This window comes from Crocuta crocuta, unplaced genomic scaffold, assembly GCF_008692635.1.
Source record: "Crocuta crocuta isolate KB4526 unplaced genomic scaffold, BGI_CrCroc_1.0 scaffold79, whole genome shotgun sequence".
Lineage (NCBI taxonomy): Eukaryota > Metazoa > Chordata > Mammalia > Carnivora > Hyaenidae > Crocuta > Crocuta crocuta.
In genome coordinates, this window is record NW_027533329.1 from 1,092,732 (window position 1) to 1,164,820 (window position 72,089).

General features: G+C 33.5%; 1 long non-coding RNA gene across 1 annotated transcript; it reads right to left on the bottom strand.

Moving 5' to 3' along the window:
• Positions 1-34,222: 34,222 nt before the first annotated feature.
• On the bottom strand, positions 34,223-55,062 carry LOC144218294 (uncharacterized). Its single transcript, XR_013331102.1, has 2 exons — positions 54,850-55,062; positions 34,223-35,631 (listed from the first exon to the last, which is right to left on the bottom strand). It is a non-coding gene; the product is annotated as an uncharacterized LOC144218294 (long non-coding RNA).
• Between the last annotated feature and the right edge of the window lie 17,027 nt (positions 55,063-72,089).

Sequence of the window (72,089 nt, forward strand, 5' to 3'; positions counted from 1 at the left end):
TATTTGGACTTATAGTTTAGTATTGACCTTTTTATTCTAAACTATCTCACAGAAATAATTACATTTTGACGTGTTTCACTAATGATATCTTCCCCTACATACTTTCTCCTCAAGCCTACAGACTCCTCACATAATTGCCCTGTGATTATATAATTCAATCCATGATCTTACTTTGCTTCAAAAATCATTACAAGTGTCCCTTGCTGTTTGAATAGGTAGAGATTCTTGACTCTAGAGTCAAAAGCTGTGTAGCCAACTGTATTTCTGACTTTCCCACCATGTTTATTCCCATAATAAAGGAAAAAGAAATGGGTTTCTTTGTCCAGTGTTGCTTTTTTTCTGCAGTGGAATAAGAGGTTGGTAGAAGAGGGCCTTGTTACTAACCTAGAATTTTCTTATTTTCCATATCTGATCATTGAAATTTTAGGGTTTTTTTTTTTTTTTTTCAGATTTCATATCCTCTTTGAGACTTGTCTTTCTTTTCTAGGAGACACAATGTATTAAAAAATCCATGTCCATTATGTGCTACGTATTCTTTAAAAAAATCACACAAAACAACAATAAGCAAAATTTTAAAAAGTATCATTCCTTCTTGGTTTTATATTGTGTGGAATATAATCTTATTTCCATTTCTCCTACAACCAATCTCCTTTCTAATCTACATCCAACTTTACCCAAGTTAGTGCTAATTTCCTCAAATTATACATATTCTATTTATTGTTATGTTAACTTCTCCATAGTCTCCACTCAGTTATCTCTATTTTAGTTGCAACACACAGCATCAGCAGAGCATATATCTGGGATGCAATGAATTTCTGTATTTGACTTCATTCAATAACACATATTTGTTATCATACTAGAAGACAACTGATTCTAGAGTAGAAATTGAATCTGAGCAAATGTACAATGAATGATGACTTGAGAGAAACAGGTATTATACATGAATTAAAGATCTCTTTTTGGGTGTTTGAAGTACAATATTAGTTCATAAAGTGTCAAGAAAGAAGAGGTCTGAATAGGCATTAAATGAGTCAATGCCCTGGATCCTCAATAGTTAAAATAATGTGTTGTCAAGTTGCTAACACAATAGCAGGGGATTGACAGGGAAAAAATGTGAAACAGCTGTTGTTATATGCTAGGAACTCTTAAATAATCTTAAACAGTGATTTTTAAAAAGATTATTTAAAGATTTAGGGAGAAAATCAAGTTTTGATTACAGGAAAGAGTAAGGATAGAAGAAAAAAATAGGAATCGTAACTATAATGATTTAGTGTAAGAAGTAGAAAAAAGTGATATGAGTAAAAATGACATTTATATTTGAAACTATTTATATAGAGTGCAAAATGCTTTTACCTTATCATATTTTATCTTATAGCAATTCTTTGTAACGGGAACATGATTATAGCTTTCACTGGATTCTTTATACCTCCAACCCCATTCCCATTGCATTGCATTAAAACTATTTTTTAAAGTTTATTTATTTATTTTGAGAAGGAGAGAGAGAGAGAGAGAGAGAGAGAGATCTCAAGCAGGCTCCATGCTGTCAGTGCAGAACCCAATGCAGAGCTCAATACCACAAACCGTGAAATCATGACCTAAACCAAAATCATGAGTTGTACACTTTACCAACTGAGCCACCCAGGCACCCCAACATTATTTGCCCACAGTTTTTTTTTAAGCTTCTTTATTTTGAGGGAGAGAGAGAAGGTTAAGCAGAGAGAGAGAGAGAGAGAGAGAGAGAGAGGGAATCCCAGCAGGCTTTATACTGTCAGAGAAGAGCCTGACATGGGACTCACACTCACAAACCGTGAGATCATGACCTGCGCTGAAATCAAGAGTTGGACACTTAACCTACTCAGCCATCCAGGTGCTCCAACTTACAGTTGATAGAAATGGCTGTTGTGATACCAAATATATTCTAAGATTATATGGGAAATTTTGTCTATCTACTTGCCTAGTTTTCATATAAAATAATTGACTATTAATTTAACATGGTTATTTAATATCTATGGTAATGTGCTCTTTCTAAAGCTTTCTAGCTTATTTTGTGTTATTATTGATTTTGTAATAAACAAACAAAAAAAACTATGAAAGGGAATGATAAGATCATATTGGTAGAAAAAAAACATTGGAACAACAATGTATAGAGTGAAGAATAGAGAAAAGGAATATATAGTAAAAACAACAACAACAAGAGTAATTGGAGGCTGTGGAATTAATCTGGTGGGAAGTGAGTGTCATGTAAAATGAGTGTCAATAGATTCAAGGAAAATGGACAGGACTTCCCTCATTGGATGCAGCGATGAAAGGGAAGAGATAATCAACACTGAACATAGATTTCTGGCATTTGACACTGGCTAATACACAGTGTCCTTCATCATTAACACCAGAAAAGGAAGAGATTCTGTGGTAAGTGAGATGTAGTAAGTTAATTTGAGAACACACTGAGTTAAGGGTTTCTCATAGGATATCCTATAAATCAGAATTTGTATTATAGATTTAAATACACAAAAATGATCTCAGGCTAGAACTCTGGAATGTTATAAAAAATGACACTCTTGAGGAAATAGTTTCTGTGTGAAATCAAGGAAATGGATGTTTTTACCAAGAAGAATGCCATTAGAAGACATTCTGTGTTGTAATGTTGTAATTCTAATGTTGTAAACTGGAGAACACCAACAGATAGGAACTGAGCAGAAGAAAAGAAGCCATAAACGAGATAGAGAAATCGTTACTATGTAGGTAGGGGGAAATGTGGGAAAGTGTTATTCCAAATTTCAAGGCAAAAAAGCATGTGAAGAAGGAGAGTGGTTGACAGTGTCAAATCAAAGAGAAATCAAGGAAAATAATAATTCATTCACAACTTTAAGCTGACTTGTTTCAGTAAAGACTTGAATATGGACACCAGGTGCCAGGATTTGAGAAATGAATTGATGAATATTTGGAAACAAGACTTAGTTGGAATGGAAGAGACAATTATAGATCTCCCTTGAGTTACTTTGGAGTTATGTCCTAATAAACCCATCACAAATTGAAACTGCACACAATACACCTAACCTACCGAACATCATAGCTTAGGCTGGCCTGTGTTAAAAAGTTTAGAATACTCTCATTTACCTTCAGCTGGGCAAACTCATCTAACAAAAAGCCCATTTTATAATACAGTGTTATCTCCTGTAATTATTGAATTTTGTACTGAAAGTGAAAAACAGAATGGTTGTATGGATACAGAGTGGTTGTAAGTGTATCAGGTGTAATCAGGTGACTGACCAGGAGCTGCGGCTCACTGCCACTGCCCAGCTTCATGAGGGAGTGCCTGTACCACGATCACTAGCCTGGGAAAAGATCAAAATTCAAAATTCGAAGTCTAGTTTTAACTGAACCAATACCTCTTGCACCATTGTAAAGTTGAAAAATCTTAAGTTGAAACTTCATAAAAGGAACCAACCATACAGTCAAGGATTCAGTGTATATCCAACAGGCATGTGGATTTAAGGGGGATTTTTTTTTTTTTGCCCTTCAAAATTCAGGGTATGATTAAATAATTGTGAGAAAGACTTAGTACAGGCATAGAGAAGAAGTGATAGGATAGTATGTAGAGATGGTGAGGTTATTCTTACAGTAGGAGGAATATTTCTATTTCTTTAATTTTATCCTAAGAGAACCAGGCAAAGATGTTGAGTCCATTTAAGCTATTTTCCAACACCTCATAAAACTAAACAAGAAAATAATATAGGTTTTTGACCATGATAGCCACTTTCTGATAACCAGAACCTATTTAGATCTTAAGGTTTATCTTTAGTGGAAGACAAAAAAGAAAGAAGAATGAACAGATAGTTAAAATGTTCAGAATGTTCAGCTAGTTAAAAATATTTAGAGGAACAATTTAAGGGAAAATAATGTAGATCAAGGGAGTCTAGTTAACCTTTCATAGGTCAGAAGTATTTGTGTGCTTAATCACAGATGGTGTGTATCAATCTGTGTCAGATCTTGCCTTATCTAAAGAGAAACACCTCGAATCAATTTCAGTCTTCTTCTTATGGTGCCAAATGCACTTTTAACCCCGATGCCCCCATTAAAATTAGGGTTTTGTTTTGTTTTTTAATGTTTATTTATTTTTGAGAGAGAGACAGAGTATGAGCAAGAGAGGGGAAGAGAGAGAAGGAGACACAGGATCCAAAGCAGAATCCAGGCTCTGAGCTGGCAGCACAGAACCCATTGTGAGGCTTGAACTCACGAAGCATGAGATCATGGCCTGGGCTAAAGTTGGATGCTTAACCAACTGAACCACCCAGGAGCTCCTACTTTTTTTAAATGTTTATTTATTACTTCTGAGAGAGAGAAAGCAAGCAGTGGAGGTGCAGTGAGATGGGGACACAGAGGATCCAAAGCAGGCTCCATGCTATCAGCAGAGACCAATGTGGGGGTCAAACTCATGAATGTGAGATCTTGGCAAGATCCAAAGTTGTGTGCTCAACCAAGTGAGCCACCTAAGCACCCCAAACACTAGCTTTATAAAGATGTTCTTTCAAAAACTCATTACCACCAACTGTACAAACATTTGATTATCTCCTTTCACTGTATCGGTATTCTCAGTGTTTTTTTTTTTTTTTTACTTAAATAAATATATTTAAAACACCTTGATTTTAACAAATATGATTGTTTAATTGGTCTCCTATGGAATTTATGACTCCTCTCCATTTCTATATTCCTAAAAATATGGTTGAATAAACACTGAATCAAAAACCCTTACTTTTTCGAACATATCATTTTTTTTTTCACTCATGGAAATATCTTTCCCACACCAGCAAAGAGCTTTGACATACTTTCTGTTTCCTGATGGCTTTTCTGAGTCGTTTATCATATTTTATTAACAGACCTGTATGGTTATTGTTAGCTAATCCACCTCAGTCACATTTTTATTGTCCCCTAAATACTTTAAACTTTCTTTTCTGACATCTCTCCATACTCCATCAACTTTTCTTTCATTTGGGACAAATGATCTTGATTCATTTTAAATTACTGAAGTACACTAATTGTTCATACAAATAAATATAGGTAGATAGATGATAGATAGATACATACATACATAGATACATAGATGATATATAGAGGATAATACCATTTAGAATTATGCTAAGGTTATTTAAAATATTAGCAATCATATTTCTAAAAATAATGTTAAAACACTTAAACAACAGACTAATGGCAGGGTAGAACAAGAATACTAATAACAAAAAACAATTATGATCAATATTTAAATTTTATATTTATCAGAATATTATCCCATTGTTTAATTAATCTTCATAATCTTATGAAATAGATGCAATAAATAATGGCCATTTCAAAATAAAGATAGGAACTTGAGTTTTAGAAGGTTTGGAGAATGACTTCTCCAAGATAATACAACTCGTAATGGTAGAGCCAAAATTTGAACTCCAGTTGTCTGGGTCTAGGAAAGATTTTTAGGCACTAATCATATCTGGTTAAGACTTATCTACAAATTTGAGCACTAGTGCTATTGATTATTGGGGGTGGGAACTTGATATTTAATTATGAATGTTGCATTCCTCTGCTTTTATACTGGGGCAATATTTGTATGAGGCATTAGAGTAATGTTTATTTATATTAGATAGGTTTAATTGCTGATATGAAGAGACTCCAAGATCTCTTCCCTAAACAAGATAGAAACTTAATTATCTCTCACATAACAGTCTAGAGATGGGCAGTTGATTTAGGAATGGGCAGTTACACTAGCGTGGCAATAGCCCACCTGAAGGTCATAAAGATCAGGTTTTTTATATCTCTTTGATATTTTTGTCACCTAAGGTCTTATCTTATTTCACATGATATAATCCAAACTTTAACCTTTGTAATGAGGGAAATGAGGAAATGGGATGCAAGAAATTGCCTAATGAAATATTGTACTTAAGTGGCAAAAATCACTTATTTTATTCCATTGACCAAAATCAGTCATGGCCAATCTCAGCTTCAAGAGAGACTAATAAAAGTAATTTCTAGGTAAGTAATATATCAGTTATGGAAATACCAGCTCCTTTTAAGAGATGATGCTATGAGGAATGTGGTTGACTGACAACATCCAAGTTGATGTGCCTTGGGTTCACTGTAGCATTTCAGTAAGGATTATGCACTTTTTGGTCTGTAGCATGTCGGTGATTACACTTGTTGTGTTACTAGGGCTTGACCATTTCTGCTTAACTTGGAACTTATCTAGTAGGTGGTCATTTTTTTTTCCTGGGACTCCTTCTTGTTTTGACACATACTTCCTCAATGTTGCACTCAACTCTGAGACTATAATCATCACCCAGTTATCTTACCTTACATTCTTTCATTCACAGATGGCATGCTGTATTATAGTTTGAAGGTATTCCTTGCCAGCTTTAACCCATTTCCAATTATCTCCTTCACATTTAACTGTGCCCCATCGTATGCATTTCAGAGGACCCATAATAGTGTAGCTGGCCATGTACTTAACTAAGACCTTAGGGGTTCAGTCACTCAAGAGAAAGGTTATAATGGATACCAGGGCATTTAGATTTCTCTGTAAACATCTTCAATTTTGTTCCACTAGATATTTATTCATATAATTTTCCCCATACATAAGTATATTTATTCTCTTTCCAATGAAGAAGGTATAAAATCCTATGTAGTCATTTCATCCAGTTCAAAATTGAGGATTTCTACACACTGTGGTATTTCTTCCATCACTTTGCATATAATTCTGAACCTGATCTAGGAAAAAGGAAGACTGAAAACACATTCCTTTATTAATTTCTGATATGCAGGAATCAAGGATAATCCTGTTGTATTATAGAGTAAATTCTGCAGCCTATCTAGCTGTACATGGTTCCCTTCTATGCACGTCTTCATATCTTGATCTGTACGTCTCTTGCTTTTGCTCTTGGAGAGGTATTTTCTTATTTATTTAGGGTAGATACTATTAATATCAGTGCAAATGAGTATACCTCTACTGGTAGGCAGAGAGAATATTGTTCTTTTATGCCTCCCTGAAGTTCTATATGGCCACATGACTTTGTTGGGCCAGTGAAATATGTGGAAACATCGTTATGATGAAGGAAATAGATACTGTCATGTGTCATGTGGGCCATCTGCCCTGGAAAGATGTCTAATTTCTTTTTTCTTTTTTTTTTTTTTTACAAATAGTTTATTGTCAAATTAGTTTCCACATAACACCCAGTCCTCATCCCCGCGAGTGCCCTCCTCCATGCCCATCCCCCCTCCCCCCTACATCCANGAAAGATGTCTAATTTCACATCATACATTTTAAGTTCAAGAAATAAAACTTCTTTTTTTTAGTCACATGCTGGAGAGATTTTGATCTCGTAGCAAAATTCAGTTTGCACTGACTTATGCATCAGTTTTCTGCATAGTCATATTTAAGTGAGTATTGGAATGTGTGTCTTTTCTGGGAGATGGTGAGCTTTTGCACTTTACTTACTGCACAGTCAAGTTTGGGAGTCTGGCGGCTTTTGTAGGAATGAAACAATCACAGATAATTTTGTAATTCAGGCTTGTTTCTTTGGAAGTAAAATTATGTAGCAAGTTTCAAGTCTATTTATTTAGAAAAACTTCCACTGGTGAGTACACAAGCCTAAACTCTCTTCTTGACGTCATATTTAAGCCTACTAATTCTCTTCTTTTGTTTACTGAATTATGTGCTCAGATCATCTGTCTACCCTGGATTTAATGAGGCCATGTGAAGCAATAAGCCATCTGAAATTCCTCCCTTTGAGTCATTTTTGCCATGGGTTTCACTCACAGTATTTGACTGAAATTCTTAATTAGAGGTCTCAGAGAAATTATGTGAATGAAAGTAGTATCTCCTAATTACATTTGAATAGCTTTTCCTAACCTATGAAAGACTTCAAGTTATTGGCTTTTCATTAATTTCCTTTATATCTGTAGCCTTGGTGGACATGTGGTCTGCTCTCAAGGTTAACAAACAACAGCAATGTAACTAAATGTTGCCATGACATAATGAGAATTACCACCTTTTTGGCCTGCAACACTGCCTACCTTCCCAAGTTCTAAGGCAGTACTACACAGTTCAGATTTAAAAACAAAACAAAATGGAAAAAATTTTGGCAAGAGATTAGTCAGTTTTTTGAATAATTAGTATATAAACCATACTAATCAGAAAAAATTTTCAAAATAAAGTGTTTTAACACTATGTAGTTTATTTTTGTCTTATAGTAGGTATTCACAGATGAGCAAGTGATTAAAAATGAGCTATACTTTGTTCTACAGTTATTCAGGATTCAACTTTATTCCATTTTTTTTTTTTTGTTAGCCTCTATTATTGTCAACTGCATGGATATTGCTGTTCACAACACCATGACTTCATTTCACCACACGGGAAGACTGAAAGACATGTAAGGCAAGTGATTTTCTTATACAAAAACATGACATAGAAATTGTGAATGCTGCATAAGCACAGATGCTATTGACTAAATGGCCACATCTAGCTGTAAGAGATGTTATTAGTAGAGTGATGAGTTTTGATCTCTAGTTATGCCTTTGGCAGGGAAGGGGAACATTCTATCTCAAGGAGAATCTTTAGAGGGAGAGAATTAACAGCCATATAAATATTTGTAAAATTCCTGGCACAGTAGGTGACAAATAATGGTTAATCAATGTTTCTTTCATGGTTTACTATGCTGTTCCTTAATAATTTGGCTTGAAGCCAAGAATAAGACCATTTATCCCTGGTTTAACAGCTTTGTTACGGTTCTATGATTGTATAACTTCTCACTCTGTTTACACTGTACACAGTACTTAAGGTATATTTAACAGAGGAAAGGCCTCACTTTGAAACTGGCACAGGTAAAGAATTAATGACATTTTCTAGTGATATAATACCCCTAATGCTCTTAATTAGCTGTCTAATGATGTTCGGGAATCTTTAGCAAATGATGGGCCCTCTGATGCACAGAGTATGCAATTACATGCCTTCCTGCTAAGAGTAAGAGTAAGGTTTAAGTTATTTCATGCAAGGATAAGAAAGATATTTTGATATTTCCTAAAGTTTTTGGGTCCATCAATCTGGGAATGAATCAGCATAGGGGCAACAAAATCTGCCCATCTGTGTCAAATATAATCTTTTCCCAAGGAGTATTCTGAAACATATATTATAGTGTGATTTCAGTAGAAATATTTAAATGCCTAATTAAGGATAAAATTAAAGTTGTTTTTAAAATATTGCAGGTGATATATATATATATATATATATTTTTTAATGTTTATTTATTTTTAAGAGAGAGAGCATGAGCAGGGGAAGGGCAGAGAGAGAGGGGGACAGAGGATCTGAGGCAGGGTTTGTGCTGACAGCAGGGAGCCCGACTTGGGGCTTAAACTCACCAACTGTGAGATCATGAACTGAGCCAAAGTTGGACACTTAATCGGCCCTCAAGCACCCCTGCAGGTGATATATTTTAACTTTTGTTAAAGATTCCATCATCAGTAGATAGATCATATTATATGTACATATTTTAATCCTTCTCCCACCCCTTTTGTATGATGCAGCAGAATGAGTATTCTCATACATTTTGATGAGGTAGGATGATTATTTGTATCTGAATAAAATTTTGCAATTCAAATTAAAGACCTTAAGAATATTAGTATCTTTCAAAGCTTCAATTTAAATTGTTGGAATGCAACCTTAGCAATGAAATAAGAAATACACAGAAAGATGAGTCTGTAAAGATTGTCACTACTACATTTTATGTAATAATTGCATTGATCAAATTTTGTTTGGTAATAAAAAACTCAAAATCTAGGTTATAAAAAAAAGCATTTATATATTACACATGAGGCTGCAGGCCACCTCTGCCCCTGCCTGGCTCTTCTGAATTCAGTGTGTTCATTCATTGGATTTCTGTCTGAAGAAACTCCAATATCAGAGACAGAGAAGTGAATTTAAAACTAGACACCACACAGTAATTTTTTTGAAAATGGAAGCATTATCACACTTTGCCTATATTCTCTTGTTCAAAAGAAGTCACAAAGATGTAACCCCAGTTAGTAGAAGGAAGGGGCAGGAGGCTTATATTCAGTTTTCTGCAAAAGTCGCATGGCAGTGAGCTTTTATGACTAATACTATTACAAGAAGATAGCAAGGATTTGAGAACATAATCTAATTGAAAACAGTTGCTCCCAAAATAGAAGTAAAGGCAAATATATAAGTTAGATAAATTATGTTGTATAGATATGATTAAACACTATACAGTCATTAAAAATGGTGATCTAGGGGCGCCTGGGTGGCCTCAGTTGGTTAAGCAATCAACTCTTGACTTCGTTTTGTTCACGTCATATTCTCATGGTTCATGGAATCAAGCCTCGTGTTGGGCTCTGTGCTGAGCATGGAACCTGCATGTGATTCTCACTCTCCCTCTTATTCTGCCCCTACCCACCCCTCAAAATAAATAAGTAAACATTTAAAAAATTGTGTCCTAGAAGAGAATTTAACTATGATAATATTTATAATACATATTTATTTTTTAATATTTTTATTTATTTCTAGGAGAGAGAGAGAGAGAGACAGCTTGAGCAGGGGNTTGCTCGAATGTTCAAGATTTTATCATTTAAAATTTTTCATCAATAAAAATACAGTTTTTCATGAATTATAACTAATGTAACACTCTTGTAAGGGATGCTGATAGTGGGAGTGGCTGTGCACGAGTGGGGGCAGGGGGTATATGGGAAATCTCAGTACCTTCCTCTCAATTATTCTATAAACCTAAAGCTGCTCCAAAAATCAAATACACAGCTTTTGTAAGTAAAAACAACACCATTACATTAAAATTCAACTTTGTTCACTTACTTTAATTTCCAATTTACTAGTATTCTATTTGGGCTCAGTAATAGAAAATGCATCTTTAAGTAGCACAACAATTTTATTGTTTTACTGAAAATGACTTAGTATCAGTTCCTATTTTGCTTACTTCACCTGTGAGTTGTTTCAACATACATTTAGCTTTGCTCAGTTCTTTTTTTTTCTTTTTGAAAATAGTACTTTATTATTTTTTAATTATTTTTTAATGTTTATTAATTTTTGAGAGACAGACCATGAGTTGGGGAGGAACAGAGAGAGAGGGAGACACAGAATACAAAGGAGGCTCCAGACTCTGAGCTGTCAGCACAAAGTCTAACACGGGGCTTAAACTCAGGAACGGTGAGATCATGACCTGAGTTGAAGTCAGATGCTTAACCCATGGAGCCACCCAGGCCCCCTACCCAGTTCTTAAGCAAATAACAGGGTCATACCCTTGAGATGAGAGTTTTTGGAAAATAGTCCAAACAACATTATTGTATGCTGGATTATAGATTTGTTCCATGACTTTATCAATTCAGTCAGTGTAACGGGGTTTCTGACATTATTTCCCAATGTACCGCTTGAGTTTCTTTAGAGACAGAAACCAGGGAAATAGATTCAGTAACTCACAGAACTATTATGTATCTTCATTCTCAATGGGTGAATCCTCCAAAATAAACCTACTGTTTGTTCTGACATTTTGTGGTTTGCCTGCTTCTAGTACTTCTTCTGCTATGATTTTTTTTATCCCTTATCAATTATTGGGTGCAAACTAATGATAAGGATAGGCATTGACATTTCCTCTTTCCCTAGCCCTCTGTAAATATATATGTGTATATGTGTATGTATATGTATATATAGAGATTATTTAAATGATATATAATATACTTATTTATACATAAATATGTTTAGAGAGATTATATATATTTCCTCTATATGCATTAGAAATGTTAAGGAACTTGCTCAGTTTTTTCGGTTAGAGAAACATAAGTCTCTCTACAATGCAGCAAATATTCTTTCTCAGATATCTTTGATTATGTAATTGGTTTAAAGTAAGTCCTTTGCTAAATTTTAATGACTAGCTTTCTCAGGAGCTAATTCCGAAACCAAGATCCTTCCTGATTTCCCTTGATTTCAGGATTATCTTTCCAGTTTTAAACCAGTTAGAGCTCAGCCTATACGTAGAAGCCTAACTTATCTGTTATGGTAAATGAAGTAAAAAAATTTTCAGTGGCAAATTTATTATAGGTTGTTCAGTTGTTTGCTTTACAAAATGTCTTTTTGACAAGAAATACTTCCTATGTGTCCTGAGATCTATTGAAATAGGGCTTTTTTTATGCTGTCATTACGTATTTTGGAGAGAAATAACATATTAAAAGCCTAGTATGCCAATCACTGCCCTAAATACTTACTATCATTCAGTCATCACATAAGCCTTTTACAAAGTGGAAACTGAATCTTAAATGTGTTAAGTAAATTTTCCAGGATAACAGAAATTGTGGAGCCAAGGTTAAAATCCTGGACAGTCGGCTTCCAGAAACTATATTCCTTCTGTTATCCAATAAGTTTTTTAATGTAACTCAATATAATTGCAAGAAAAATAATGGAAACATTTATTTTAAAATATGCCTGAATATTCACTGGATGTTCACCATTGAACATCTTATATTAAATGCTATTGCTCAATTGGCCTACAACCTCCTGCTTCTGCTGAAGGGGGTTGAGAGAGTTGATCCCTTCCAAGGAACACAGATGTATAGTCTTGGCTTTGTATCAGAATGGAAGAAAGTTCATAGAGGAAATGTTAATCCTTACAGTAGGAGAGAATAGTGCAGTAAGCAGCAAATTTTAAGACATGTATACCTAAATACTAAATAGCCATAACTAAATGGCCAGCAAATATTATATCACTAAAAAATATATTATTTGGAGACAAAAGCAGAATAGTCACTTCTGTAGTAGAAAACTTGTTATGCTGTTGTTCTTAAGATTCGTGTTTTTAGAATTTGCTTATCAGGTTTACTTTTAATAATTTCTAAGGATAATTCAGGGTATTTTGAAATTTTGCAACTTCGCAGTTTGGAAGTTTGGCATAATCTTGGGCAAACTCATGAATGCATGTTTCTATGACCATTTTAAATTTGCAAGAATTACCTTTTATGATGGCAGATTCTCAGTTGTCTCTGATATATCTTTAATTCTTTTTACAGTATAAATACAAATTCAGGCCTCCTCTGACCCATTTAATCACCATAAATGATGTTCATTAGAATTTTGTTTTCAAAAATACATTACATAAAATGTTACTTCATATATATGTATATATATATATATATATATATGTATCTATACACACACACACACACTGTGTGTGTGTGTGTGTGTGTATTTGGAGTTTAGGACAAATTAAGGAAAAATACACTAATATATCTTTTTACCACACATATAAGTTGGGCTAATGATAATTTTTGCCCTGAAGATAATCTTGATGTGTTCATTTTCACCCACAATTGCCTAAATCCTTTTAAACCTCTTTCAAATTGTTTAGAATTCTAAGTCAGTAGATTTCTTGATCATTTACTTAATTCATTTGGGAACATTTAATAATTCAGTTACGTTAAAAATACTTTCATTTTGGTGTTCATAATTTACTCCCCTTCCAAAGTCCATGACACAGTATATGTTTTAACAAAATTGGGATAAGTTAGAGGAAGTTTGGTGGCATTTTCTTAAATGCTCTTTTAGGGAATTAGAGAAGGGCAAGAGATCATATATACACCTATAGATAGAGACTGTCTTTCATGGTCTTAAGAATAATAAGTGTTTAAAAAGGATCATTTTACAGATAAACATCAACTTCTTAAATTAATATCACTGAATGCCAACTCAGTCAAACACTGTGCCAAGTACTAAGAAAGAAAAGATGAGTAAGATCCTCTTGCCAAACATTCAGACAAACCAAAACAAGCAATAAATAGGTATTGGGGATTCTGGTTCAAGACTGTGAACTCAGTTTATATACTTGCCCTCCTGGAGCCTCATTAAAACTATTTAAAAAACCATATAAACCCACATCAACGAAAAGAATATTGGTGGGAGGCCCCTTTTAGGAAAATGGCTGCAACAGATACCTAGAAGAACAGAAGTGTGTTGACTGATAAAGCAGGGCAGTGGAAGCCATAGTAAATGACATGCTCAGTAAAGGCTGAGGAGGGTGCCTGGGTGGCTCAGTTGGTTAAGCATCCAACTTCGGCTCAGGTCATGATCTCATGGTTCATGGGTTCGAGCCCCCCGTCAGGCTCTGTGCTGACAGCTAGCTCAGAGCCTGGAGCCTGCTTCAGATTCTGTGTCTCCGTCTCTCTCTGACCCTCCCCTGCTCACGCTGTCTCTCTCTCTCTTTCTCTGAAATGAATAAAACATTAAAAAAATTATAAAAAAATAAATAATCCATGACAACCAAATGCCAAATAAAAGCATTATGTAAGAAGAGACTAGAAGGAATTGAACAAAAGATGTGTCAAAAACCATTTAACAAAGTATTCTTAAAACTCAAGACCTTAAATAAAAACAATACATATGTATATGTAATGAGTAAAAAATAATTTGAGCTAGATGCATTAATATTACATTTAAGAGCTTTAAGTATTAAAAGATTCTAAAAGCCTTTTGATATTTCATCATTTTGACTTTAATTTATTTGAAATAATTTTTTTTCTTCCTTTCATTTGAAATAATGACCTAAGAGGTCAAGATAATTAGGTCAATTGTGGCAATGAGGGTAACTGAAATAGACATTTTATTTTGAATTTTCTTGAAATATTTCATATTCCCTTTACTGTTTATATACCACCAAATTAACTCCAGATTATGCAAGACAAGAGAATCTGCTAATTTCAAGTGATAACTGATTAATAAAGCAAATTAGTAAATTAGTAAAATAAACTTCTGATGTGTCTGGACAGCCAATGGTATAGTACATACCAGGATTGATGCAATAGATACAAAGGAAGTCCGTTTAATCTGAGAAGAAATTGAAAAAAAAAAAAAAGTTTGAACAGATTATCTAGTGCTCCTGAAGAGTATGTACCTGAACCTTACTGTCGGATGTCTTTATAAAATTCAAATGAGAAATGCTATTTTTTGTGCATTTTGAATTTAAAATTATATGTATGAATATAACCCTCAAGTCTAACATTTTCCAACATAAATTGTAAATTCCTTGAAATGCTCAATTTCTCATTTTTCAAAAAATATGTATGTCTAAATAACCATATACATACTTCCTAACTTTGGCTAGATACCAAATTTGATTGAATGGATGGATACAAACATGAATAAGCTATTATATAAAAGACCATAGAAAACATGCAACTTTAAACTTGGTTTTGGATTCATTGAAATTATTTAATTTTTTAAATATGTATTTATTTTGAGAGAGAAAAAGTGCACACAAGTGGGGGAGGTGCACAGAGAGAGGGAGAGATAGAACCCAAAGCAGGCTCTGCACTATCAGCACAGAACCCTATGAGAGGGTCGAACCTATAGCTCAAGACCTGAGCTGAAACCAAGAGTTGAACACTTACCAACTGAGCCACCCAGGCGTCCCTGGATCTATTGAAATTATTTAGAAATAATTAAAGTGCAACTCTATTTGAACCCATCATATTGCAATTTAATAAAATTGTAAAAGCTTCTGAGCTAAAATTTACACCTATCTCAAAATAAAACAAGTTGTTTTGAGAAATAATGTTCTGTACAGAAAAGTGAGTGATAATGAATTCTATGCTCATATCATGGGCTTCTTATTCCAGTACAAAGGTATAATACCTTGCCTACCCAAGATTGTATAATTTTACTTGAACAGTCTACTTAATAATATCAAAGTTGTTATTAAACCAAAAAACCAAGACTGTAGATTTGTTAGGATTTTAGAATGGTTTGAGATTTTTCTAGGAAAACAAGATGGTTTATTCTGTACTTGTAGTGTCTTTCCTTCCCCATTGAGCCAAAATTAAATATACTCCTTTATTGTGCTCACAGAAAATTTTATACATATGTATGTTCTGTATAAGCGTTGTGTTGTAGTTGCTTTTGGTGTTTCCCACAGAGTGTAATCTCTCTAGGGCATACGTATTGTACTCTGTCTATTCATCTTCTGTTTTTCTTACCACGTCCACGGGCAATTTTGTGGGTGCTCACTAGCATTATTTGATCTTGTGATTAAAGCAAATGTAGGATATATGTAGATTCTCACTGTGTGTTTGTTGTAGCAATGAGTCATTGCTTTTTTCATAAATTACTGAAGGATTAGATCTGAATTTAAAATAACTGGGAAAAGGAACATGCTAATTTTTTTTTCAAAATTAAAAAATCATAAGCAGATAAAACCAGATTAAAGATTATCAGTATATAGTATGGATTTTCAATAAATTTAAATCATACCCTATTATAAGCAGAAGAAAATAGGTGATTAAAGATCGAATAACACCAATGCAGTCGTTAGAACAATAGAGTAAATATTTTTGAAAAATTAGTATACTGTACTTTGAAAAATGTTGTAGAAATAAAGACTTTAAAAATCATCAAAGGTTGAATTTAATTTTTTTTTTTAATCAGGGATTTTTTTTCTCCCTATAGGAAAGAGAGTTGAGAAAATGGCCGCTTGTTAAGTGTTGGATTATATTGCCAAATAATATTTGCCTTTGGACATTGTCTTCTAGTATTAGTACTAAGGTACTGTTCATAATGCGAACAGAAGGGAATTCAGTTTCCTCAATCACAGCAGCCTGGAGGGACTAGTTTAAGTTAAGCAAATTCAAGAGGTGTAACTCTGTGCCCAAACCCTCTTCTGGCTAATTGCTATACTCCAAGCTTCAGAGTGGCTATCTCTCTTGCGGTGAGATCTTTGTATTTTCCTAAAAGCACATTATGTTTCTTATATTTGATGCCAAATAGCCTCCAGCTCAGCTGATTTTTGTTCTTACTTTTGTTGCCAGGATTAAAAAAAAAATCTTCCTGAACAGGACTATAGCTGAGCTGAATCAGGGAGAGGGGTTTAGAAGGCAGGTGGGGGAGTGAGAAAGGGAGAATACAGAGTAGTTAGAAATACCGGAATTTATCTTCAGGTATTTCAGGCTTACATTTATGTACAGGCTTACAGTTATCTTCAAGAAGTAATTTTATTAAACAACACAAAAAAAGATATTTTATAAGACATTCAGACAATATTTTTAAAAACCTAGAAATATTTTAATAAAAACTTTCAGTCTCAATGAATAAAATGCTAAATATGGAAGAGTAAGAAATATATTTACAATCAGTTTAAAACTTTGGCAAATGTGTGAGCAAATAGAACACAGACATAGTGTAAAATGTATGATGAAAGAGTCACAATGAGTTGACTCTACCTAACTTCTCATGGATTATTTTTCTTTTTTTTTTTTTAAAAAATTAATGTTTATTCATTTTTGGGAAAGATACAGAGACAGAGTGCAAGTGGGGAAGGGTCAGAGAGAGAGGGAGATACAGACTCCAAAGCAGGCTCCAGGCTCTGAGCTGTTAGCCCAGAGCGCAATGTGGGGCTGGAACCCATGAACCGTGAGATCATGACCTGAGCCAAAGTCAGATGCTTAACCGACTGAACCACCCAGGTGCCCCAACTGTTTTTTTTTTTTTTTTAATTAAAAAAAAATCTAGTTTTTACAGTACCATTGCAAACCAAAATGGAGTGGAGGTTTACGTTTTACAATTTGTGTTTCTGATTTTGAGTTCCACTCATAGCTTTGTCTTACAGAAATTTCCATACCCTCTACAAATTGAGGTTGACCCATGCCTCCTTTTGCTTCTGATGTCTCTTTACTGTCACAGATAATGTCAGTCACATTTAACTGGGCCTAGATATTCTGCTCCAACTGTTACTTTGCTTAGTTATTAAAAAATGATTTTTGAGTTGAAAAATTAAGTTATGAGTATAAATTGATCATAGACCTGTATGTAGAATTATGCCGTAGTTTTGTGCAAATTTGTAACAGGTGATCTATTAAACACATATATAAGGGAATGGTGCATTAATACTTAAAACAAGGAATTAACATTTGCTAGACACACCCTTACGTAAACTGTAGGACACTCATAATTTCTACTCTTTATTTCCTTCCTCCCACCCAGTAGAGAGGGAAGATATGCAGAAGAAGTCATTAGCAGACATCCTATAAAGTAGAAAAGAAAGGAAATATTGATTTTTTGGCAATAGTTATTATAGATAGAATGTTTAAGTGAATATGCTATAGCTAGAGAGGTAAAAACATGGTAAAGTGTTTTCCAAAATTCTTTGGAATTGGTTAACTATCTTGGAACTAATTACCAACAAGTAGACATGATTTACTCCTGAATTCATGATAGCTTTGGCATGAGAAGTAAGCATTACATAGCAGTGAATAATGCAGATAGGGCATTGGCTATGAATCCAGGTAAATCTGGGTTCAACTGGGGGATATTTTCTAGTCCTGTGACACTGGTCAAGTCACTTTCCTCAGTTGCTTAATATATTGTAATAAATGTAGAAAATAGTATGACTTCTATTTAAAAGTATATATGTTATAATAATTATATTAATTCTGTGCTGTGTTGCCTTAGATCACCATTTCTCAGCTTTGGAAGAATTAACAGTTTCAATCAGGAAATTATTTGCTATAGGCTCATCCTGTATATTGTAAGATGTTTATCAGCATCCCTGACCTCCACCCACTAGATGCCAGTAGCACTCATCCTCCATAGTTATGGCAACCAAAAACATTGCCAAATGTTCCCTGAGGAGCAAAAATGCCCCCCATTGAGACTCCTTGGTTTAGAGTAAAGAACTGAGTTAAATGATTGAGAAATGCAAAAGACAGACATCAAATAAAAACATTGGAAATGTTATTTTCCATACACATTCAATGTTTTCGAATGACAAGATCACAGTTGAAAATTGCTATAAGTTTTTTTTTAATTTTTTTTAATGTTTTATTTATTTCTAGGAGAGAGAGAGACAGCGTGAGCAGGGGAGGGTCAGAGAGAGAGGGAGTCACAGATTGAAACAGGCTCCAGGCTCTGAGCCGGCAGTCAGCACAGAGCCCGACGCGGGGCTCGAACCCACGAACCGCGAGATCATGACCTAAGCGAAAGTCGGACGCTTAACCGACTAAGCCACCCAGGCGCCCCAAAAAAATTGCTATAAGTTTTTATTCCATACAACTTCTTTCTTTTTCTTTTAATTTTTTAAAGTTTATTTATTTATTTTGAGAGAGAATACAAGTGGGGCAGGGTCAGAGAGAAGGAGACAGAATCCAGTCTTCGCACCTACAGTGCTGAGCCTGATCAGGAGCATGAACTCACAAACCATGAGATCATGACCTGAACTGAGATCAAGAGTCAGATACTTAACCAACTGAGCCATCCAGGTGCCTCTATTCCATACAACTTCTAATTTGATTTTTTTAAAAAAGGTCCCCTGTACCTAGGGCCCACAGATGTTATTTATCAAATTCCTCTTTCTAACTTTGGCAGAAAGGCTAGTTTTCTCCTACCTTTTCTTTTTTCCCAAATCTAGAACAAAAAATTTAAGAAACAGCCAACAACTTAAACAGCTAAACAAAGGAATTGTTTGACTAATATAGCCTTTGTATAGGAAACATTCAGAGAGTATGAGTGGACATCTCAAATATAAGGTTGGATGAAAAGCACTCCCATATTAAATAAAATGACCCAAAATCCCTAACAACTAAAATTGTATACATCTAATAAAAGTGATTTTATTGCTTACATATGCAATTGTGAAATTTCAAAGCTGTTGCCTACCAGCCACTTACTACAGAGATGCTGAGTCCCTTTGCTGACTTCAGCCAGGCTGGATGGCACCTTTCACTTGACAGGCAGCTTGCCATGACTCACTCAGCACTTCTATAAGTTCAATAAATAGAACCAAGTGAAAATTGTTAAGAAAGAAAGTGTGCGTATGGTCTCCAGATGCAATTTTGCTACTATAGAACCACTAATATAGTCCAGGTTCAGCCAATTTAACCTGGAAGACACCCAGACAATATGGAAACATAGACTCTGTTAACAGGTAGAATCAGCTCGGAGTCTCTGAGGCCGTACCACACACAGAACATTTCTACTTAAAAGAAATCATTGATTTTACTATTATGTTCTTAGAGATTTTAAGATCATATGAGTACTAGTTTTCTTGCCAGTATTATTTTCAGCAAGTCCCATGATCCACCACAGTTAAACAATGGGAAACTTACCAAGTAGTTTCCAAAACCTGTCAAAATCTAATTCATGAACTGTCTCAAGCATCACACATTTAATTGATTACTTATTTATGGACATAAGATTTTGTCTTTCTCTTTGGTGTATAGATTTTCCTGTAAGTAATTTGGCAGCTTAACAGTTATATTAGATGTAGCTATAGATACAAATATATAGATATGATATGTAAACACCGATATAGATATCTATATATCTTTAAAGATATAGATGATAGATGGATAGATAGATAGATAGATAGATAGATGATACATAGATAGATTATAGATAGATTTAGGGAAAAAGTGACAGGGAAACATGTTTTGGAAAAAAATTAAAAATTGATGATTTTGTTTTATTGTGTTTTAAATGAGAGCTATTCAGCAATGAAAGATGTGAAAATTAATGAGCTTCCCATTAAGAAATACCCAAGCAAAATGAATTCTCCCAGATGTGATAAAAGGGATGGTTTGAAAAAATCGATGAAGTTTTGCTCAGTGGAAACAACCACAGATTATAGGCTCTTGTTGTCATTGACCCAGGTAATGAAGACATGTCATAAATATATGACAAAATGGCAGCAGAGAAACATGTATCTTTTAATTTTTTTTAAATTCTTACTGTAATGTAAATAAATAGAATAGCATAAAAATCACAGGCATTGCCATTTCTGATTTTGCAACATCAGGATATATTAATAATTCTTTTGGTTAATTTTTAAAAATTGATTTATATTTTTCCATCAAACTACCTTATAAGCGAACTCACGTTTTCTAATAATACTGGCCATTCTACAAATACTTCTATAATGAATTCTTATTTTTCCTCAATTTTCCACAGTGCAAAAAGACCAAAAACAAAAAGAATTTGTTTGTCTAATAGACATTTTCATGAGTAGTGCACTCTGTTTCAATAAAACATGTGCATACTCTATAAACTGGATTAATGAAAGGAAACCTCTTTTTAAAAATGAGAACAAGGGAAGCTTTCAAACAGCTTGACTCAGAAAAGCTGAAAGCCCTTTTCTCTGTTTTATGTTCTGTAGTCGTTTGTTGAAAGTTTATTCCCAGATATGAGTGTTGCTGGGTACAAGAGGCATCAGGTGTGTGGATGGTGCTAAATAAATAAATTACTATTATAAGTAGGCATTTCAAGATCCTTGTGGTGGCTCTGGGTGATGCATCTTCTTAAATGAACATTACATCATTTTCTTAGTAAGATAGGGGACTCACCACCTGAATATACTTAATAGAGTAGCATAAAGCCACCTACGACTGGCTAATCCACAAGAAAACTCTGTGGGATGGTTAAATATTTCCAGAGTTGTCATGGAGAAGTTGAGAGACAGACAGAAAATCAATGCCAGAGTAAAAATTGCACCTTTACTATTTTGTATCCCTGAATGTGTTCAGAACAGTCCCCTGATTTTTCTAATACAATTATTTATATTAATAAAGTAATTAGTACTCTAGGCATATTGCATACATATCTCATGTCCTTTCCTAAGAAAACTAAAAATAGTGTTTATTATTCATATTTTATTTTTTAATGTGTATTTATTTTTTAGAGAGAGGGAGAGGGAGTGAGTGAGCTGCAGAAGGGCAGAGAGAGAGGGAGACAGAGAATGCCAAGCAGGCTCCATGCTCTCAGCACAGAGCCCAACGTGGGGCTGGAGCTCACAACCCATGAGATCATAACCTGAGCCGAAATCCAGAGTCAGATGCTCAACCAACTGAGCTACCCAAGTGCTCCTGTTATCCATATTTTGAAAAGGGCAAGTTATCACTGTGGAGCTGGATTCCAAATTTAACTTCCTTAAACTGTAAGTTAAAGGTTTTTTCCAAACTACTAGATATATTTCATTATGTATTAGTAAAATATAGTTACATAAAATATATCAGTAACATGAAACTTTGATAAATTTTTAAAACTACAGTATCTTGCACATACTGGAATATACAGTTTGTCTATATCTATCTCTGTATATATGGACACATTTGTGTCATTTTTTTGAATTGTAGAAATAGGAGGGATTGGAAATATTAAGACTTTTTTATTAATGTGATTTCTGTCATTAACTGAAGATATACATGTATATATATACATATTATCCCTATATTATTATAATCAAACTAGTCTATCAACTTTGCAGCTCACAGAATTCTTCAAAATGTATTTAGGTAAATAGTAATAATAAGAAAATATGTAAAAATAACTTTTTTGAAAATATAAAATAATTAATAACTTATAGAATCAAGAGAATAATATTAATCACATGATGTGGCATTATTAGTTTTCCAAATAACTATTTTCTTTAAACAGAATTCACGGTTCATGAATCTTTAAGGTTTAGTATTTTATGTAAGAAACTAGACATTGTTCAGGGTGGAAAACAAACAGGACAAGTTTACTGGCAGAAACAATGTACCATGACTGAGCTGGATTTCAGGTAACATCTTAACTTGCAAGTTCTTACAAGAGGAACCAATCAAGCAAAAAAATGAGAAGTATTTTCCCCTTTTCATTAAAAAAATGACTTATTATTTTATAGGAGGAATATAAAAAGTTACCGTGCCTTATAAAACCAAGAACTTTTGTGGAGACACTATTTTACTCTATAGCATTTTGTTATATTAGAGGAATAATTAGAATTCATATTAATCCAACTATAATTTCAATTGCAAAATATCACTTTGCCTTGGTAACTGCTATTCTTAAAACAGAAAAAATGATTTTTTACATAGAGATTTTGTTATAGTTAGGGATAACTTTTATTTAAAAGTTGTTTTCCAAAAAAAAAAGTTGTTTTCCATTTTTCCACTTTTTTGGTTAGTCCAATGAAGTTGAGACTGAAAGTCAGAAAGGATTATCCTATATTTGTGATGTTGCAACAGTTTCTGAAACTAGAGGTTATTACTAATGAATCTATAGGCAAATAATAGCCCAACCCCTGGACTCACCCGTGATAATGTCAAATATATTAGATCTAGCGGCTGTAGTAACATCAAGCAGGTGTACTCAATTATCAATACTGTTGGCCTACTCCTAGATCAAGCTGCACTTGGTAAAATGTGATTGATCATCTCCCAATTTGAGTCAGGAAACACAAGAAGAAACAGGATTTTTAGGCAAAAGAAAAATGGAGAAAACTACAATAATGGTATATATCAATTTCCACTGTTTAATTTATGTTAAATTTATAAACTTGAAAAACAAGTAAAAAAGCAAACAAAATGGAACTCATAAACAAGTGAATGCAGAACCATTTATGACCTAGATATTGAAATTGGAATTGGTGGATCATGACCTAGAAGGAAAGGTGAAAATCATGAATGAGCAGATGGGGAATATCTTCAAAGAAGAGAAGACTATAAAAAAAACACAACAACAATTATATTAGAGCAGCAAAACCACTCTGTGTGATATAATGATGGATGTATGTGATTATACATTTGTTCATACCTATAGAATGTATAGCACCAACAATGAAACCTAAATTTGGGTCACATTTTTTAAATCTACTTTGTCAATCTCTCTTTTTTGAATATTTAGATCTCATGGCAAATTTTAATATTAAGACATAATGCTAGTTCTCTAATTTGACAGATAAAAATGTATTAAAAATTCAGTAACTTGCCCAAAATGATGCAGAATCAACATTAGAAGATGATCAGTAACTTCTAACTTGACTCCAAGTAATCCTAAGGTTTTTATAAAAATACACAGTTAATACACAACTATTCACACACTGGTGTATAAGCTGAGTGTTTCAAACGAGAACAACAGCATTTGAGTGTCAGTAGATAAAAATTGATGCTTTTATATAATTCTAGGCATTACTTCTTTTTTAAAATTTCTTAACATTTATTTATTTTTGAGAGACAGAGAGAGAGAGAGTGAGTGTGAGGAGGGGAGGGTCAGAGAGAGAGGGAGACACAGAATCTGAAACAGGCTACAGGCTCTGAGCTGTCAGTACAGAGTCCGACGAGGGGCTCCAGCCCATGAACCCTAGATCACGACCTGAGCCAAAGTTGGACACATAACAGACTGAGCCCCCCAGGCGTCCCTCTAGGCATTACTTCTGTGTCAGTCTTACAGAATTTGACATATTCTTTGAGTCCCAGTACTTTGTAAGAGTGACTTAACTTACTATTTCTGAAAACTTCTATTTGTAGGACATGGGTTATTTCTCTTTCATCTTCCAGAAGTAGGTCACTGTAATTTTAATACCCTTTTTAAGAATATGCTTTTATAATTACTTTAATTAACTTTTTAATTCTATAGTAATTACAATAAGATATTTACAACCAATCATATTTTAACTTAAGCTTTCAGAGTTTACTGCCACATGGTGACAACAGATATCAGATATATAACAGCAATAGCTCTAGTCACACAACTATAGGAAAACATAGCTCAGATTTAAAAATAACACAAATCAAACCTCTTGAGCAGTAAACATAAAACAAAGTATATAAAATAATCCTACGAGAAACATGCGTATAATGACAGATGATAAACCACAATGTGTTTATGTTAGAGATAAAACACTTTGAACTGGGCCTGCATTCTTCTGCTAAATTTCTAAGTTAAAATCAGCTTAATAAAATTAATATAAGATATATTGGTCCTCTAAGTTAAAAATGGTCTTCATTGGAATAAGATCCTCTATTTACCCATGAAAGTAACACAATTTAGAAAATTAATCATAACAATAAATTTTGAAAACTAGATAAGCTCTATGAAGTTTATTGAACTATAAAACTCACTTGATACAAATATTTTAACCAAATAATTTGAACATTTAAATAAAAACATACTTTCTTCTGTAGAAAAATAAACAATTTTCCTTAGAATGCTCAGGAAAATAATTATGCATCTGTAGCTAGGCCATATAGCTCTTTTCTAAGGATACAGAATAGTTTGGAGAGTAAATGGAATAAGTATCTGTGAGTTATTATAATCAGACATTATTGATATTTGTGATTATTCTTAAAATATATAAAATATTTTGTTAACAAATGGCTTCATGGGAAAAAGGAAGCTGAATAATACAGTTGGTAAAGTATGGTTCCTGAAATCGGACTGGCTGAGTTCATATAACTGCTCTTGTCACCGTGTCTTTGACCCAGGATTACTTATTTTTGTCTGTGTTATTTATTTGTGATGTACATTTAAAATGATATTATAATTTCTATATTATTATTCATTCTATTTCTATATTCTAAAATTATACTCCAGTAATTTCTAACATACCCTCAAGGCAATGGGAAAATTTCCTGAGAGAATACACATACTCACTTAGCATGCTTCTTGCAGGCTATAAGCTATATAGTTAGCTGCTATGGCCATTTTTAAAGCAATTTCAAATGTCTGTCCCCACATATTGCTGAAAAACTGTATACATTATTACAGTTCATAATATGAGTTCAGAAATTCATATTATGTTATTTTGTGTGTGTGTGTGCTCAGGCAGGGGCACACTTTTTAAAGTAACACTTCAAACAGTGGGGAAATCTTTGAGACCTTATTGAAACCAGAGCATATGAAAGATTGAGGGGCTTGATGACCCAAAACACCACTTTTTTTTTTTTCATATATCAACCTACCCTTTGGTGAATTTTAAAGGTTTGAGTGCAGCCAGGCAGTTCTAAATGCACCATGAGTTTTGTCAGTGTTCTTGCTCTTAGGCTCCTGGATTATGGCCAAGCTATAAAAATAGTTTAGTCATGAGTGAAGTGATGGAGTCACTCATGGGAAATAGCTCTGTTATCCTCCTTTCTTAAAAATAGGAGGTTGCAAAATCAGTCAGGTGATTCAGAGGGGAAATGTTGGCCCCCCTCTTTATTAAAAGAAGAGAAAAAATCTGAAGCACAAGGTAGGAGAACTTCCCATTTCCTAGTACTTGGTGTTTGGGGCTGAGTCAAGACTGATTAAAAGTCAGAGCACAAAGAACACCAAAAGTAAATCTTTGTTAAACCTTGCTTTTAGATCCTGGCTTATGAATATCCTGTTACCTTCATTTCGTGTCTCTTTAAGTTTCATCCATTCATTAAAAATTAATCATTTTGGCAAACCAAAAAAGTATGCTCTTAATTATAAAGAACAAACTGGTGGTTACTAGAAGTAGGGGAATGGTTGAAATAGATGAAAGGGATTAAGAGTATACTTAGCGTGATGAGGACTGAGTAATGTATGAAATTGTTGAATCATTGTATTGTTCAACTGAAACGAATTTAGCACTGTATGCTAACTATACTGGAATTAAAAATTTTTTAAAAGAGTTAAATAAAAAATAAAAACAAGCTCTCTCAAAACAATCTTTTTTTTTATATCTCTGTGTGACTTTTGCAACTGATGAGAAATGCTTTTTAAGTAGAATAGTTTAATATGAGTTAAAGTATTTGTCAATATAGCTGCTGTTACAATACTGCAAATACTTTGAAGTATATTTCTATGGGAATTATTTTATTTTAAATAGGTGACTGCAGTGAGCTTCTGTCTCTATTAAGCAACAGAATTTGAAGCTATTTTTTTTTTTATTGCACAATTTAAGCGCATCATTTGCAGAGAGCTACAACAATTCTCAGGTGCAAGTTCACCACAGAGAAAATTTAATTATGTATTGTGAAAGTCAATGTCACTTCAGCCTAAATAAGAATATCACGGCCTTTAATTAAGTTGGCCCTTATACTTCTTTGCTGGAATACCTTTCCTAGTAAGAAATTGTAAAGTGTACTATACCTATCTATAACAATTGGTAAGCTAATCTAACTATTGTTCTAGTAATTAGACCTATATTTAATATGCATTTATGTCAGTCATACAGTTTTAGAAAGGCAAGATCTGTCAACACATACAGGAAAATTTCTCCAAATGTCAGTTAATAATGGCACTTACAGGTTAGTTATTATATATACAGCTTTATATATTGGACTTCACAAAAAATTATAAAGTTTTTAAATCAAATCAATAGATTCCTATTTTTTTATTTTTTACAAATAGTTTATTAATAGATTCCTATTTTTGTTTTCCAAATAAAGTTACAATTTTCTCTTTATTTAATATTTAGTCAACAAATACCATTATATCTTATACACTGAATTGCTAATCTCTGCGAAACCACTGACAACTCCCATAGGTCTATTTTGATGCCCCTGATTTCTTTCTCCTGCCTTAAATTTCAAGAGGTCATTATGGACATTTGTTTTACAACACCTGAGGGAGTTCTTCACAGCTCTGTTTGCCTACCTTCTGTTCAACGTGTTTAAAGAATTTTGGGCTGAAAATTATTCTCTTTTACCAAGACCTAAGTAGCTTTCTCTTCACACAAACTGCAGTTGCTCAAAAAAGTTGATGGGCTAAAAGGCTTATTATCAAAATGCATTCTGGGAATCAAGAAAACAATTAGCAGAACAAGATAATTATCAAATTTAATTTCATGCCTTTGTATGAGTAAACTAATTGAATGTTTGTGAATAATCCCCATAGAGTATTGACAATAAACCACTTCTATTAATTGTACAGTGTCTCTCAAGAAAGAATAAAAGCCAGTGAGTCTCCAAAGAATCACATGATTAAACCAATAGCTGCCATATAGTTATGGATTATTACAACAACAATTTTGAAAGAATTTATTTAAATAACTTTTGTCCCATTGGAATGAAAATAATATTTTAACAAAACTTAAGAAATAAATTGCATTGTATAGAAATATAGCTAATAAATATTTAAGGAGGTCTTTATATTACATTATTTTAGAGCTTGAGAATGGTCTCAAGAATATACCAGAGGACAGGTCAGTGGTATTAAGGTACTTGTAACAACAACAACAATAAGACAGATCTGACATTTTAACAAATGACCATGGTTACTTATGCCATTGGCTGTGGCTTTTTTCTTAAGTTTTTAACCAATGGTGAAGTCAATCAAAACAAAAGTGTTCATCTATTCTTTTCTCCTTCTCCCTCTCCTTAACTTACCATTTTTGGCTTAGCCTATCATTGTGTATGTGTTTATATAGGGCTGAGATCCTAAACTACAACATATTCCCAGTTGAAACATTATTGCATGCTAATTTTCCTACAAACTACTGTTTGAACAATTTACTCTTCAATTGATTATATTGATATTTTATTCATTTGCCAAACATAAATCCTACCTTTGAATACAATGATATACTAAAGACATAAATTAACACTTAACAATAAAATAATGTTTCAATATTTGTTTCAGTTTCTCACCTATTAAGAAGATAGTAAGTTGATACAGATTTTGATTATTTCACACCCATATTTTTTCAACCGGTTTCAATCTGTTCTCTAAATTTTATTTTTATTTTAAATTTATTTTTTCCTATTTCAAGTAGGATGTTATTTCAAAGCAAAATGCCAATGTCACTAAGATTCTATATAGTAAAAAAAATCGTATTGCCACTTGATTCTTGATTCTCCCAATTTTTGCACTCAGGTCCATAAGACAAAGCAATAAGGAAAAAAACAAAGAAATAAAATGTTTGATTCAGTAATATAAATATTTACTGTTCTCTTAATAAAATAATTATAATTCTCTCTTTAGTCTGTATATATACTTATTTGTCATTTCTTCTTAAAAAGTAGGTATATGGGGGGGTGAAGGTGAGAGAAATAGGAGTGACAGCTGAGTTTCTGAATTACTTTATTTCAAGAGAATGTTCATTAATAAGATGAAAGTTTAGTGAGTAGTGACAATATTGTATCTTCCTAACTACTATTAATTATCTAATATTTCAAAACTAATATCTATAGTATAGTATTCTTACAATGATTTCTCAAAGAAATCTGTACTAAAATGATATTATTCCTCATACTTTATTGTGCATTGATGTGTGCTTTTTTAAAATATTTTTCAATGTTTATTTTGAGAGAGAGACAGAGTGTGAGTAGGGGGAGGGGCAGAGAGAAGGAGACACAGAATCCAAAGCAGGCTCCAGGCTCCAAGCTGTCAGCACAGCTTGTGGGGCTTGAACTCAAAAACTGTGAAATCATGACCTAGGCCAAAGATAGACGCTGAACCAATAAGCCACCCAGATGCCCCTGATGTGTGCTTTTTAAAAATGCTTTTATAAATGCTAAAGAATGTATTACAAGTTAAAAAAAAGAAAATGTTGTCATGTTTTCCCTGAAAGTAAATTCAGTGGGCGTAGAATTTTGAAAAGTTTGCATTGCTTCTCTTGAACTTTTAATGAGTTTCTCTGTTACTGGCATCCTCAAAAGTAACAGATAGAGGGAGACACTTTGTGTAGGTCATGAGAAATAAAATTTTGATCAAGATGTTTTTAGAATATGTTAAAGAATACCTATTTTTTCTTAGGAATAAAATACTTGAATTCTCTTTCCAAGGCCACTGTGCTGTAAAGTCCTAGAAAAAGCTGAAAAGCAAGATTTTTAAGCAAAATTTTCAGAAAGATCCTTCTAGAAAAATTTGTAGCAACAAAGAGACATGACTCAGAGGGTAATTAGGATGAATCCAATGAAATTGGTTCTCAGCAAGGTTATACCAGAAAAATTGCTATAGTTATTCTCTTGTGTTTCTTTTACAATAACCCCACCAATCTTTTCCTGATGTATACTGGCAGTTAGTTTTTTATAGCAATTTATCATAGTATCTCCTAAACCACATCCTGAGGACATTCATTGCAATTGACATTCAAATGGTCCAACAGAGAAATTCCAAGGGGACTCCTATAGCCAAAACCATCTCAGTGCCCTTAAGTACTTGAAGTTTGTTTTAAATGCCAAAATAGTGGTCAGTCCAATGGAACACAATAATTTGTCAAATATTTTCAGCAACCTTACCAAAAGACTCAAACCTGCAGCAAATAAATCAAGTGAATTTTCATGTAGAGTGACGGTAAAAAAATTAGCATTAGATATATAAAATCAGAATTTTACCATCTTTGTAAACATTTGTTACAAACAAAATCTGTTTTTATCTTTATACATCAAAGTTGTATCTATTTAACTGTAGTTATTTACCTTTATAAACAATAATACTTCTTATCTTAGTGCTTAAACCTGATTAGCTTGCTCGTTAACTTCATTCCAAAGCTCTACTCCACTGTAGCTGTTGTTCTCACTGTTAAAAAAACATACCTAACTCGGGGCATCTGGGTGGCTCAGTCGGTTAAACATCCGTCTTTGGCTCAGGTCATGATCTCAAGGTTTGTGGGTTCAAGCCCCGCGTTGGGCTCTGTGCTGACAGCTAGCTCAGAGCCTGGAGCCTGTTTCAGATTCTGTGCCTCCCTCTCTCTCTGACCCCCACCCTGTTCATGCTGCCTCTCTCTCTCCCTCTCTCTCTCAGAAATAATTAAAACATTAAATTTTTTTTTAAAATACCTTTTTTAAAAATACCTAAAAATACCCTAAATAATTCAACTCAAAAGTGGACAGAGGACCCAAATAGGCATTTTATTTTCAAAGAAAACATACAAATGGCCAACAGACACATGAAAAGATGCTCAATGTCACTAATCATCAGAGAAATGCAAATCAAAACTGCAATGCGATAGCACCTTACACTTGTTAGAATGGCTAGAATCAAAAACACAAGAAATGAACAAGTGTTTGCAAAGATGAAGAGAAAAAAAGAACTCTCATGCACTTTTAGTGGGAATGTAAATTGGTGCAATCACTGTGGAAAACAACATGGAGTATCCTCACAAAAAATAAAAATAGAAATAACATATGATCCAGTAATTTGATTACTGGGTATTTACCCAAAGAAAATGAAAACACTAATTCAAAAAGATACATGCACCCCTGTGTTTATTGTGACATTATTTACAATAGCCAAAGTAATGGAAGCAAGCCCAGTGTCCATCAATAGATGAATGGATAAGAAGATGTGGTATGTGTATAATGTATACACACAGCTAAAATGGATATATTACTCATAAAAAAGAATGAGATCTTACCAGTTACAACACATGGATAGATCTAGAGGATATGATGCTAAGTGAAATAAGTCAGCCAGAAAGACAAATAACAGATGATTTCACTTATATGAAGAATAAAAAAAAAAGTAGACAAACAAAAACAGCAGAGAATACAGAATACAAAGAATACAGAAATACAGAGAACAAACTTGTGGTTGCCAGAAAGGAGGTGAGGGGGTGTGTGAAATAGATATAGGAGGGTAAGAGGTACAAAGTTCCAGTTATAAAATAAATCAAGAAGATGAAAAGTACAGTGTAAGGGATATAGTCAATAATATTGTAATAATATTATTTGCTAAAAAAATAAGTGTGGTTTAGATTACAGTTCTTAGTATGTTTGTTCTATAACTATTCAAATCTTAAGCCATCAACCCTCTACCCTCACTCATTATAAGTTCACTTTCCTCTCTGGATATCATGATGTTCAAAAGCTCTTTTACTTTAGAAGATTTATATGCATTTGAAGTGTCATGAGACAAATATCTAGCAGGTTGTGTTTTCCTCTCTACCTGAAAAGATATATATGAGAAATTAATATAAAGTCTTTCTTTGATTTATAGGCATTTGCTGTATTATGAGGTTTAGAAACCACATGGTATTTTATTCATGAATATTACAGTGTAATGGACATTTGATGAAAAACTCGGATAGATAGATGATATATAGATGATAGATAGATAGATAGATAGATAGATAGATAGATAGATAGATAAGCAGTAGGAGAAAAGGAGCCTGTCTGGATGAGAGGTAGATGTATCATCAGGGATAAACATTTACAGCTTTTTATACAGTATCCTGTCCTAATTACCTTCATATCTGAGTTGCCTTAACACTTTCTCAAGGAATGAGAGGGAAAGAACACAAACAGCTTTCTGTCCATCTGCTTTATAAGTGCTATGGGTTCAGTGTTTATATGATGAAATCCTACCCCTTAAAGTGATGGTACTAGATGTGGGACCCTTAGGAAGTGATTAGGTCATGAGGGTAGTGTTCTAATGAATGGGAGTAGTGCTCTTATAGAAGAAACACCAGAGAGTTCTCTTGATCTTCTGTCATGTGAGGACACAGCAAGAAGATCTAGGAGCCAGGAAGCAATTGATCATAGACGCCCTAGCCTTCAGAACCATAAGAAAGAAATTTCTATTGTTGATAAGCCACCCAATCTATGGTATTCCAGCAGCCCAAACAGACTAAAACAATTAAGTAGAATCACAAATGTGATACCATGCTATTCATTATGCTACAAAAATCACCTATTTCTATTATCTCTTCACACTTTGTAGACAGTTTTGTTTTTCTGGTAGCCATTATTTCCCTGCATAACAAATTCAAATAATGATTTATTACTAAAGTGAAAATATATTATTTTTTAATGCTCTTGTTGAACTCCACAACAGTCTAGCCATAATTTTGATACATTAATCAAGAGTCTGGAAAAGTCACTGGGAAGACTTGAAAGTCTATTCAAAACACATATGAGCAAGAGATGTTCAATTTTCCTTTTTATTTGTTTTTTAATTTTTTTTTAATTTATTTATTTCAGAGAGAGAGAGACAGCAGGGGAGGGTCAGAGAGAGAGAGAGGGAGATACAGAATCTGAAGCAGGCTCTAGGCTCTGAGCTAGCTTGGAACCCTCGAGCCATGAGATTATGACCTGAGCCAAAGTCAGATGCTTAACTGACTGAGCCACCCAGGTGCCCCACAATTTTCCTTTTTAATACATTATACAATATGTTTATAAAATGACACCATTGAAGATATGCTTATTTTTATTTAGTACATCAGTAGCTTGTCTTACATGTTAAAAGACATTATGCTTCTCTTTTATAGTAATCATTAAACTTTCCATTCTCTAGGTATTAAAGAAATTATTCTATGTTATGTATTGAACCTTGCTTTCAGGTAATGATAAAAGACCACCTTGAGAAAGAAAAGAAAAACTGAAAGTAGATCAAAAATGAGGACAAGCCCAAGAGAAAAATAGTGGTTTAAGGATATCATAATTTACTAATTTAGACTTAGAAGTCAATAAAAGCTTAATGTCCTGGAAAGAGTCTTCAAACCTGTGTTTTACAGAGCCATGGTCTGCAATTTTTAAAGAGTTGACAGAATAGCACAACACTAGTTCTTTTGTAAGAAGAATAAGTAGTCAGAGGAAAAGGTAGAGGAAGGAATAAAAGAAAAGGAGAATCAAAATAGAATAAACTTCACTTTTAATAAGAATTCATGTTGTAGCTGTCCTATCCCAAATACCATGTTAATTGCTAAAATAGAAATAATTAAAAATATATGTTAAAATCTGATTTCTCAACAAATTCAAAGTATAGTGGAAGAAATTGATAAAGTAATTTTTATATTAATAATGATAATGAAGATAAGGAATTTTATACAGTAGGTACTGGAGTAAAAGATTTAGGAATGTCTTTAAAAAGACTACTCTAATGAACATGTGATTTATTATTTCCATTTGCATTTAAATATAATACCACATTTACAAGGATAAAGCTTGGGTTTAAGGTAATCATAAATAACTAAGAAAGATACAATGTCAATACAAGTTTAATGGCCTGGAGAGAGTCTTCTTACTTGTGAGTATGAAGCAATGTGTTACTTTTCAAGAGGTGACAAAGTGGCACAGTCATACTTTTTAATAATTAGAAAAAAATTCCTACACTTCCAGTATTAGGAAAATTTGAAATTATTTGGATGTTTGTTGTATAATTTTGGGATATGTTTGTGTGTATGCTTACATGACCATATGACAAAATATGAATTATAATATAGATTGAGAAAATGATCATTTATCTTTTAGTTTTATATTATCCCTTGACCCTTTTAAACAATATGTAGAAGTTGCATTTTTAAATTTTAAATATTTATTTAGTTTTGAGAGAGGGAGAGAGAGAGAGAGAAACAGGATGTGAGTGTGGGAGGGTCAGAGAGAGTAGGAGACAAAGAATATTAAGCAGGCTCCAGGCTCTGAACTGTCAGTACAGAGCCCAACACAGAGCTCAGACTCATGAACTGTGAGATCATGACCTGAGCCAAAGTCAGATGCTCAACCAAATGAGCCACCCAAGTGTCCCATAGAAATTACAATTTTAAAATCACATCATTTCATGTTTATTTCATTAGGGCATTTTTTGAACATGAACAAGATAAAGGGAATTTAACAATGAACTACCAGGTATCAATCACCACCTTTATTTCTGATCCCAAATTTATATTAACAAGAGTCATATCATTATTTCATTTTCTCTGTGATTATTTAAGTACACTCACGACATTTTAGTTTCCATGAAATCATTATTTACACCCCTTAATTTTAAAGATAATAAAATTCAACCCAAGAGACATAAAGTAATTTTATTTATCATCTGGCTAGCTAATGGCAGAGTTAGGAGTAGTATCTGATGTCAGTGCCTTATCTTGTCATTGTACAGTTGGGTTTTAGAAAGTTATAAGAAGAATGGAAGTTTCTTAGTGGGGAATGGTAGAGGAAAAGATGACATATCAATGAAAAATATGAAGGTCTCACTAAGCGCCCTGCAGCTATAGAGCTGAAAAACACTCAGAGTTATAGTTTTTAGGACTATCCCCTCATATTATTTCTACATGCAAATCTCAGTCCTGGAATTTACTTTCAGGAGAAATCAACCCGTGACAAAGCTGAACATTAGAAGTGTTTCTTGTCATCATTACAAGCCCGTATTAAGTTGAAGACTATGAATTTGTCCTGAAAACAATTTTAATGGTTATATGACTTTTTCCCTTCAATGACTGGCAGGACAAGTATAAAATAAGGAAGTAAATTACTGACTTAAGCCAAAATTGTGATATAAACTTGATTTCAGGATATTAAGTAAGTAGCACAGATGTTATTCTATAGATTTGATAGGAAATATGTGGCTTTCACAAATATCTGCATTCCTGTCACAGCAAGGACTTTATCCTTATATCACTGGTTCATGAAAATCAATTTGTAGGTTAGTAGGCTTCCATTTTTACTGAGTTCTCACAAGTGGTGATACTTGTCAGGATGTTATAGAAACCCTGGCAATAGGAAGACATGAAAATTAAAAAAAAAAAAACTAAACCTTTTATTAAAAAAAATAATAGAGTAAGGACAAAAGTCAGAAGGCAGTAGCCTATTGTTGACTATAAGGGTACACAAGAAACACCTGCAGACACTTGGCCATTTTCTACTTTGTTGACTTGTGAACCATTGCTAGAGCCAGAATAATAAGTTTCAATTAGGAGGTCTGTTTATACTTTATATGGCCATCCATATTTTTCTTACTGACTCAGAGATTGCACAGTTCAAGATACCATGAAGTAGCTAAGGAGAGATACAGTCTTGAAAGAGAACAGAGTATTAGGAGCCAGGGAATAGTACATATGATATTTTTTTTGTTAGCAGAATGGATCAACCCTGTGCAGTCCTTCTCCTCTCGGTTGTTAGCATTTGCTTTTCTACAAATGAAGTTTTCTTGTTTCAATGTCTTTAAACTTCATTCTGAAATATAAAAACAAATCACCACATCACCTATAACTCTTAAGAAATGATCGCAAAGTTGCAAAATATAAGGCTGATATACAAATTCAACTATTTGCCTACATTACCAGCAGTGAACAGTTGGAATTTGAAATTAAAAGCACAATACCATTTACATTAGTATCCACAATGTTAAATACTTAGCCATAAATCTAGCAAAACATATATAAGATCTTTGTGAGGAAAACTATTAAACCCTGAGAAACAAACCAAAGAACTAAAGAAATGGAAATCAATTCCATGTTCATGGTTAAGAAAACTCAGCATTGTCATGATGTTAGTTATTCCCAACTTGATCTATAGATTTAATACATTTCAAATCTATATCCCAGCAAGTGCTTTGTAGATATTGAAAAATTGATTCTAAATCTTATATGATGAGGCCAAAGATGCAGAATAGTCAATACAATATTGAAGAGGAACCAATTTAAAAGATTGACACTACTTGGCTTTAAGACTTACTGCAAAGATACAGGAATCGAGGTAATGTGGTATTGATGAAAGAATAGACAAAGAGATCAATTAAACAGACACTTGGAAATAGAGCCCAGAAATAGTCAACTGAGCTTTGACAAAGGAACAAAGATAGTCCTTTCAACAAATGATGCTGGAACAACTTGACATCCAAATGTAAAAGCATTAAAAAAAAAATGAATCTTGGGTTTGGCAATGACTATTTCGATACAACACCAAAGTCATGATCCATGAAAGAAATAACTGATGTGTTGGACTTTATCAAAATATTAAAAAGTTCTGTGAAAGATATTGTTAAGAGGATCAGAAAATTAACTTCAGATTGACAGAAATTATTTTCAAAAGACATATCTGATAAAGTATTATATTCCAAAATGTACAAAAAATACTTAAAACTCAACAGTAATAATACAGTTTGATTTAAAAATAGTGAGGAAGATATGCAAATGAGAAATAAGCATGAAAAGATTTTATGCATCATCTGTCATTAGGGAATTGCAAATTAAAACAATGAGATAACACCACACACCTGTTCAAATAGCTGAACTCTTAAATACTGCCAAGATCAAATACTGGTGAGGATATACAGCAACAGGAACTCTCATTCATTCCTTATGGGAATGCAAAATGGTACACCACTTTGGAAAACAATGTTACAGTTTCTTAAACTAAATATACTCTTATGACATGATCCAACAACTATTCTTCCAAATGATTTGAAAACTTATGTCCACACAAAAGCCTGCACATGGATATGGATGGCAGCTTTTTCAGTTACAAAATCTTGGAAGCAACCGTGATATCCTCCAGGAGGTGAATGGATAAACTATTGTATATCTAGAAATGATATTATTGAACACTGAAAAGAAATGAGCTATAAAACTAAAAAAAAAAGAAAAAGAAAAAGAAAAAAAAAACGGGCAGGAACCTTAAATAAATACTAAGTGAAAGAAGCCAATCTGAAAGGCAACTTGGTATATAATTTTGACTACATGACATTTTGGAAAAGACAAAATAATGGAGAGTTAAAAAACAAAAACAAAAACAGTGGTTTCCCTGAGATGGGAAAGCAAAGAGAGATGAAAGAACACAGGATTTTTAGGGCAATGAAACTGTTCTGTATGGTAATATACAGGTGGATACATGCCATGATACATTTGTCAAAACCCATTGAAAGTTCACTACCAAGAGGGGCATCTGAATTGCTCAGTTGGTTGAGCTTCTGACTTTGACTCAGGTCATGATCTCCCAGCTCATAGGTTCAGGCCCTGCATCAGGCTCTCTGCTGTCAGCAAGCAGAGAGCCCACTTTGGATCCTCTGTGCCACTTTCTCTCTGCCCCTCCCCTGCTCATTCTCTCTCTCTTTCTCAAAATAAATACACTTAAAAAAATGTTCATTACCAAGAGAGAACCCCATATAAAATAAGGACTTTGGGTGATAATGATGTGTCACTGTAGGTTTATTGATTTTAACAAATGTATCTCTCTGTAACAGGTGGTTGATAGTGGGGAGAATATGTATGTGTGGGAACTCTGTACTTTCTGCACAATTTTGCTATGAACCTGAAACTGCTCAAATAATAAAGCCTATTAAAAACATAAAAATTGGGTATTAATAATTAATTACTTAAATACCATTTATTCTGGCATAGCTTTTTCTATACCCTGAGAGCGAAATAATAACAGTATAATTGACAACAACTTTAGAAGTCAAAGCATCAATTAACATTCAAGTGCAAACATCTGAATCATGCCCAGCACTATTAAGAAGCAAAAATGTCAGTGGGTTAAAATCATTTAAGAACTAAATGGTAAAAGGGCGCCTGGGTGGCTTGTCTCAAGGCTCTGTGTGCTGACTGCGTAGAGCCTGCTTGAGATTGTCTGTCTCCCTCTCTCTCTGCCCCTCTACTGCTCACACTCTCTCTGTCTGTCTCAAAATAAATAATATTGAAAAACAAAAACAAAGTGGTAGACCATGCACAGATTTTAGTATCTTGCAGCAGGTTATATGTCAGTAAAAATCAGTGGTTTCACCAGTGGTGTTAGTCTACTTTGTGATTGGCACATTTGTGAAGAGGCAGCATGGAGTGATGGGTCAGCAGGTATGGTGTAGAGTTTGCCTAAAACTGTTTGGATGCCTATTCTGCTGCTCCTGCCTAAGAGACAGTATACTTCCCTGTGAAATGAAGACAAACCAATTTTTTTCAAATTAATACCTGTTGTGAAAATGTTTGAAGTGGTTTGTACATAAGATGCAGAATGAATTTATAATTTTTATTAGGATTATGGAAATGGTGGTGGAGGTGCAGCGAACTATGAAAAATAGGCTGCAGGAGGGAATGCACTTCCTTAATCACAGTTTAAAAACTAGCAACTCATAGTCTCAGTGCAATTTGATCTCTCACACAAAGTGTTGATTTAGCTTGAAAACTGGGAGATTTGGCAACACTAGCTGTGAATTCTCTGATAGTCACAATGAACTAGAACCTGGTGACAACTATTCCCTTTAGATAAGCTGAGACTGTCCTGTCTGCTTAAATCTCCATGTGGTCTTTTTCACTCCTCCCTAGTCTCTGCAGCCAATTGTATTTGAAATCCCCAACCTAGAACAAATTAAACTGCATAGAATAAATCCAATCTTAAGTAATACACTATATTTTATAACACTATCAATGATAATCATACTTAAAACTATTTAATGTCTTTATTTACAATGTAGTAAGCTCATAATCCAACGTGAAGTGTGTCACTAAAACTTGGTATCTGCTTAAACATGGAACTAAATTTTAGTTTTGAGGTTTTGTCTCATCCTTTCAGATCAAAGTAAATAACTTTACTTTGATAAAAAGCCCTTCTGGACAAATTCTTGCTTGTCTAATACGTTGGCAAAATGCAAATAAGAAAAGAGGAAGCAAATTGGATAGTTTCCAGTTTAAGTCCTTGAGTGTTATTGCAGACACTTAGAGTATCAGTACATTCAGCTATGCCTTGGATCCTTTCCTACAATGTTTTTTGTTGAACCTAATCCTGGAGATCAGCAGTAGCTGTTTATGTAAACCTATAACCATAGCACTGTCAATTATATGAATCCATATGAGTGCATCAGGCGAATTTTTTTTTTAAAGAAACTTTCAATGGAATTGATAAGGTTACCCTCTAGGATTTATGTATTATACTTTACTGAAATTGAATCAAAACCAGAGAAATTATGTTTTTAATAAATGTATTTGTAATTTTTCTTATCTTTTCTAACCCCAGTCCTTAAACATGTTTCATATGTGTGTATATACATATATAGCATGTATATATGTATATATCTCTCTATATCTTATCCCAATAGAAATATTTCTTATGTAGAATGGTATTACCTATATAAAGTTTTAAACAAATGTGTTAAAATTCAACACTGTAAATTCTTTACAAAAACCAGAGCATGTAATCAAAAAAGACAAAGAATCCCATTTGTATCAAGGTCAAAGGAAACAGCTAAACAAGGAGACAAATTTTGCAAAACTCCTTTCTGGAAATTAATGCAAATAACAATGAAATTTAAGTCATATATGTAGTAATCTATTTTGTTCAGAAGTATTTTGAATATATTCTTTCTGCCATTTTTTACAAAGTCTATTCGTTCTGCATTTTATTCAATGAGAAAAAAAATATTGAAACACTATTCCAGAATGAGTGCTATTATATTTTCAATATCTTACCATGACTCTAGCAGATATTTTATTTGAATAATACTAATTTTGGAGTACAATTGGGAAAAGAAAGACAAAAATTTCTAAAATATTGATATTGTTTCCAAAAGAAGATGGGTTGAATGAAACTGGATAAATATACCCCACTTAGCAATAAATAATCTCATGGAAAAATTCCCAAGATAGTACTACTGGAGGGAAAACACAACTTCAATTCAAATTCAGTGTAAATCAACACTTTGACATAACCTACTAAAACTTTGTAACACAAACTTAATTTCATAAATACAATTAAAGTGTTGAAATATAAAACAATAGACAAGCCTACCCTGCGTTGGTCATATAGATTTGGTATTTATGACTCAGTTTAGCTGTCAGATTTTAAGAAAACTATAGTATGGTATTACAGTGAAGAGCCTGAACTCTTACCAGAAAAGCTTCCTAACAGTTTTCTCATTCATATGAGGATTTTATTTTATTTTTTAAATGTTTTATTTATTTCTAGGAGAGAGAGAGAGAGACAGCGTGAGCAGGGGAGGGTCAGAGAGAGAGGGAGTCACAGACCGAAACAGGCTCCAGGCTCTGAGCTGGCAGTCAGCACAGAGCCCGACGCGGGGCTCGAACCCACGAACCGCGAGATCATGACCCAAGCGAAAGTCGGACGCTCAACCGACTAAGCCACCCAGGCGCCCCTCATATGAGGATTTTAAAAGAAAGTAATATACTGGGCTATTGGGACAATTAAACAATATAGTAGAATTGAAGTTCCTAGGGCTATATTTTGTACACATGAGTTAGCTATTTAGTTACACATAAAAATAAAACAAACATATACACACAAAATGCCAAGTATCTATACTGATCAGAGGGTTGGCATGTTAAGACGATTATGTTTCAGTGGAACACACACACACACACACACACACACACACTTCATTCTATGAATAGTAGATCAGGGGTACGCCCAGGTGGCTCCTAGTAATTTGGGTGTCCAATTCTTGATTTAGGCTCAGTTCATGATCTCAGGGTCTTGGCATTGAGCCTGGTACTTTGTGCTAAGTGTGGAGGCTGCTTAAGATTTTCTCTCTACCTTTGTCCCTCTCTCCTGATCACAGGCTCTCTGTGTCTCTCAAAAAAAAAAAAAAAAGTAGGTCATGTTTAAAAAACATCCTCACCTCCTACATTGTTGGTGGGAATGTAAACTGGTGCAACGCCTCTGGAAAACAGTGTGTAGGTTCCTCAAAAAATTAACAATAGAACTCCCCTATGACCCAGCAATAGCCCTGCTAGGAATTTACCTAAGGGATACAGGAGTGCTGATGCATTGGGGCACATGTACCCCAATGTTCATAGCGGCACTCTCAACAATAGCTAAATCATGGAAAGAACCTAAATGTCCATCAACTGATGAATGGATCAAGAAGATGTGGTTTATCTATACAATGGAATACTACATGGCAATGAGAAACAATGAAATCTGACCATGTGTAGCAACATGGATGGAACTCGAGGGTGTTATGCTGAGCGAAATAAGTCAGGCAGAGAAAAACAAATAACATACATTTTCACTCATAAGTGGAACAGAAGAAACTTAACAGAGGACATGAGGGAAGAGAAAGGGAAAAAATAGTTGGGGAGAGGGAGGGAGGCAAACCATGAGAGACACTTGAATACTGAGAACAAACTGAGGGCTGATGAGAGAGGGGGAGATGGGAAAGGGGGTGATGGGCATGGAAGAGGGCACTTGTTGGGATGAGCACTGGGTGTTATATGGAAACCAACTTGACAATAAACTATGAAAGAAAAATAAATAAATAAATCTTCAGATGATCAAAACAAGAAAAGGAAAGAAATGTCCTCTTATTTAGCTGAATGACTAGATGGGTGTTGGATGTGCAATATGGTTCCAGGTCTGGTCCCAGAAGTGGAAACCAATACAACACGTGAAGGATAGAGAAGAGCTATGGAGGTAAGGAAGAAAGATGGGAGTAAAAAGAACAAGAAACGAGATGGCAGTGGCTGGTTAGTATGTTGGATGTTACTAACAGTGAGACATCCCTTCTGGGGTTGAGAACAAAGATGTTTCCTATAAAATGTCTCTTCAGAGATACATGACTCTTTTGAATGCTCAAAAATGTTCAAAAAATATTTCATATGTGGATAACGTGAATTATGTTTGAAGTTGATAACCTTGGAAAGAGTCTGTGCATTTAGTTTGAATGAATGCAAGGTCAGTGTTAAAGAAAGTATTGTAAGACATGGCGTAAAGATTAAATTTGTATCTGAGACGGTGCCTGGGAAAAATCACTGAAATCTTCAGCTTTATGACATGTGTTTTTCTCAGAAATTGGCTTGGATTAGTCATAGGAAAGAGTGAGAAGATGTTAAACTTCTAGAAAAGACAATTGAGAAAAGACAAGAGAGAATGTGTCTTCATTGTTTGAAATCGTGGCCTGGGATAGTGGGATTTGATTTGTGTAGCTAAAGACCACAGAACTCAGACAATTTGGAAAAAGTTTGTGATGCATGCTTTTAGTCAGTGAAGTAGAAAGTTATAAATACAATGTATCTACCTCTAAATATGTTACTTGATGAAGTAGTGAATCCTTTATCCTACACAGGTCTGAGAGAAAAATAAACTGACAACTTCCTATAATTACTAGAAAAAAAAATGATGCTTAGGTTTGGTAGGAAATTTAGACTAGAAGATCTCCATGGACCATCCTTTTCAACACTGATAAAATTCCAAAAGGTAAAATATTTTTTAATTACATTTTTGGTGTACACACACACACACACACGTAAAATGACATTGAAATTTTGACTTACAGTTTTTATTGTTCTTTTCCTCTAGAGACACATAATTTTATGGATTAAACAATAATCTGATAGTTTAGAAACAGAAAACAGTAAGAAACAGATGGCCTGAATGTATTATGTGGTTAGGGAGATGTTTCACTATAGCTTTTTTGGCATAGTATAAAGTTATACTAATTCCACCTAGCCAAGGCAGATTTTCAGTTGGGGAACAAACCTCTAAAAGAGGTTGAGAAAGGCATTATTTTTATACCAGCACAAATAGATGGATTTATGACTAATTGCACCACAAATACCAAGGAAAAGAAACACCTGAAGACTCTGCAACTCTGAAAATATCTTCAGGTTCTAACTATAGTTTTATAATGATTGTAGTGGTCATTTTTCCTGACAACATAGAGTGTGCTATACTAGAGTTGTCAAAAATTTTTAATGCAAGAGAAGGGTAATTTTTGCATTCTTGGAAGATAATGAAGTGATGACTAAATTATACACTAGACAAATAAGTACAAACAAACTATACCAATTTGTAAGTAAATATTTATATTAAGTTGGGAAATAGAATAATAGCCAAAATAATTATTATTAATATTAGTGTAATGAAATCAGATATGGAACATTTTATTTATTTTTTAATGTTTTATTTCTGAGAGAGAGAGAGAGAGAGAGAGTGAGTGAGCAGGGGAGGGTCAGAGAGAGAGGGAGATACAGAATCTGAAGCAGGCTCCAGGCTCTGAGCTAGCTGTCAGCACAGAGCCCGATGCCGGGCTCGAACCCACGAACCGCGAGATCATGACCTGAGCCGAAGTCGGACGCTCAACCGACTGAGCCACACAGGCGCCCCATCAGATATGGAACATTTTGGAAAGTGCAGTGAAATATTTTTATCTTGTACTTGGTAGAAACATGATCTAAAATTTCCACCTATAAATAAATATGAAAGTGTACTACATTATTTCTTCCATTTTCTTTGATTTCACTGAGAAATAATCCTTCCGAGAAACAACATTGACAGTGATGGAAACTGTGAGAAAAATAATCATCTGAAATCTTGCAAATATTGGGCAGAGATTTCTACAAACATAAGCATGCACATGCAGGCTAACACACATATGTGCACACACACAAGCACACACACACATACAAGTCTTACTCCACTTAAGAAATAGCTTCTTTTTTCTTACTGATCCCACACTCACTCATTTTTAGGAAGACACGTTTGCCTCCTTGCTGTTCTTTGAACAACCCAGGCACTTAACCAGCCTTTGCTGCCTTTATCTGTCATACTTCTACCCATGCTCCCAGCTTCAATATTCTCAAGACTCACATTCTTATTTTGTTCGAATATTATCTCAAATCTCACTTTTTTAAATTTACATTTTATTTTGGAATAATTTTAGTTTTACAGAAAACTTGCAAAAATAATACAGAGTTCCTATGTACCACTGAGCTAATTTTAGTTTTCCCTGATCGTATAGTACCATGTGTAGTATATCTTTTTTATTTGTACAGTGAAAATTATAAACACTAAATTGAGTGGTTGTGGTGTGTGTGTGTGTGTGTGTGTGTGTGTGTTTGGAGAACTGGTTGTTAAAATTTGGCAACAAATCACTTAATATCACTGAACCCTTGCATATTTAGCACCACAGTCATTTTTGCTTTTCTGTTTTGAAACTGTACTTTTCTTTTTACTCTAAATATATTTTTTCTTGTAATTTTAGAAGAATCATTAATTTAAAGATATGACTATTGATAAATACTTTTGTTTGATTTTATAGCATGAGAGAAATAATGAAACGTAACTTCAGAATATATTTTACTGTTTGAATATTCAGGTTTGAATTAAACTAGAAATTGATTAGTCATCGCTGATAAACTTTCATGGAATTTAGAAAATGTGAAAAATTTATCTCTTTGATGTACTTCCCCATTTCAGGTAACTTTTAAAAGACCGTAAAACAATAACAGCTAAGTATTAATGCTCATCTTACTGCTGGAGATATGGACCATGTGAAAAGTTGTAGGGAACATAGCTATCTGAAAGTATTTTATTTTCCTAATTTATTTTACAAAATTCTTTTTAAGAATTTTAAGTATATATTATTATTATTATATCTATATTATTTTTATATGTACTGTAATGCCATAAAAAGTAAAGGTTTCTTCTGCTTCAAAAAACAAAACAAAAAACCAAAATAAATAAATAAAAGGAAAATAGGAAAATATAAAATATTTCTTATTTTGGTTAATGAGAGCTTACTTTGGCTCATTGCCTAATTTTTATTAATGTTGGACTGATTGCTTTTTTGCCCCTGACTACTTTAATGATTATTACTTAAATAGTTCTATCCTGGTTTTACTAACCCTTTAAATATAAATCTCCTCTGAAAATTAAATTTTATTTTGAGATTTCATATTATTCAGATCAATTATACATTAAGAGTGGATTGAATGTAGGCAGAAGTGTCAAGGTTGGAAGCAAAGGATGAAAAAATTAAATACTTAAAAAATCCCCCTATTATCTAAACACATGCTGTTTTGTACACGTGAAAGCCCAGGTTATTTGTTGAATATTTTAATATCCAAACAACATTAGGACATTGCTAATTCCCTTGTGTTTATCACTGTTGAATCTACACTCTTGTTTGAAGCATGCATATTTTGAGTTTTGATACCCAATATAGAATGGCAGGTGACAGAGTTAGTACTCAGAACCCTGCTGTGTTCTATGGAAAAAGTAAGAGCCTTGAGGCTGCCTCCACTTTATTCCTCAGCTTAAGAGTCTGCAAAATTGTCTTTAAAGGTCCAGACAGTAAATAATGTAAGCTTTGCAGCCGTATAGTCTCTGCTCAACTTTTTGAAACCACTGTTTTGGCACCAAAGCAGCCACAGACAAAGCCGCACACAAGCCATTCATGACACATGAAGAAATGAGTGGGGCTGTGTTCCAGTAAACGTTTACTTACAAAACAAGTATTTCAATTTGTTCCTCTAGTTGTAGTTTGCCAACACCATCACTATCTCCTCTATATTCCACCCCCGTGTTATGAACAAAGAGGCAAGTCCATGTCTTCCCAGATACCACACTGAGCCAAGAGACTGATGCATTTCTGACAAGAGATGCCAAGATTAATCTTATTTCCAGGGGGTTGAGAGGAGAAACACTCTACTGACCAATCTGTACTAAGGAAAACAACTAAAATAGTTTTTTCTTAAAATTCATGTTATTATTTTTAAAATTCAAGCCTGGTAATAACCAAAGCTGTAATATTTGTTTTTATTCTAATGTAAGTAATAATATCAAATTGTCAAAAATCAATTTATTATGTTGTCATATGTAATATCAGTTTATCAAAAATGGTTTTGTTTTAAAGTTGTAGCAGTTGTTTCATAATGGCTGAAGTGCGCATTAACTTTCTTCCTTCCACAATGTATCTCTTCATTCTCCTCTATAAAAGACTACTAATTAGCAGGATTATTCCAAATTCTTCAGTCATGTAAAATAGACTTGCTGAAAATAGCATATGTTTTATAGCTCTCTAATGCTTATCATGTACAAAACACTGGAAACATTATGAACAATGATTTCAAAGATATGTTCTATTACAACCTTCATATCTATTGGAGAGGACACAGGGTGCTGAGGGTGTTGATGTGGCCTCTCTGAGATTAGTGATGACACAAGTCTATCATTCAAGCAAGACTTCCTGTTTTCAGAATTAATGTTTTGTAATGATATAAAAAGTTTAATAAACATTTATTAATTTATTATTTGTATTAAAAAAGGACCAAAAAAACAAAAGAAATGAAACTCTTCCTCAGTAGATTAGATTATGATTGAGATGGCCCTCTTAAACCATGTAAATAAAAAGTTGAAATAATAAAGAAACAAAAAGGTGTTTAGCGAGTCAATATATCCTCTCTGGGGACATTTTCCCTTATCAACTAGTCAGAGAACCTTCTGTCCTTATTTTAGTTTTGAGTTTGGCAACATCTGTGCTATTTTTCTTCCATGACCGAAAAGAGCTACAAAACGTGGTGTCACGTAAACCATTGTTCCCTAGAGTAAGGCTGGAGACTACATAATGAGACTAGTCAAGCCATAAGAATATATTTCATTGTATTTACTTTTAGGATGTGTGTAGACTTTTAGGGCAGTAATTTGCATTCTGAAACCACGAAACTTTAAAAGGAAAAGCTGCTCTTTATTACTATTGTGTTTGCTCAGAAATGTGGGGTATTGTGTTATAAGGAAACCATTTTTTTATTGTCATTTTTTTAATTAGATGTCTTTCTAGATGCATCAAATAGATGTGTATGCATTATCCACAAATTTTCCCCAACTCTCACAGGGAAACAAAAAAGGAGATAATTTCGTTTTTGGACTTGGTTGATTCACATTCTTTCTAGAACATGACATTTATGATCAGTATATGAGAACTTGAAAAATAGGACCCAGTTCCACCACACTTATCCATTGGAGGCAGAATTTCATTGTAAATATAATCAGTCAACTCTCTTTATTCATGGATTCCATATTTGCAAATTTGCCTACTCAATAAATTGTATTTGTAATCCCCAAATGAATACTCATGACACTTCCATGGTCATTTATAGACATAAGTGGAGAAGCAAGAAATTGGAGTTGCCTCACACACATGTTCCCAGCTGAGGTTACTATCTTCTTTTTTTTCTGTTTTTAACTTTTTTAGTTTCCTGTCGTATTGTAAATTTGTGTTCTTTCTGTGATCTATTTAATGACACATTTTTACATTTTTTATGCTTTTTGTTTGTGGTTCTGCTGTTTAAAATGACACACAAGCGTAGTGTTGAAGTGGGTCTCCTGATCCTAAGTACAAGCAGGCTGTGATGTGCCTTAGGAAAAAAATACATGTATTAGATAAGCTTGCGTCAGGCAGCAGTTATAATGCATTTGACTTCTATTGAGTTCAGTGAGTTCAATGTGAATGAATCAATGATGTGTATTAAATAAAGTGTCTTTAAACAGAAACACATAAAACAACTTATTTAATGATCAGTTGCTGAAGATGTGACCAGAGACACACAGGAACTTAATCCTGTATTTTTCTTAGGAGCAATGATTCAGTACTAATTGAGAATTTGCAGCCACTTTATAGAATATAACTACCATAAATTATGAGAATTGACTGTATTGTGAAGTAATTAATGTAGTGAGATTTGTCTCACCCTAAAGAAATTTTGTGGAGAACTATTAATTATCACCAAAGCTCTTATAACATTAAGTGATACTCTTCATTTGAACAAAACACACATATGTATAATCAAAATTAAAAAGTGATAATAATGATATATATTATAAAACCACTGTAAAATTGTAATTTGGATAACTGTCTGTTAGCCAAGGCATTCCTAAAAGTCTGGCTCATTTTGGGAATACTTGTTTTTCATAATCAATATTAGTTTTGTGTACTCTAGTTGATAAAACATTCAATTATTAAGATTATTCAGCTCAGTTAAAAACTGTGAAACATGTAATAGAAAAGTGAGAAAAAAGGTTAACAACAGTCTAAATCTTCAGGTCATTTGTATTTGAAATATAATAAACTATAATTTATATATATCAAAAAACTTATTGTATTTATAATATTAAACTATGTCTTTTAATAAGGAGGATAAAAATAGCTAACATGTATTGAGTACTTGTTATGAAAGAGATGTTTTTCCTTGTTCTTCATATATATTATTACATTTGGTACAGTAACCACTGTATTAAGTAAATTATGTTAGTGTCCCAAATATACATACAAGACTGCTGGGGGCCAAATCGATTAACAAGCTCAAAGTCACACAGCTGGCAAGGAAGAGACCCAAATCAAAAGTGATAGTCCTAACCACAGCCAGGAAATGAAGACATAGAACAGATAATACGTTTTACCTTATGATATTTTATCAGTATGAAAATGTCCCATTTTCAAATCTGTTCTGCTCATATCATATATGATATTATGCAAATATTATATCTATCATATATAATATACATATATATGCTTTTATGATACTCATTCTCAGTAAACAATCCCCACCTTCAATTCAACAAAGAAAAGCAAAGAAAATAATTATTTCCTGTCCACCCTCACCGATTGTTTCCCCTTTAGAATATTTATACTTTGAAATGTTAGATGTAAACTAGGCTAAGAGTATAGGATATTTCAAAATAAAATGTGTCATACACTTTTTTAGGGAAATAATTCTGTAGGTTGCAGGATGGCTATTGAATAAGTAATTTAAAGAAAAAAAGCATATTATCAGCTCCAGAAAAGAACTCCCATGAAGTTGGCACATACATGGGCACCATTAAGTTAAGCAAAACTGATGACAAAGCAAGTTTTTCTTGGAATGAAAACACCAAAACTACGGTGTCCAGATGTTGTACTCTGTTCTTTGTAAAATTCTCAGATAAATTTGGTGTTGGTGTTGTTTGTTTAATATGCTCTAGACATCATTTTAATAAAGTCAGTTTTATTCCTGTTTTTCTTGTTCCCAGTAAGTGTGAGATTTCTCCCTCATTTTATTTGAGGCAAGATTTCCACACAACCCCAACCCCACTGGGGATCTTTCCAATTTTTCAAGGAAATCAGTTTTTTGACACTCTCTTTTATCAATTCAGTGGGACCTTTAGTTCAAATATTACTGCCGTTCTTTTATTTCAGTTAAAATTGTTCAGAGAAGACCAAGGCAGATGATCAAATGGAATTCTTCCTAGGGGAATCACAGTAAAACAAATGTATTTGTTTCGGGATTTGTGACAAGGAACAGATTCTGTTTATAAATACAGATTATGCCATAGGTATTAGTGACACTCTGTCACATCACATCACACAGTTGCCACTGAATAATTTTAAAGTGTCTGATTCCCATTCCTTCTGTGACTGTTTTATAAGCTGAAGATGATCATCTTTACTACACTGAAATAAAATTCACAGCAAAACATGAATTCCATCCATCCCTTAGTCATGTCCACCCCTGTTTAGCCTGGGGTATCTGAAGTGACATAAAGGGCTGAGATTTCCTTTCACCTTCAAAGAAAACACATTTCATCTGCTCCCTTCCGTGTGTGTGTGTGTGTGTGTGTGTGTGTTTTGGTTTTGGTTTTTTGTTCTCTGTAGTAGGAGAATCTATCTTAAAACACTAACCGATTTATTACCTTCTGTAAAGTTTTGTGGTGAATTAGGCACAGCTGAAATCAATGGAAAGTCTTTCCTATAAGACTTTTCAGGGTTTGATTCTCCACACATGGAATTTGCCAGGAAATCTCAATTATGGTTTGAGCTCTGCTGGAGGGCAGAGCCCTCCAGAGCCTGTGATTCCCTGTGGGGAGAATCTCTTGCAACACGGATGAAGACCCTCCCTGCTACAGTGGTTCTGGAGTAACTCAGAGGATAGAGAGACGACATGGTATCAAGAGCCTCTGTCCAGATATGTAGAAGAGGGATTTGGCAGCCACTGCCAGCTCTTAATTAGAAGCAGGTGCACTGGATCTTTCACCAACAGCTCAATGTCTACCCTTCTTTACATTTTCATGGCATGTCAGTGTTTGACCATTAGACAAAAATGCAGATATCTGACAATAACAGAAGGGACGGTGAAGTCAGGAGAAAAGGTGATTCCCAGGAATAAAGTCTTAGATTCAAAAACACATATAATGGAGTTGCTTTTTGAGTTCATATAAATTATTAATTTGTACGAGGGAGATAAATTACCCATAATTGTACTAAGTAAGCAGATTTCATAGACAATGAACACATTCAAGTCTGAAATAGTCATTGGCAAAACTCATGGAAAGAATATACAGATGTTGTTACTTGTTCTCAAACACTGGCAGACATGGTTTTATAAAGAGTGGTTAAGCATGTGGATTCAGGAGCCAGGTGGCCTGGGTGCAAGTCCTGACCCCACGACTTACTACTTGTGTGATCATGCGCATGTCACTTCAACTTTTGGGTCTCAGAATATTCATTTGCAAATTTGGAAATATTCTAACACTTGCCTCATGGAATTGCTGTGAGGATTAAGTGAGTTTTAACAGACCTAAAGTGCTTAGATGACTGCTTGGCATAATGTAAGTGGGATGTGTGTTATCTATTGTTTGTTGTTGTTGTTATCTTTGATATTAATGATATTAACCATCATGGCCTTGCTGGTCACTTCATCTTAGAAACATTTATTTTTGGGGTGCTGGGTGGCTTAGTTTGTTAAGTGTCCGACTCTTAGATTTTGTCCCTAGTCATGAGCTCCCAGTTTGTGAGTTTGAGCCCTGCATCAGGCTCCGTGCTGTCAGTGTGGTTCCTGCTTGGGATTCTCTTTCTTTCCGCCCCTCCCCAGCTCACTTCTCTCTCCTAAAGGAAATTAAAAACAAATATTTTTTTAAAAAAAAGAAATATTTATTTTCAGAAACTGATATCTAAACCACCACGTTTCTAATTTTCCTGTTTCACTGTTTTTTTTTTTTTCACTATCCTTTAGTGGCTCTTTTTCATCTTGTTGAAGTGTCTCTAACATTGGATTCCCCAGAGCCTCTAAATTCTGGGTGTGCCTGAGGGATCATTCTTTGGACCTATTTTCTATTTATACTTACTCCTTTGGTAATATCATTTTGATTCATAACTTTAAGTTCCCTCAATATGTTGACAACTCCCAAATATATATTACCAGCTCATACTTATTTCTGAAATTCCAGGCAATTGCTTATTTAAATATCTCTACTGGAATCTGCACAATGCAGGAGCAAAAACAGGTTTTATAGGACCTTAAACTTATATAATTTGCTGGGGGGGATTGATAATATTAGAATAATACAATGTTATATTATAAGACAATATTATAAATAATACAAAGTCATAAATACAAAACTAAGCAAAAAAGTGATTTTTCCTCCACATGTGCTATAGAGATTCACACCACTTTTTCCTGTGATGTCTTTTGGCCTTTTACCATAAGTGCTCATACTTTATTGGTTCCTGTCAGCAATTTGACTCTTCCTCCTCACTTAGAACACTCTGCAACCCTCAAATACACCAGTCTTCACTGAATTGAAATCTTTACAAGAGAGGTGCTAGAGCTTACTCCCAACTCACAGCTCAATGGTAAATCTGCTTCAGCAGAGGGATAATTAAACTGATTCTAATATATTCCTCCCTTCCCATGTTTAGAGAAATTGGGAACCTATACATATATATTATGGATATCCCCCTGAAGCCAGAGTTCTGGATGACTTTTTTTTCTTCTTTTTGTTTTTTTCCTGATAAGTAGATGTCTTTGTGCCAGCCTTGGAAGAGAAAACTGGCATGAAGGTCATTTTCTTGGGAGCCTTGACTGTGGCTTCTGGCAATCTAGGTCAGGTAACAGAAGGCTCTCCTATACTGCTTTCCAATGTCCACTCTCAAGTATTGTGGATGAGAAGAAGCAGTGGTCACAGAAGGGACTTGTTTACCTGACTCTTAAAGGCTGGATCACAGATTGATGCATCTGTTTTTCCGCTTTCTGGTGAGGACAGGGAGCTAGTGTGACAGTGAGAGAAGAGTTATTGTTGATATCTGAGCTCTGGGTCCAGAAAACTATCGAGAAAATACTGGTGTACTGGGGCAAGAGAAGGGTTTCAGACACACTTGCTGAATGTGAGTCTAGAGAATTTTTGTTTTTGTTTTTTTGTTTTGTTTTGTTTTGTTTTTGTTTTTTGGTGTTTGTTCTTGGTTTTTTTGTTTTGCTTTGTTTTGCTTTCCAGATAGAACCAGTGGAGAATGCAAGATATCAGTAAGAGAGCATAGTTGGGAAGGACCTAGTGAGCCAAGTAAAGTTCTTATGTCTCAACATTCTGAAGGAGGAACAGGAATATTCCATTTGCCTGAGTGTGAACATGAATGGATCTGAAAAACCCACTGTCCTTCCCAAGGTGTTGCATGGACCAGCCATAACAAAAATGACTCTCATTCTTAAGAGAAACCCATAAGCAGTTGAAAGAGAGTGCCAAATCCAAAGGAGTCCTGAGGTTGGCAATAAGAGACAATTTAGCAGTAAACTGTGTAGACCACATAAGAATGAAGAGTACTCAGCATAAACCAGCTAGAAAGATGATGTCCCAGACAAAATAGCCCTTTATAATTTTACTAGGTATACAAGGAGAAGTAAAAATTTTTATCCATGGAAAGATTTGTAAACCGAGATTTCAAAAAGCTTTACTCATAATAGGCAAACACTGGAAAAAAACTTAAATGCCCTAAAATAATGGATAAGCAATGCTTTATGTTCCCAGTTTATATGAAAAAGTCCTCAGCTGGGGCAATGTTGTTTGCCTGGAAGAGAGCAGTAAAATGGAGAGATATCTTTTACTGTCATAATTTGGGCAGATCGTAGAATAGTGATAGAGGCTAGAGGTGTTGTTAAAGATCCTACAATGCACAGGACATTCCCTTTATAACAAAAAATTACTCAGTGCAAAATGTCATAGAGTCATTGTTGAGGAACTCTGTATATGAAGAGCAGAAATCTGAACATCAGAAACTGACAATTCTGACTTTCTCAGAAATACAGATATTTAATGTATCTTTTCTTAGTGTCCCAGTTTTACTGAGTAGGTGATCAAGCTTTCTCTATTTGCTTCGAGCTCGAAAGCTGATTTCTGCATTTTTGCAAATGAAAAATTCACTAACTCTCTCGGGAAAATAGATTTTCTTTCTATATGAAAAAATAAATCCTTCCCAACTCCTAAATACTTTGTTCATCTTCTCATTAACTACGTAATATTATTGCACATATCTGGAATTCCAACCAGTCAATTTTGTGCTTCTGTTTCAAATGAGTGAATATTTTTGATAATTATTTACACTACACCAGACAACAGAAGAAAACAACATGCCATTTTTTATTTGCCAGCTTGGATTTTAATTACATCATTTCATTTTTAAGTTTTTCTTTTGAATGCTAAATAATGTCCCATCAGCTCTACTTTTTATTTTTTAAGATCTTAGTTTTCTCATGTCAACATTTTAGTTTTACATTTATATCATCAATGTCTAAAGTACTAAAATACAGTGACTAGTCAGAGTTATTGTAATGTCAGCAATGGCCTGTATCGAATTGCTTTGCAGAAGAAACTAAGGAGTTTACACTGCAAAAATATATATCCACCAAAATGTTTGAAATAGAAAGTTAATGGACCAAACATCTATGTAAGAGTATAGAAAAATGAATAATGATGTTCACACAAAACCATAGTTGATAGTGCTTCATAAAATTAGTTATCTTATTAAAATAACTCATTTCATCATGAACTGGTTACTTTGTGATCTCTGGATCCTTTTCACTTATATATATTGAATGTTGTTACTTCGGTCTTATAGCTATCAAATATGAAAGCATTTCAGAAAGAAGAATATTACATATGTATCCCATGCAAGCCTACCTTTGAAACATAACCAATAGGTTTTATTTAAAAAGGTGTTTATAAATGCAGATTTAGAGAAATAACAACCAACACCACAGAAACACATATAATTTTAAGACAAGGTTATAAAGAAAAAACTATATGCCAACAAATTGGACAACTCAGAAGAAATGGATAAATTTTTAGAAACATGTAAATTACCAAAACTGAAATACAAAGAAATAGAAAACTTGTACAGATTGATAACCAGCAAAGAAATTGAATTAGTAATGAAAAACTCCCAACAAACAAAAGTACAGGACCATATGGCTTCACATGTGAATTTACCATTTAAAGGAGACTTAATACCTATTCTTCTTAAACTATTCCAAAAAATATAAAAGGAGGGAAAACTTCCAAACTCATTCTATAAAGCCAGCATTATCCTGATAACATAACCAGATAAACACCACTAAAAAAGAGAGCTACAGGCCAATATCCCTGATGACTATAGGTGCAAAAATCCTCAACAAAATATTAGCAAACTGAATTCAACAATACATTGAAAAAATGTTTACCATGATCAAGTGGGATTTATTCCTTGGTTACAAGAGTGACTCAATATTCACAAATCAATCAGTGTGATACCTTATATCAATAAAAGAAGGATAAGAACCATAAGATCATTTCAGTACATGCAAGAAAAGCATTTGACAAAGTACAACATCCATTTGTGATTAAAAAAAACAACAACAACTCAACAAAGTAGGCTTAGAGGAAACATACCTCAACATAATAAAGGCCGTATATGGGGGCGCCTGGGTGGCTTAGTCGGTTAAGCGTCCGACTTTCGCTCAGGTCATGATCTCGCGGTTCGTGGGTTCGAGCCCCGCGTCGGGCTCTGTGCTGACTGCCAGCTCAGAACCTGGAGCCTGTTTCAGTCTGTGACTCCCTCTCTCTCTGACCCTCCCCTGCTCATGCTGTCTCGCTCTCTGTCTCTCTCCTAGAAATAAATTAAAAAAAACATTTAAAAAAAAAAAAAAAAAAGGCCGTATATGAAAAACCCACAGCTGACATCATCCTTAGTGGGGAAAAACTGAGAACATTTCCCCTAAGGACAGGAAGAAGAGAAGGATATCCACTCTCACCATTTTTAATCAACACAATGCTGGAGTCTAGACACAGAAATCAGACAACAATAAGAAATAAGACATCCAAGTAGGAAAAGAAGAAGGAAAAAAATTGCTATTTGCAAATGAGATGATACTTTATATAGAAAACCTGAAAGACTCCACCAAAAAATTTCTACAACTGATAAATGAATTCAGTAAAGTCACAGGATAAGAAACCAATGTACAAAAAAGTGTTGCGTTCCTATACACAATAATGAAGCAACAGAAAGAGAAATTAAGAAAACAATACTACTTAAAATTGTGCCAAAAATAATAAGTTATCTAGGAATAAACCTAACTAAGGAGGTGAAAGACCTGTATTTTGAAAATTATAAAACAGTAATGAAAGAACTTGAAGATGATATAAAGAAATGGAGAGATATTCCTTGCTCATGGATAGGAAGACCAAATATTGCTAAATGTCTATACTACCCAAAGTACTCTACGCATTTAATGCAATCCCTATCAGTTAATCATCACTTACCATCAGGGAAATGGAAATAAAATTTATAATGAAATATCACTTCACACATGTCAAAATAGCCAAAACCAACAACACAAGAAACAACAGGTATCGAGGAGTGGAGAAAAATGAACCTTCTTGCACTGTTGGTGTGAATACAATATAATATTAGTATTAGTGAATTAGTGAATACAATATAATTAGTATGCAATATAATATAAGTATATAAACACATACACACACGTATGTATTATAAATAATTTAGCCATAAGAAAGAAATCTTGCTGGTGACAATGACATGGGTAGATCTAGAGGGTATACTGATAAGTGAAACAAACCAGTCAGAGAAAGACAAATACTGTATATTTCACTCATTTGTGGAATTTAGGAAACAAAACAAACAAAGGAGAAAAAAAGCCAGAGAGAAAAAAAATTTTAAAAACAAAACAAAACAGACTCTTAACTATAGAGAACAAATTCATGGTTACTAAAGAGAGGGAGTGAAGGGATGGGCTAAGTAGGTGATGAGGATTAAGAAGTGCTATTTGTTGTGATGTACACTGGATGATGTATGGAATTGTTTATGTGTGTGTGTGTGTAAAAGACACAAATTTATGCAAATACTTACACCATTTCTTGCATTTTCATTGTGATTATAAACATGTTCCATTAAAAAATGCACTCTTCAAGTGAGTTCCCTTTTAAGTGTTAAAGAGCCGCAATAACTAGTATTCTTTAGTGTTACAATATTAAAAATTACTATAACTCTTGATGAAGAAATCTTTAATTCCATGTAAAAGGGATTTGCAGTTTTCAAGCTAACAACTAGCATCCCTTCATGGATTTATTTTTAAATAAATATACTATGTCAATTGCAAATTTTACACAAAGGTCAGTACTATACAATTTAAACATAATGAGAGACTCCCATCTTATAAATTGATAACACACTTTCTTAAGAGAAAATGGACAAATACTCCGATAAACTAAGTTTATAGACATAAATACTTTATGCTTTCAAATTTCCCTGTTTCAACTATTAAAACAGATTTTTAGGTATGGAAATGTTGAATATCATTTCACAACATCAGCAATACTTTTAGTGTTTCCTCCTGTTTATCTTAATATTCTAAATATTTGGGACTTTGGAAATTTCTGTTTTTCCTCAGTAAATAGCAAATATAAACTATGGAATATATTGATGATTATTAAACAAATTGGAAGAAAAATAGACCCCAATAATTGAATTACACTAGGGAAAATTGGGAGAGGAAACAGGGACTAATATTTACTCAATGCTTAATGTGTGCCAGGGTTTTGCAAGGCATATTAACATGCATCAAAAATGACAGACTTGTAGTGCATCATTATCCCCATATTTAGAAATGAGAAGTCTGGGATTCAGAAAGATTATGCACTTTTCCTGATCCTCACAGTTATTAAAAGCCTATTAAGATTACATCTATGTTTGATTCCAAACTTTGACAGTGTTTGTTGCTGTTTTCTATTATGGAAGTTTTTATTTATTTTATTTTTTATATTTATTAAATTTATTTTATATTTTTATTTCTCAGAGAGAGGGACAGCTGAGCAGAGGAGGGTCAGAGAGAGGGAGACACAGAATCTGAAACAGGCTGAAGGCTCTGAGCTAGCTGTCAGCACAGAGCCTGACGTGGGGCTCAAACCCACTAACTGTGAGATCATGAACAGAGCCAGGGTTGGACGCTTAACCCACTGAGCCACCCAGGTGCCCCTATTTATTTATTTTAAATAAAACTGCTTTGGGGAGCCTGGGTGGCTCAGTGGGTTAAGCATCTGACTTCAGTTCAGGTCATGATCTCACAGTTCCTGAGTTCGAGCCCCGCATGGGGCTCTGTGCTGACAGCTTTGAGCCTGGAACCTGCTTCAGATTCAGTGTCTCCCACTCTCTCTGCCCCTCCCCTACTCACACACTGTCTCTCCCTCTCTAAATAATAAACATTAAAAAACGAAAATTAAAAAAAAACTACTTTAGGGGTGCTTGGATGGCTGTCAGTTAAGCACCTGACTCTCGGTTTTGGCTCTGGTTATAATCTCACAGTTTGTGAGTTCAAGCCCTTCATATGGCTCTGAACAGATGGCACAGAGCCTGCTTGAAATTCTCTCTTTCACTCTCTCTGCTCCTCCACTGCTCATGCCCAATCTGTCTCTCTCAAAATAAATAAATAAAACTTTAAAACAATTTTAAAAATGCTTTCTAGTGACATAGAAAAAGCAGTATATTTTTAATGTGTACAAATTGAAGATTTGGGGCATAAAGTGTACATCTTTGAAATCATCACCACAATCTATGCCATATATCCACCTATTACTTCCAAACATTTTCTCCTGTCCTCCCTATCATTACTACTACTATCATTATTACCTTTATAATAACATAATGTAAATTCTATTCTCTTAACAATATTTTAAGTATACAATTCATTATTGTTAACTATAGGCATTATGCTGTACAGCAATTCTCTAGAACTTATTCCTTTTGCATAAATAAACTTTGTGCCCTTTGACTAATACTCTTCCCCCCTTTCACACTACCTCCAGGTTCTGGCAATTGCCATTCTATTCTCTACTTTTGGTGAGTTTGACTATTTTAAACTTTTTATATAAGTGATATCATGTAGTCCAAAATATATAGGGAACTCACCAGCAACCCCCCAATAATGTGATTTTAAAAGGCAAAATAATTGAATAGACATTTCTCCAGAGACATGCAAATGGCCAAGAGGTATATGAAAAGTTCTCAATATCACTAATCATCAGGAAATACCAATCAAAACCATAATAACCTATCACTTTACATCAGATAGTTTGACTATAGTAATTTTTTTAATAAAAAACTAATAATTGTTGATAAGGATGTGGAGAAAAGGGAGCTTTTGTACACTGTTGGCTAGCATGTATATTCATGCAGCCAGTATGAAAAACAGTATGTAGATTCCTGGGGCACCTGAGTGGCTCTGTTGGTTAAGCAACCGACTCTTGGTTTGGGTTCATGTCATAATTTCACGGTTTGTGAGTCCAAGCCCCACATCAGGCTCTGTGCTGACAGTGCAAAGCCTGCTTTGGATTCCCTGTCTCTTACCTTCTCTCTCTGTCCCTCCCTTGCTCATTTGTTCTCTCTCTGTCTCTCTCTCAAAATATGTAAATAAACTTTTAAAAAAGTTTAAGGGGTGCCTGGGTGGCTCAGTCGTTTAAGCGTCTGACTTCGGCTCAGGTCATGATCTCACAGTTCATGGTTCAAGACCCGTGTCGGGCTCTGTGCTGACAGCTAGCTCAGAGCCTGGAGCCTGTTTCAGATTCTGTATCTCTCATTCTCTCTGACCACTCCCTGCTCACGCTCTCTCTCTCTCTCTCTCAGAAATAAATAAAACATTAAATTTTTTTAAAGTTTAAAATTTTTTTTAAGTATGTAGAATCCTTAGTAAGTTAAAAATAAAGCTACTATATGATCCAGCAATCCCATCTCTGGGTATATATCCAAAGGAATGAAATCAGGATATCAAAGAGATACTTACACCCTCATGTTCATTGCAGCAATATTCACATGAGCCAAGGTACAGAAGCATCATAAATGTCCATGATGTACAAATGGATAAAAAAAAAAATTGGCATATGTACACATAAGATGTTACTCAGTCTCCAAAAATTAAAAAAAAAAAGAAGGGAATTCTGCCATTTGCATCAACATGGATGATCCTGTAGGCCATTATACTGAACATATCTGACTCTTTTTGCTCATTAGAATATTAAAATTAAGTTTAGTATTTAGAGATTAAGTTTAGTATTAAAAGATGACATTAGTAATGGTACTTGTAATAGTAGTTTACCTGAGAATAAGAGTAGTAATAATTGACAAAGGAGAGAAAACGGAAGAAAGAGAAAGAGAGAGCTGGAACTTAGTAAACATTTGCTCTATGCTAAGGACTTTGAATGGATTACTTACTTTAATTGTCAAAACACTGACATGCTGTGGCTAGTGCTACTTTGCATATTCTAAAAGGTAAAAAACCATAAGCAACATTAAACTAGATTTCCAGGTAACACACTAATAAATTATATAGTTCAGATTCAAGTTGCAAGAATCTGATTTCATGATCCCTGTTACCTCCTGACTGATAATTTACTGTGGTTCATAATATAACAAGTAAATAATATATTAGAAGTAAAACATCATTCCCCTCTGATATAGAATAAGAGAAAAAAATGGAATGGATAGAAAGGATCATCAATGAAAAAAATAATAAAAATAACACACACAGCATGATCTTAACTGTATTCAAAATTTTTGCAAGAAAAAAGAACACGGTGTGTAAAACAGTTACTGATAATTTCCCCTGTGTTGTGGAATCATTATCATCATCCATCATCATCATCATCATCATCATCATCATCTGCTTTGCTTTCTGTATTTTCCAAAGTTTCATCAATTACAATGTATAACTAACATTTTTATTAGATAATATTTTTATGAGCTTTTACAGATCAGGAAAGTGATGGAGAAAAATATTTAATGATTACTCCATATCAATCTTCCACTTAAGTGAAGAATAAAATCAGAGACGCCTGGGTGGCTCAGTTGGTTAAGCATCTGACTCTTAATCTCCGCTCAGGTCATGATGTCACGGTTCACTGGATCAAGCCCCAGGTCAGGCTCTGCACTGACAGTGTGGGGCCTGCATGGGATTCTCTCTCTCCCTCTCTCTCTCTGTCCCTCCTCTGCTCATGCATGCTCTCTCTCTCTCAAAATAAATAAATAAACTTTTAAAAAAGTAAAAAAAAAAATGAATGAATAAAATCAAAATAGGCATTATGAAAGGATTATTACTTCTATGATTAGAGCAAGTAAACACAAACATAAGTAGGAAACTCTTTGATAAGCTTTAAGGATTAAATTTCTAAGAATGCTAAACAACTGAATAGATTATTTTGTTGTTTTCCTGTGGACAGCAGCAAAAACATTGTAAATGTTTTCCTCTCTTTAACTTTCAAGCTGTTACAGTTGGGAGGATTCTGTGATTTCTCTTGCTGTGTATTAAGACTGGTTTTCTACTGAAATTTATAATCATCATATTCCATAAACTTCTCATGTAAACAAATAGCTGAAGACAGGTGGCTCTAAGTATCTTTTGAATCTCAGAACAGATTCTATATAATAAGGATGTTCATAAGCTTGGAATAATTTTTAAAAAACATGGATTGGAGGATTATTAATGAGTGAGAAGAATATGAGGTTTTTACTCCACTTATATTTTAGTTTCTGTTTATGACCACATAATACAGTAAATGAAGTATGGCAATAGAGAAACAAAAGCATCTATTTTAAGAAGCACAATTGAGGGGCACCTGGGTGACTCAGTCAGGTAAGCAGCTCAGAACCTGCTTTAGATCCTGTGTCTCCCTCTCTCTCTGCCCCTTCCCTGCTCATGCACTGTTTCAAAATAATAAATAAACATTAAAAAAATTAAAAAAGAAGCACAATAGGAAGATAACAGGACAACTTGAGAGACAAAGTTTTTGGGGAAGAAGGTAATTTTAACCTCAGTTACATGTTAATTTCTGTTCAGAACATAATCTTTCCAGGCTTTAGAAACAATATTACATGGGCTGTTTTTATGACAATGCCTCTTCAATATTGGAATAAAAATAATTGTAAATCAGAATTTTAAAGGAAAACAATTTATAGTTGTTACAGAGTCCCTTTGTTTCAACATACGTGACATCTTAGACTAAAATCTGAAAAAAAAAAATCAACTTATTTGGGCACCTAATTTATGAAACAAGTTGTTTTTTCTAATCTTTAGAAAGATTGAGGCCTTGGATTATTCAGGAAAGCAATGGAATGAGTAGGATGGAAATAACATGCTAAGAAAGTATGGCATGCTAAATACATCATAACCCTTTCTCCATGCATTTACTTTTACTTTCAATTCAGATTTAAACAAGGAATTTTTTCTATATAAACATATGATTTATCTAATTAAACACTTTTTTAATGGTTTTACAATAAAATAATTTATCCACATGGAGCCATGTAAATAGCAGCGAGCTGAGTTGAGCCAGCCAATTAAAAAGAAAGGAGGGACACTGAGTGGCTCAACCAGTTTAGCATCAGATTTTGTCTCGGGTCTCCATCTTATGATTCGTGAATTCAAGCCCCACGTTGGGCTCTTCGCTGACAGCTCAGAGCCTGGAGACTGCTTTGTGTCTCCTTCTCTCTCTGCCCCTCCTTCTACTTATGCTTGCTCACTCTCTCTTTCTCTCAAAAATAAATAAACATTTTAAAATAAATAAATAAAAAATAGAGAGAAACAAAAACATATTTAAATCATTAAATGTTGGAGAATCTATTACATGTATACTATATGTTACCTAACCTCAATCTACATAACCTCATTGGGAAATATGAAACAAAATACAGCGCAATAAAATCATTAATTTGTATTGTAAAACATTATCCTTTTTTATGGTATGATGAGACTTCCTAATAGATTATATAATGTGACATTTTATGCAAGTTCATTTAATATTTTAAACTCAGTTTTATAACCTTGATCAAATCCTCTATGACAGATTCCTAATAGAAAGTTTTAACTTTCTAAACATTCTAAAGTGATTACTTAGATTCTTATATTTAATAAATCATTGAAGAAAATATGAGGAAAAATGGAAACAGTTTTCAGAAGGGATAAAAAAGAAAGATAAAAATGAAAAATAAATGTATAGTTTGCCTTCACTAGACTAACTACTGCCCAGATTTTCCTGCTGAAGAATAAAGTTACTAAATACAAAACTATCAAAGAGCATCATTTGCCCCTGTACCACTTTTTAAACTCCATCTCCATTACATTCATCATTGTCCTCCCCTTAAAAAATCTTTAACTTGGAAAATCTAGGTTTCATGATTTACTACACCGGTAATGACAGCAATGTACAACTAGCATATTATAACAATAAAGCTATTGTATATTTTTCTTGATGCAAAAGATTTTTCTTTACAATGATAGGAATTATCAAATTGAGATGAGAAGTCTTGCTTAAATTTTTCTATGAACAAAATTCTAGGTAGTCATTTCCTAAGATGATGAAGGAAAGAAGAAATATTTGCAGAATGGCAGTGATGACTTTTCTAATATATTTAACATAATAACAGGGGAAAAGAGTACAGCATTTAAGAATAAAAAGGGTGAAACATTGTCTCCATAATTTTAAAGCCTTTGCTTTCTGGAAAGTAATCTATCCTTTTCCTTTCTTTTCTTTTCTTGTCTTTTCTTGTCTTTTTTTTCTTTCTATTTTTTTAATTCTTTAGGACCAGTATTTTAGGTCCTTTTCTAGCTTGTCTGCCTCACTTTTTTCTATGCCAAATTTCTAATTGGAAGGGTCAGTACTCTGTCAATCTTGCTTATTTTAAAAAACATTATGAAATTTTAACTCTTGACCTCTTTAATGGGATCTTTGTCAGTTCAATTTGTGGGTCCTTTGGCACTCAACAGTTTCCATCAGATACTGAGTTTAAAACTGCTCTGCCACATTTCAAAGCATAAGTGCCAAAGAAAATACTGCAGGAATCCAGCTAAGGATGTGGAGTTTAGATCAATTCTTTAGAACAAAAGCCCAAATGTCTTGTTGCCATATAGAGATGAGGTTTGCACTTGGGAAAATCCCAAGTTTAGATGTTTATAGATATTTATATTGTCTTTTTATTGATGCATTTTTTTAGACTGATAATAATCATCAAATTGAGATGAGGAATCCTGCTCATTAAATTCTCTATGAAAATAATTCTGGGAATTAATTTCCTAAAATGAAGGAGAACAGAAATATTGCAGGGTCTAATGTGCATTATGTCCACAATTAACAGGAGTAACTTTTTCTAATATGTTTACCACCATAATAGGAACAAAAAATAGAGAGTTAGAAGGGGATTGCAGGAAGGAAAAGTTCACTAATTTTTGCCACTATCTTATTCATCTTATCTGATACATATTTGAGTCATCTCTAATTTTTATTATTTCTTCATGCTTGTATAATTTTTAGGAAGGTGAAATGAATGTAATTATAAAGGAATTTAATGCAAATTTCTTATTTGATTAAATAAGGAGGAGGGTTTTGTTTTGTTTTGCTTTTTCCTCTTCTGTTAGCGTTGGCACTTTTATACAGGAAAAAAGTCCTTCAGAGGAAAATAATAAGAAAAATTTTTTCAGAGTTGAATAAATTTAGTTAGCAATATTTTTCAATATGTAATATTGGTTTAACAATATTCAATGAGATATATCTTTGTTATAGGGAGAACTTATATACTCTTCTTTATGTTCCCCCCAAAAGTACCATGAGCTGTTTTTATCCACTTAGTATGTAGCTCTATTACCTCCATTTATAGATGAATAAATAGAGATTTTAAAAAAGTGTAAGTAACTTGTCTGAGGTCACATACATGATAAAGGATGGCACAGTTTATTTGGTTGCCTGACTGTAGTGACAATGCTTTCATCTCTTGCACTGCGGTGCTTCTTTGTATGGTTCCCAGACCCAAGCACTTTATGAACCATGAAGAGTCGTTCAAATTTTCTATCAAGCATGTAGCCTAGCAAGTATGCATATATTATTTCAATACATCTAATTACTTCAAATAAAATCAGAATATTACTGCCCTTAGACAAGGATAAAAAAATGTCTCACTTACAGAAAATATAACTGATGGAAAACAGAATAAAGAAGGAACAGATAAATATTCGAGAAGCAGAGAACAGGATTATTGGAATACACAATAACCGAAAAAGAAACCAGCAGTAGATGAAAATTCTCTTTAATGTCTCACTGTCTAAATAATGAGTAAAATATTAAAATGTGACCTCTCTCAAGATATATACTGATATTCTAAATATACTTTGAGGAAAAATGAATGTGGCTAAGGCATATGAGAGGAAAACAAAAAGATTTTCATAATAAAGTAGTATGAAGGCTTAATATTAGTAACAAGTGATAAAAAATATTATGTATGTAGAGTTTAAAGGATAAAGTACTTCAATTTAATTATTTTAATCATATATACTATTATCCTTGTGTAAAAGTAAAAATGATAAAATATTAGATAAATGAGGATGAGGAAAGAAAACATCCATAAAATCTCTTGAAAAATTATACAAAACTTAATCTACGAAGAATTTTTTAAGCACATCAAAAATGAAAATGAAAGAAAGAAATCTCAATGAAAGAAAGAAAATATCAACGAAACCATGAAAACTTATATTTAAATGTTTAATAGTAAGTAAGTTTATAGAAAAATCCAACAAGAGTTAAAAGATAAAACCAATTTGACATGAAAAGGACACAATGAGTGAGAAACATAAGGTCCAACTTATTATTTCTCAAAATTAATATCAATGTGTTAAACCAACATATTAAAACAAAGATTCAGGGACTACATCAAAACTGAAAGTCAAGGGGCGCCTGGGTGGCTCAGTCAGTTAAGCATCTGACTTCGGCTCAGGTCGTGATCTCATGGTTAGTGGGTTCGAGCCCCACGTCGGGCTCTGTGCTGACCACTAGCTCAGAGCCTGGAGCCTGTCTTCAGATTCTGTGTCTCCCTCTCTCTCTGACCCTCCTCTGCTCATGCTCTCTCTCTCAAAAATAAATAAAACATTTAAAAAAATTTAAAAAACTGAAAGTCAAATATATGACCTTAACAAGTCAAATAACTAAAACTAAAAATATATGTAAAACTTTAAAATATAATGAAGACATAGTGGCAGTATTATTAAAAGGAAAGACAGGACTTAGAGGAGAATTAAAGAAGATAGTATTATATCAGAGTAAATAAATAAATTTGCTATATAAGATAGCATTACTCATATGATGAAAACTAATCTGAAATTTACTGCTGGAGTTGCGCTGCCGCTGGCCCAGAGGTCCCTGAAGGATGGACAGTGTCCGCAAGAGAGGAATGAGAGAGCCACAAGATTCTTTCTGGTCACCAGGCAGGCATCTCTGCACTGACTGAGACTCAGATTTATTTATGGGTGAGTGTATGGGGAACAGCACAGAAGTGCCATTTGCCTTAGACAATGATTTTTGAGGACAAATTTCCTTGATATGTAAAAATTTCCCAGAACATAGATTTGTAGAAGACTCGTGCATAACCTTTATAAATAGTGACTGATGTAGGTGATTTAGGTGCTTATCATATGGGGAAGGAAGGTATCTTTAGCATTCAAATACAGACAAGTCAATGTTTTTAGCATAGCAAAAAGTTAGTATTGATCAGGGGTCAATAGCCTGTTTGCTTAAGGGGAAGTATAAGAAAAACAGGATTTTCAGGAAACATGTTTGCTTCCATAATCACAAAAGAAGAAATTACTACAGTAAGTTCCTTCACAAGGTGCAATCAGCATATTAGGGCGAGAATAAGGGGATGTCACTCCCGATACCGATCAATAAGATGCCTTGGGGGTCAGTGCTCAAGCAAAAACAATTGAGTGGGGGTAGATATCAGTCATCATCTGACAGCAAGAGGCCTTGCAAACCTGCCTTAACCTCACAAAGAGTATTCTCAATTAGTGAGTTCAGAATGGCTCCCAATAATTTACAATTTTACAGTCATGACAGCATCTTTGTTCAATGTTTAATGTATTTAATAAAAGGTCTTAGTTCCAGTAGAAATAGTGAATTTTTAAAGTTTTCATCCAAATATAGACATCTAATTAATATGAATAGTACAGCAGCTAGTATGGTATAAGACAGGGTTAAAATACAGCTGTAATTGCTCACATTACAGACCCCCAAGTTTTCCCTCACTGAGGATGATGATGCATTCTTCTAAGACAAATATTTTTAAGTTTTATTGATAAATTAAACATTAAATTTATATTTATTTTACACAATTGGCATAGGTTCAGTCTCAAGTTTAAAAATGGATGAGTATTTTCAATTTCTTTATTAGTTGTCCTCAGTGAAAAACACAATTTTGAAAATCAGAGAAGTTGAATGAAAGACAAAGCAAGTAATTGGCATAGTATCTCATTTTAATTTCAGTGGATATGAAAATTCTTTGTAGTCTCCCTAGAATCATGAAAAATGATGTGTTTATGGTATGATTACATATATGTAAAATATCTCACTCTCCCCCACAAGAAGAAAATGCATCAATAGGTTTTCTTTACTAGATATTATAGGTGGTACTTTTATGCTAAAATTAATTGAAAGGATAATATATTAAATATATAAACTATGCAAATTAAATCTTTTTTAAAGCATGATAAATTTATCCTCAACATCTGCCTAACACATTTATTCAACTTGTTTTTTTTGTTCAGAAGTGGTATTTTCTCATTGTGATAAATGTTATATGGAAAGTCATTCTCAAAAACAAATTTATAAAATCACTATTAAAGTCTTCCTGACTACATCTCCTAAAGTATACACAATTAAGAAAAGCCATTAGCTTGGCCTTTCCAATAATTACTCTTACTACATTTTCCTTTTTTTTTTCCACTCCCTCTTCAACTGCAGCCCTTTATGTAAGAAATATGTTGTTATTTTAAGGATAACATATTAGATTTAGCAATTTTAATTGTCACATCTCCCTCCCCACCCCGATTTTTTATTTGTGTTATCTGGATTTTACAGTCAGCTACAAACACTGTCTTCAAAAGCTTTGTATAAGGTCATTCAATTGTCCAGACATTAAACACTACAAACTTCACTCAAAGTGACTACATTTAATGGAAGTAAAATTTGTTATCCATTTTTAAGCCTCATTTTGTTATATGGCTACTAGAAACAGATGCCTTTACACATCAGCTTGGTTTTAACAGTTAAAAAAAGTCAAGACCCCTAAGATGCTATAGCTTCAAACATGCTTTAATAAATCTGTTTTTGACAAATACAATAAGAAATTTAACCAAAAAATCTCACTTTCAGGCACCTAAAAACCAGAGATGCAAAAGAAAGAATGAGTGGTACAGTTCAGGACTTGAATATAAAAAATATGTATGTAATTATGAATTTATACCAACAATTATAAGCTTTTAATTTCATATAATCAATTAAACTACATATATTTTCTAAAAAAAAGTTTTCTTTTATGGATTGGATAACACTTATAAGCTTATTAATATATGAAGTACTTTCCTTTTTCATTACTTATTCAGAAAAAAAGTCAAAATTATTAGTCAATAGTCATATGTTCGTGCACACATATTTTCATGATGTTCACATATCATGTAACCTATGTGGCAAGAAAGTTAAGTATCATATTATAGCAAGAGCTTCAATTGAGGACTCATAACTCACATTGCAGTCCATTAGTCTCAGATAAAGCTTACAATAGCAGACATGATTACTTAAACAGTTCAGGAATATATGATGAAGGCATTATTCAGTCATCTACTGTAAGTAATCATAAAAGATATGACACAATTTATTACAGTTAGACCAGCCAATGAGTCCTGAAGCACCAGCAAAATTATTTCCCTTTATTGTATATCCAGCTCATCCTTGTAAGTAAGGTCTCATGAAGACAAGAGTCACTGAGATTAAAACAGACCAAGGGAAAAAATAGTATGTATATCTTCAGCTATTCATGTAAGCTATAATTTAAGGTCAGCAAAAAAATGGAGTTTGACTTTCTCTTTTCCCCTATGAAGAAGTAAGATGCCAAAACATCTTAGAAGTTGGCTTTGATTCACCTGCAGGTGCGAAGAGTTGAATGTGAGTAGTCATGGTGATTGAATAAATAAAAAAAGTAATGTGAAAAAAAGTATACCTTTGAGATTTAAAATTTTGCATCAGCCAAAATATACTATAATATTTTAAGACAGTTTTTTAAAATCAGAATTAAGGACACAAAATCTTACATGTGATTTCATTTAATGTTACAAAGTAATAGTTTATATTTTTGGTAAATATTCTTGCAAAACCTTTTATTTTTTAAAGCTGTGAGCTTTTTTATGTACTTGGAAATTACATTTTCTGGGAAGCACTTAAATCCATCGGCTACATTTATTTTCTAAGTAATGCCTAAGAAATGATAGATATTCAAATATTTTCTCCAGAGTAAGCTTACAGACAGCGATTTAAATAAAATGACGGGTTTCATAGGGAATTATTTTTATAACCATTTAATCAAGTCAGGTTTATTGAAATCTCTGTTTATTTCCAAATGTAAACATATCTAAATTTAAACTACTCTTTGAATGTTGTTTCAAGGGTAGTCAACCTCTGATTTCCAGAAAATAAAATATCACTACATAGATTTTCCTAAACTATTTACCTTAAAATGTGACTTTTCCTTGCAATCTAACTTGCTTCTGAAATCCTTACAGTTGGTTTCTAGCATCCTTTCTCTTGACAGACCTTCTGTGGCAAGGCTTTTGACTGCTAGGACTCTCATGTTGAAACCCTTTGACCTGTCTGTATAATATTTGCCCCTGTTTGGGGAGTAAGACTGTCCATGATGCAGTAGACATTTCAAGGCCAAGTATCTATTGGGAATAAAATATAACTATTTTCTCAATCTTTGACATTAAAACCCTATCACACAACTGGAAACATCCAGACTGCATAGTCTATGTTTATTACAATATCTTCAACTCTTAAATCCCTGTTTTTTGACTTATTCATTCCGCATTTACCTCCACTTCAATCTTGACTCAGTCCCCAAAATAGTGGCACTTTTGAGGGGCCCACAACTTTTTCCATATGCCAAATTTTAAACCAATTGAGAATGACACTAACAACACATGTGCAGGAAGCCCATTTTTATTATATCCTGGACATTTTAAAACAATATTTCTTTTTAGTAATATAAATATAACGTTGGTAATTTTGACATGGCATGTGGTGTAATAAATAGGAATAGAATAATGTTCATGTTAAGAGAAAATATCAGCAAGAGAGAAATAGAGTACAGGACCTCATGTTTAACAGAGGTAGAGAGAAATAAGAGTTCATTCTAATTTTCATTAAGATAGATGTAGTCAATTCAGTTAAAAACACATTAATTTGAAAACTTTATCTTCATCACTGAGTCATGTACTACATTCATCAAGTGTTTACTGATGATCTACTATTATGGAAGTACTGCAATAGATATAGTGTGGAAAAATTAAATAGGATACATTTTTTTTCTTAAAGATTCTCACAGTGTACTGAAAAGGAGAGAATTATTAAGAGATTATTATAGTCCAGTAATGACTGCTATATTAGAGAGTGACCATAGAAACATGCAATGGTCCTTTGTGCAGACTTCAGAATGAAAAGTCTTTTTGGATAAGATTTTGCCAACCTTAATTTTTAAGAAGAGAGTGTTCTCATGTGAGAGAGAAACAGCTGATTCCTATTTATTATTTATTTTCCACACAGTCTACAATAAGAGTTTATTCTGTCATCCTCCTTCATCTTTCCATACCCATGTGTTTCTCTTTGTTATGAACATATTGGAAATTTATTGTTGTTGTGTTGTTATTGTTTGTTTATCTGTACATTTCGTTCCTTAGAGTTACTTATTTATAAGGTTGTAAAATCAATGTGATTCAATGTAAATTGAATCATTTTTACTAATTGGAAAGTATGAATAGTCTCTTCAATATTAGAGATATCATTTGTTTAAGATTTCTTTTTTAAAAAAAGACTAAAAACACTTTTACACTCTGTATAGTCTCCAGAACACCATCATTCAATACAAACTGGGACCTGTGTACCTGACATCCTCTGTTTTTATCTAATGCTGTCTTTCAGATTGTTTTAGCCAGAAAACCTGGAGAATAGCTTTAGTTAATGTTTAGTGCAGGGGGTCAAACTTCACACAAACCATACTATTATAGTCTATAGTGTTCTGCATTTAGTGGTTTTCCTTTAACTATTTTAAAAATATATCCACTGATGTAAAGTTTTATATTACTCATAGATTAATTTGTTTTCTTTTAGTACTTCTATATATACATCATCTTTTTTACTGATTATTTATTGCTATTATTTTTCTTATGTTTCTTTCATTACCTAAACTTTATATTTAATAGAACTGATTATGAAAATATAAAGTATTAGTAGCTAATTTTGTTTATATTTCTATACTCCTGGTTTTTCAAGTGGTTTAAACTAAGTTTTACCCTCTTCCCATTCTTATTACATTTTTCCCTGGTTTACTGGTCCATTTTCTTTTTTTTTTCTTTTGAATATGTATTTATTTATTATTTCAAATTTTTATTTAAATTTTATTTAGGTAACATACCTAAATCTAACATCTATTTTAAAACACAGTGAAGAAAATGCAAGTTTTAGTGAAAAATCATGGATATATATATTACTTAATCAAAGAAGGTTTTTATATTCCTAAAGGTTGTTCATGAATTAACCTTTTTAGCTACATACTGTGTATCATCCACACTTAAAAAAATACAAGAACACAAACTCAAAGATCCCTCTTTCACTGATTCATTTAAAAATCATTTCACAGGCAAAAAAGTATCTCTGTATATCAAATATACTTCAGTAACTATCAGATAAATAGCCAAAATGTTAGCTTTTGGCAATTCAAATTTTTTAACTCCTATGTGGGGAAACCCATGGACAAAGTCCCATCGTCTCTACCCTATACAAACAGTTCTCTAGGTAATTGACTAAATAAATGAATTTGGAATAATATATGTACAGAAGCAGAGATTTTGTGGGGGAGAGAGGGCTGGTAATAGAAAAAAATATATATATAATCTTCAACTTTAAAGCAAAGACACTGGCAATAAGAACCAAGGATTCCTGAAATATCTATAAAAAAATACTGTGGAAGTTATAACAGATCATCTGTTACCAAACAGAATTCTTGTCATACCCTGATTTCAATTTATTTCACTTGTAGTTACCATTTCTTCATAATTTTTATCAAGAAAAATATTTTTTTCATCTTTTGTCCTTGATAATAAGAGCTAAGAGGAAGCTACTTAAATCAAAGTTTATTCTCATGGCATTTTAAAAATTTTATTCGCAAGTGGCATATAAAATGCTTTATTTCTAAACAAAAACCAACTGTCATCACCACTTACACACACACAGGACTATCCTAATAAGCCCAACCAAGTTAAACAGATTCTCTTAAGAAAAGTAAACTTGTGCCATTTCTCAACTGTACACATCTGTTAAGAGGGAAGAATTTATATTAACAATGAGTTTGAGTAGATCTTAAAAGCTTAGAGATCATTGCAAATGAGTCCTTGGGAATCATTTTTTGCAATGCAAAATCATTGCAAAAAGACCTTTACTGGACAGAAGAGTAAGATGTTGCAGGATTCATAGGTAATAGGGAAGACTCAATTTACTAAGGAAAAAAAATAAACCTGTTCTTTTGTAGGTTTTTTTTTCCT